Source organism: Aegilops tauschii, chromosome 3 (assembly GCF_002575655.3).
Source record: "Aegilops tauschii subsp. strangulata cultivar AL8/78 chromosome 3, Aet v6.0, whole genome shotgun sequence".
Classification (NCBI taxonomy): Eukaryota; Viridiplantae; Streptophyta; class Magnoliopsida; order Poales; family Poaceae; genus Aegilops; species Aegilops tauschii.
Window position 1 is genome coordinate 165,148,948 of NC_053037.3, and position 71,162 is coordinate 165,220,109.

General features: G+C 47.7%; 4 protein-coding genes and 2 long non-coding RNA genes across 7 annotated transcripts; 3 read left to right on the forward strand and 3 right to left on the reverse strand.

The window, feature by feature from the left end:
* Nucleotides 1-4,217: 4,217 nt before the first annotated feature.
* Nucleotides 4,218-6,248, forward strand: LOC109757097 (uncharacterized). The gene has a single exon (XM_020315933.4). It carries the CDS (start codon nt 4,709-4,711, stop codon nt 5,603-5,605), a length of 897 nt encoding a protein of 298 aa, XP_020171522.1. The 5' UTR covers nt 4,218-4,708; the 3' UTR covers nt 5,606-6,248.
* A 1,140-nt stretch (nt 6,249-7,388) lies between these two features.
* Nucleotides 7,389-9,994, reverse strand: LOC109757096 (replication protein A 14 kDa subunit). 2 transcript variants are annotated; one of them, XM_020315931.3, is made up of 3 exons: nt 9,714-9,994; nt 8,660-8,920; nt 7,389-7,761 (listed from the first exon to the last, which is right to left on the reverse strand). In XM_020315931.3, the coding sequence occupies exons 2-3, from the start codon at nt 8,916-8,918 to the stop codon at nt 7,697-7,699; spliced, it is 324 nt and encodes a 107-aa protein (XP_020171520.1). In that variant the 5' UTR covers nt 8,919-8,920; nt 9,714-9,994; the 3' UTR covers nt 7,389-7,696. The 2 variants fall into 2 exon arrangements, with proteins under 2 accessions (XP_020171520.1, XP_020171521.1); XM_020315932.4 differs by having other exon boundaries at nt 9,718-9,857.
* A 1,864-nt stretch (nt 9,995-11,858) lies between these two features.
* LOC109757094 (uncharacterized) lies at nt 11,859-14,845 on the forward strand. Its single transcript, XM_020315929.4, has 6 exons — nt 11,859-12,267; nt 12,348-12,552; nt 12,997-13,480; nt 13,560-13,664; nt 13,751-14,138; nt 14,221-14,845. The coding sequence occupies exons 1-6, from the start codon at nt 12,036-12,038 to the stop codon at nt 14,724-14,726; spliced, it is 1,920 nt and encodes a 639-aa protein (XP_020171518.1). The 5' UTR covers nt 11,859-12,035; the 3' UTR covers nt 14,727-14,845.
* A 94-nt stretch (nt 14,846-14,939) lies between these two features.
* On the reverse strand, nt 14,940-17,043 carry LOC109757095 (uncharacterized). The gene is made up of 3 exons (XR_012204608.1): nt 16,675-17,043; nt 16,517-16,576; nt 14,940-15,196 (listed from the first exon to the last, which is right to left on the reverse strand). It is a non-coding gene; the product is annotated as an uncharacterized lncRNA (long non-coding RNA).
* Nucleotides 17,044-27,602: 10,559 nt separating this feature from the next.
* On the reverse strand, nt 27,603-30,643 carry LOC141042322 (uncharacterized). The gene is made up of 2 exons (XR_012204609.1): nt 28,759-30,643; nt 27,603-27,945 (listed from the first exon to the last, which is right to left on the reverse strand). It is a non-coding gene; the product is annotated as an uncharacterized lncRNA (long non-coding RNA).
* A 9,193-nt stretch (nt 30,644-39,836) lies between these two features.
* On the forward strand, nt 39,837-43,696 carry LOC123497598 (uncharacterized). Its single transcript, XM_045234221.1, has 3 exons — nt 39,837-41,910; nt 42,016-42,271; nt 43,021-43,696. Exons 1-3 carry the CDS (start codon nt 40,285-40,287, stop codon nt 43,239-43,241), a joined length of 2,103 nt encoding a protein of 700 aa, XP_045090156.1. The 5' UTR covers nt 39,837-40,284; the 3' UTR covers nt 43,242-43,696.
* Nucleotides 43,697-71,162: the final 27,466 nt, after the last annotated feature.

Sequence of the window (71,162 nt, forward strand, 5' to 3'; positions counted from 1 at the left end):
CGAACGAACGTTCGTTGTCTGTAACTAACGAGCGAAAACCGTTCCTTAAAACGAACGTACGGACGAACGTCCGCTAAATAAACTAAACCGAAAAAATAAAACCGGTCTATTTAAAAAATGAACTAGGTTTTCTAAAAAAACTGGATCGGTTTTCTAAATAAAACCGGCGGCGGCGGCTACCTCGTCGGATCCGGCGGGGCTCAGGTGGCGTCGACGGCGACGGCGGAGGGCGGCGCCGCTAGGCGGCGACGCGGCAAGCGGCGGCGGCAGCTGCTGCTGCGGCTGCGGCAAGTGGTGGGCGGGACGGGGTGGTGGCGGCGGGGTGGGGCGGTATATAAAGGGGGAGGGGGCGGGTCGGCTTGGGGAAGCGGCACCAGGGCGGCGGCGGACTCCCGGACTCCAGCGGAGTCCGGTGCGGGCACAGGGCGCGCGGGGGAAGGCGGTGGCGGCAGGGTGGGCCGGCCTGGCTCGGCTGGGCTTCGGCCCAGTCGGGCGCTGAAGTTTAAAAAAAACCAGTTCCGCCGAAAATAAATCCTAGAAAAATAAATAAAAATCTAAAAATGCCAAAACAAATTTTCACCGTCTAAATAAAATATTTAGAACAAGATGAACATTTTCTTGGCCCTAAAATGCAATTTTAAAAACATGCAATTTTTTCTACTGCAAATAAAATAGCAGTAAAATCCGAATAAAATCAAATATTTGGTTTTAATATTTTTCCTCCAATATTTCATTTATTTTGGAGAAGTCATATTATCTCCTCTCATTTATTTTAATTATGAAATATTTTCGGAGAGAAAAATAATTAAAACAATTAATCCTCGTTTTAATATTTGATAAAATTCAAATATGAAAACAGTGAAATCCCCAACTCTCTCCAAGGCTCCTTATGTTTCTTAGAATTTCGAGGATTGCGAAACGAAAATGCAATAAAATATGATATGCATGAATGATCTATGTATAACATTCCAAATTGAAAATTTGGGATGTTACAACGACGAACTTTCGCAATGGTGCATACTCAGGGAGAACACGTGTACCTTGAAATTTAGTGAGAGATCATCTTATAATGCTACCGCCGAACTAAGTAAAATAAGATGCATAAAGGATAAACATCACATGCAATCAATATAAGTGATATGATATGGCCATCATCATCTTGTGCCTTTGATTTCCATCTCCAAAGCACCGTCATGATCACCATCTTCACCGGCTTGACACCTTGATCTCTATCGAAGCATCGTTGTCGTCTCGCCAACTATTGCTATCACGACTATTGCTACCGCTTAGTGATAAAGTAAAGCAATTACATGGTGATTGCATTTCATACAATAAAGCGACAACCATATGGCTCCTGCCAGTTGCCGATAACTCTGTTACAAAACATGATCATCTCATACAATAAAATATAGCATCATGTCTTGACCATATCACATCATAACATGCCCTGCAAAAACAAGTTAGACGTTCTCTACTTTGTTGTTGCAAGTTTTACGTGGCTGCTACGGGCTGAGCAAGAACCGTTCTTACCTACGCATCAAAACCACAACGGTTTTTTGTCAAGTGTGCTGTTTTAACCTTCAAGGACCGGGCGTAGTCACACTCGATTCAACTAAAGTTGGAGAAACTGACACCCGCCAGCCACCTGTGTGGAAAGCACGTCGGTAGAACCAGTCTCGCGTAAGCGTACGCGTAATGTCGGTCCGGGCCGCTTCATCCAACAATACCGCCGAATCAAAGTATGACATGCTGGTAAGCAGTGTGACTATTATCGCCCACAACTCTTTATGTTCTACTCGCGCATATAATATCTACGCATAGACCTGGCTCGGATGCCACTGTTGGGGAACGCAGTAATTTCAAAAAAAATCCTACGCACACGCAAGATCCATCTAGGTGATGCATAGCAACGAGAGGGGAGAGTGTTGTCCACGTAACCTCGTAGACCGAAAGCGGAAGCGTTATGACAACGCGGTTGATGTAGTCGTACGTCTTCACGATCCGACCGATCCTAGCACCGAAGTTACGGCATCTCCGTGATCTGCACGCGTTCAGCTCGGTGACGTCCCACGAACTATAGATCCAGCTGGGGTCGAGGGAGAGTTTCGTCAGCACGACGGTGTGATAACGGTGATGATGAAGTTACCAACGCAGGGCTTCGCCTAAGCACTATAACGATATGACCGAGGTGGAAATCTGTGGAGGGGGGCACCGCACACGGCTAAGACAACTGTCAACTTCTGTGTCCTAGGGTGCCCCCCCCCCCCGTATATAAAGTAGCAAGGGGGAGGCCGGTCGGCCATCATGGGCGCGCCAAGGGGGGAGGAATCCTCCTCCTAGTAGGAGTAGGATTCCTCCTTTCCTAGTCCAACTAGGAGGAGAAGGAAGAAGAGGGGGAGGGAGAGGGAAAGAGGGGCCACGTCCCCTTCCCCTAGTCCAATTCGGACTCCCTTGGGGGGGGGGTGCTACCTCTTGGCTGCTGCCCTCTCTCTCCCCTAAAGCCCACTAAGGGCCCAATAACTTCCGGGGGGGTCCGTAACCCTCCGGCACTCCGGTTTTATCCGAAACCTCTCCGGAACATTTCCGGTGTCCGAATATATTCGTCCAATATATCAATCTTCATGTCTCGACCATTTCGAGACTCCTCGTTATGTCCGTGATCACATCCGGGACTCCAAACTACCTTCGGTACATCAAAACACATAAACTCATAATACCGATCGTCACCGAACGTTAAGCGTGCGGACCCTACGGGTTCGAGAACTATGTAGACATGACCGAGACTCACTTCCGGTCAATAACCAATAGCGGAACCTGGATGCTCATATTGGTTCCTACATATTCTACGAAGATCTTTATCGGTGAAACCGCATAACAACATACGTTGTTCCCTTTGTCATCGGTATGTTACTTGCCCGAGATTCGATCGTCGGTATCTCAATACCTAGTTCAATCTCGTTACCGGCAAGTCTCTTTACTCGTTCCGTAATGCATCATCCCTCAACTAACTCATTAGTCACATTGCGTGCAAGGCTTATAGTGATGTGCATTACCGAGAGGGCCCAGAGATACCTCTCCGAAACACGGAGTGACAAATCCTAATCTCGATCTATGCCAACCCAACAAACATCATTGGAGACACCTGTAGAGCATCTTTATAATCACCCAGTTACGTTGTGACGTTTGATAGCACACTAAGTGTTCCTCCGGTATTCGGGAGTTGCATAATCTCATAGTCATAGGAACATGTATAAGTCATGAAGAAAGCAATAGCAATAAACTAAACGATCATAGTGCTAAGCTAACGGATGGGTCAAGTCAATCACATCATTCTCTAATGATGTGATCCCGTTCATCAAATGACAACACATGTCAATGGCTAGGAAACTTAACCATCTTTGATTAACGAGCTAGTCAAAGTAGAGGCATACTAGTGACACTCTGTTTGTCTATGTATTCACACATGTATTAAGTTTCCGGTTAATACAATTCTAGCATGAATTATAAACATTTATCATGATATAAGGAAATATATATATAACAACTTTATTATTGCCTCTAGGGCATATTTCCTTCACTAATGTCCTCGGGTCGGGTGTGGAGGGAGAAGGGACGATTCGTGACTTCTCTTGTTTCATGTGAGAGTTCCACTATTCTATATTAAGATTAACAAGGTGGAATGAACTAAATACACAGATAATTGACGACACCGGTGATGGGGCTAGAAACCCTAATCTCCTCAAGGTCAGGTGTGAAGGGAGAGGGGGACAATTCATGACTTCTCTAGTTTTACAAGAGAGTTCCCCTATTCTAGATTAAGATTGACAGGGTTGAATGAACTAATCAACTAACACAATACCTAGAAATTCATAATCCAATAAATTATGCATCGTGCATTTACTCTAGGGTTGCTAAGAGGTCCATCACCATATGCATGGTCAGCGAGGCCATGCAAGGGTGGTGGGTGGGTGCAGGACATCGGCCTGGATCTCTCGCTGGTCGAATTCGACGAATTCCTCGCCCTCCGCGGTCATCTCTAGGGGATTCACCTAGTTCGGGTGGTAGCGACTCGATCGTGTGGTCATGAGAGAGCACTGGTGCGTGTTTTTCATGCTCTGCCTATATGGCATCTTTTTTTTTTGCGAGGCAGGAGTCAGTGCTCAGTGGCCTGCGGATTTGGAATCATGTGCGCCACCCACATATTGATTCTTTGCATACCTCCGAAGCGCAACATGGCTCTTGTTGCAAAGCACCCGTCGGGCAAACCTTTGAACGCAACATGACTCATGATGCAAACATCCAATCAGAACATGACCAATGTCGTAAACCTCTGAGCACAGCATGACCCATGTTGCATAACTCGTTAGCTGGATGATACCAAGCGCAACATAATATGTATTGCAAACCTTCAAGCATAACATGGTTACAAGCCTCATCAGGATCTCACGACGGATCCAACGGCTAGCGACCCAGTCGATCATTTCAAAACATCAGTCGGCCGACGCGTAGGATTTAAAAACAGGTGGTTATACTTGACCAAAGCCCCACGAAGCCACTTACCAAGACACGCAACCCCGCCGTTACATATACCGGCATACCGCCCGATGCCGCTCCACGATCGCTCCTCACCGTTCAGTCTCGTCTCGCCGGCTCGGCCCCTCGCCTTCGCCAGAAAACCTCAGACGGCGCACTGCCGGCGTCGATCGAAATGCAGGGCCACGCTGACAGCGAGAGCGGCCTCGCCACCGCGCCTTCCAGCCCCACACGCTACCTCTGCTCCGGGCGAGACGGTGAGTGTGACGAAGACGGCGGAGGCATCCATTACTTCTTCAGCGCCCCGGCTAGCCCCGTGCACTACATCCTCCGTTCGCCGCCAGCGTCCTCCGCGTCGGCCCACTACGCTCCCTCCGCGGATGGAGACTTCTGCACGGCCCCCGGCGACTTCGAGTTCGCCGCGCGCCACCGCGGCGTCGACGGCGCCGCCGCCGCCACCACCATGAGCTCCGCCGAGGAGCTCTTCCTCTCCGGCCGTATCCGCGTAGGTTGCCTCTCCCCCATCCGCCAAGAAACGGATTGCAGGGAGCAGCAGGGGGAGGACGGCGAGGACGGGGGCGGCGTCGAAGGCCGCTCACCGCGGCCTCGCCGGACCAGGTCAGCTTCGCCGCCCCGGAGCCCGCGGCTCGCCAAGACTGCAGAGCCTGCCGACTCCTTGGCATCAGCGTCAACGTCATCCTCCTCCTCCTCTTCCTCTGCCAAGACCATGCGGCGGAGGATATCGCTGCGGGACCTCCTCGGCCGCACCTGCAGCGATCCCTCGATGAGGCCGCCGGCTCCTATTACCACCGCCGCCGAGAGGTCAGGATCCTGGCTGCCATCTATCTGGCCGGCGCGGGCCAAGAAAGCTCTGCCCTGCCCGGCGCCGCAGCCTGCTCGCCGGTCAGTTTCGTCGGTCAGGGCAGCACCGGGCGGCGCGGGGCGCGATGAGGGGCCGCGGCGGCGCACAACGTCTCTGCCGTACCGGCAAGGCCTGGTCCTTGGATGCCTCGGCCTGGGAGCCCGGAGCTACGGGCTCGCAAAGTCCATGCACCCCCTCTCCACGCGGTGATCTCGGCACGTCTGGCAAGTGGCAAGGCATAGTTTCAGGGCTTACCTGAAAATATTTGATGCGCTTTTATCCCCAGTGCAAAATGGAAACAATGTTATGTATACATCGCAAATACAGTATGATTTTGTTCAGTCGGCTCAATCTTCTTTGTAAGGAATAAACTTCTTTGTCCTGAATTTCATTCTCCACTATTCGTTGTGTTTCGTGTTACTCTCTCCCACCCATATTTTACTTGTCTTAGATTTATCTATGATACAAATCGGATTGAGTACTTTTTTTTTCTTACTCCATCTGTCGAAATGCAACGTGCATTTTATTTGTTATAAAGGCTTTGACAAACAATTCGAAATGCAACGTGAGTAGTCCACTTAGGGTGTTGGAGTGGTTGGGTGGGATCGCCGTTTTGTGACGATCTACCATGCAAACTCTTGTACATATCTTTCTCTCTTCTATAAAGCTAAGGTACGCATTTGGCGTACTCTTGAAAAAAAGACAAACAATCCTGCAAACAAAAACAATCACTGGATCAATACTGCAATCTCATGTATGCGGCTTTTAATACTACTACAAGTTTAATGCCATTAATATTATTCACATAAATCATATATTAACAAAGTAAATCACAATTAAAACCTTGTTTTAACGAACTAAAATGCACCTTACATTTCAATTAGAAGGAAGTTACTGAGGTCAGCAACAAAAAAAATAGAAGAAGGGGGTTACATATCTAAAGCGCGCCTTACATTTGTGTACCTCTATTTTTTGCGAGTCCCGGTGTCACACACCATCAATAGAAGTGACAAGTGGCATAATTCAAAATCGTAGTGCATCTTCTTTCGAAAACCAAATGGCGATGCTATCTTTTCTCTGTGCGTCATGATGGGGACTGTACTTGTTCTCAAAGTTTTAGTGGCATTGAAGCCTTTGGCCTCTTTGGCTTGTGGACGATTTAAGAGGTTTTCTTCTAAATCCCTATTGTCCCTTTGCATTAGTTCCACAACGAGCGGGTTTTTTCTTCTGTTCTGTCTCTTCGATCTTGTTATTATGTTTCCTAGTGCAATCATGATCCATTGTATCCATGGTTCCAGTGCCGTTTTTATTTGGGTAGGAGGGTGGCATCATTTTTCAGTTTTACATCACGAGTGGTTACCTTGCTGTCAAGTTGGTGTCGGCAGGGGCTTCTTGATCAATTTTTCTCTAAGTTCAAAGGAATGATTCACATCTAGTCTAGTTAGTCAGTCGCAAGTTCATTTTCTTGGCTTCAGGAGTGAGCCTGTCTGCTGAAGGCGACAGGCTGTTTGGTGGAACGGTGAAAAGTACTCAAGAACGATACGAATTGCAGGGAAAGGATTGATAATCTGTAAACAAATATAAGACGTTTTAGATCACCACTTGATTAGATCATAAAATTGGTCTTGTGCTACACTGAACTTTTGAGGAAATTTCAACTGATAATCCAACGCCAACCAAAAAGCTCGCTTGAATTCACCACCATTAGTTTTGTGTGTGTCACCCCACAAAAAATAAAAAAGTTCAATCACTTGGGTGGAAGTTCTAAACAGAGATCTAAACCATAAAACTTTCAAACAGAAGGCTCTCTGCTACACAGAGCACAAATCAGGTGGCTTCAGACATTCAGTATAGAGTTCACAAATCATGTTCAACAGGACCTGTTTGATCAACGGATATATTTTCCACCAAAGCATTCAGCTTGCAAGTAGTCTGGACTATGAAGGAATCATCAGAAATCATCAAGGTGCATACGGGATCATCACACACCATCTGCAAGATAGTAACATAAACCTTCCAGGGCCCAAATCCATGTGATAGTAACATAAAGCTTTGGTTTACTTTGCTTAGAAGCAGCAAAAGCTATAGGCTCTCCAACTGCAAGGGGCGCACACACACTTGCCCTCATACAGCTACTACATAGATTAGGTTAACATGTCCTGATAAGTGCGCAAAGTTGACCCTAAGTAACAGATTACTGATGCGAGTGAAGTAACATTTGAACAGATCTTAAAGCGGCAAACACATCATCGATGACGAGCATGCTTGATTTTCCAAACGTCTTCTGTGTGATGCTGAATTCTACAGGAACAGGTAATTGTACTTGTCATTCGCAAGCTTGCATAGCCCGTTGAATGCCACACCATCTGCAAGATTAACATGGTTGGGAGATCAATGAGGTTCTGAAAAGAGATAGATAATGTTGGATCACAAACAAAGATGTTGACTCAAGAAAAAGAAGGGCTAAGTAGAATTATTTCTGTGTGTGTCGGAAGTGCAGAATAAAATAACTACAAAAGGCAGAAATGCCCTTGTTAATGAAGATGTCTCGGAAAGCTGTCATAAGAAATGCTGCACTGGTGAGCTAAATAAGTAAATAATCCTACTTATTCAAAATGATTGCTCATAAGCTACAATAAATTCTCTTCCCATGATAAATAATGTTTGCTGTCACCTTGACATCAATCCAAATATGATGGTCAAGTAATAAATGAGGCACCATTTCAAGGATGAAGCTAAGTTAATTAGAGCATCTCAAGAAAAATAACTAGGCGGATACTCGTCCTGCCCAATAGATTAAGTCAGCTTTGGCTTTACGGTTTTGGTTGTTCCAGAGAATAAAGGGAAACGGCTTCTAAATTTAGAATTCAGGTAAACACAAGTAGTCACCTGGGTTCCTCCGATGCTCTCAAACAAAATTAGATTTGAACAAGACATGTATTAATATGTGTTGACGTAAACAAAGAATAACAAAGCCATGCGGTAAGTAGCAACCGGTTCAGGAACAAAGCTCGTTCATAGAGTACTGAAAATGTATGCTTCATATTCATTCACCTTCTCCTCACTGATCTAAGGTGGTAATGGAACATCAATATAGGTACAGCTCCTCTTATGTCTATAGAATTATGTAAAAGGAAACAAAGTTGAATTTTGAAAAATTGAAAGTCAAACCTCATTTCAGCAAGATGAATTAACCAACAATCACATTAATTGTAGTGAAGTGCAAAGAAAGACACTATAATCCAAAGACACATCAAATCTCACCAAAGTTTTCACCAAAATCAGTGCAAGATTCAGCACGGATGGACAGGCTGCTGTCAGCAATCCCAATAACCTCGATGTAGTGTGGTGGTTCAGGGGCACCAGAAGCACCTCTGATAGTCAACTGATGCCCATCAGTGGACAGCCCAAGAAGAACTCCACCTTCATTGTGTTGGACTTGAACCACAGTGCGCACTCGTCGCCCAAGAAACATCTTCAGAGTCTCTCCATTGACAAATGGCGAAGGAGCTGAAGTATCCATCTCTGCATGGTGTGGCATCAAACTTATCAACTCAATTCAGCATTGTCATCAGATAGCATGGAGAATAAGTAAATTGACACGTCTCATAGTCATTCCATCATGCCAAGCAACCACATGGAAGAAGATTACACATAGTGCCCTGGCAGTGTAGCTAAAGCTGTGGTACTGATAAGGTGTAACCATGCTACAGAGTGTCAGCCACATAAAACTTTTAGGGATGAGCTACATGCTGATTAACCAAACAGTTTGGCGGCTATCATAAATCATAGCAGAACCACTACGGTGACTACTATAGTTCACGCCAGTGACAGCATCCACAACTTGTGTTATCAAAATCTGCTCATATATAGCTGACAGAATGACCTCTCTAAATCACATGCTTGTTCATAGCCCTGCATTTCAGTGGTTTCCGACAAGGGCCATATGCACATCAGATCCCTACGCTACCGTGGATCGATCTCGCGCTCTCTGTAGAAGTAACTCAATCATATCGATCAACTGATAGATGTATTAACAAGGTCATGCCAGAAACAAATCCAGTAAGGAGCGAGAGTTCCGATGGAAGAAAGGAATCACCGCCACCGAATGAGACCACCCACAAAATTGTGTTTCCGGATTCGATTGGTCACGGCAAGCGAGGACCGATTTAAACTGGATGCGACTCGGATCTATCCAAGCAAGCTGCGCTAGGGGCTTCCATGCCACGGCAGAAGAAATCGATGGGGACACACCGATCCCGTAGACCCGTAGGGAACGTGAGGCAGGAGAAGGAGAGGGGGGTTCGAGATGTCGTACCCGCCTTGGTGAGAGCAGTCGGCGGGTTCGGTGGCGCTGAAGGGTTCGGCGGCGCTGAAGGGTCCGGCGCTTCGGCTTGGCGGCGGCTATGGAAACTGGGAGGTTTGGGAGAGGGAGCGAGGGGGCTGGCGGGCTCGAGATGAGTACTTGCCAGCGGGAGCCGCGGGCGTGAAATGGGCTGGTTGGATGGCGCCAACGCCGGCCCTGCCAAAGCTGATAGCGCGCCAATTTTTGGCGCGCGATTTCGCCGCCGCGGGCTCGCCAGGGACGTGTGAACACTTTTATTTTGGTGTATGTATTGTTTTATCTTGCTCATCCACAAAGCCCAACAGCCAACATACAAACCATTCAACCCAAAACTGATTCTTTACATGCTTCTACAATAGTCATGTATTCTGCTTCGGTGCTGCATATGGAAGAAACTACTGGCTATAACGTTGACTTCCAGCTCACAGCACAATCATCAATAATGAAAACATAACCTGTAAGGACCTCCTCTCATCTAGATCACTAGAAGCAAAATCTGAATCCACGTAGCCAACGAGTCCCTCGCTAGCATCGTTGAACTTCTAATAAGCATTGGAAGTGTCATGAACGTACCTAAAAATTCACTAAACAATCTTCCAGTGTTCTTTACCAGGATTAGCCATGTATCTATTGACCAAACTCATCGCGTATGATAAATCAGGATGAGATCATGCTCGAGCTCAAGGTCATGCATAGCCACAATACAGAAAACTATACGAATGGTCTCCCTTGCTCCCCCCCTCGGATGATCATGACCACCACCATCTTTAAATCATTGTCATCATTTTCTTTGTGTACCTCCTCGGGAAAAGAGTCTTTGAGAAATGTTTCCCACAACATCTTCATCTACACTATGCAACGCGTTAGTGATCAAATTGAGCCCATATATGAAGAAAACCCGAGAAAAGGAAAAAAATGCGTTGGGGCAAATCGTCAAACACCTCACGAGTGGAGAGAGGTGACTATCGCGCTACCGGAGTTGGTGCATCGGCGAGGTTGCTGGAGATAAGATGAGATGGCGAGAGGCATGGACACAAGGGGGGACCAATTCCGGCCTTGCAATCAACCTACGCGTTGCTGACGAAGTCTGCGACGGCTCAGTTTTGACGGCGGGGTCGGTCGACAAGGGGATGCGTGTTGGACACCAAGAACTCGCGCGTAGGTCGCCCGTGGGCTCCCTCTGCTCCGATGGATGTGTGGACGTGAAATCGAGGCATCGTAGTGGCCGACGAAGGGGTGGAGCTCGAGATGGCAGTGGAAGGCAGTGGTGCCGAAGCCCACGGTGCTTTCGCTCTTGCGTCAAGGTCGATCTACGAGGGGCAAACAAATTGGACATCGAGAGCTCGCGGGCGGGCTCTCGGTTGCCTTCTTTTCCTCTAGTGGATGTGTGTGCGAGAAATCGGGGCATTGAAAAAGACGTTAGAGGGGTGGTACTCGCGACGTTAGGGGCGGTTGACAAGGGGAAGACGAGTTGGATGATGGGAGCTTGAGCCCAGAGCGCCGGTGGCCTCCTGCTCCTGCGACGAATGCTTGGGCACAAAACCCGAGGCGTCGCGGTGGCGGGTGGGACTTGGGGCGGCGGTGGAGGGTAGCAGAGTTGGTTTCAGTCGCGGTGTTGGCCGGCGGATAAGGAGAAGGCGTGGCGAGTCTGGCGGTGGGGTTTTGTCAAAGGTAAGCGGTGTCGCGGAAGGAGATAAAAGGGTTGAGAACCCTCCTCAAACTGCTTAATTTTGAGAAGGAAGGAGGTGTTTTGAGGAGCAACCCCTATTTTTTGTGAGAAGTTAACGGTTTTGAGGGAAGATCTACAAATTGTTTAACTCTCAAACAGAAAATTTTCAGGGGGTGGAAAGAAGATTTGAGGAAAGGGCTGGAGATGCTCTTACTGAAAATCGGACAACCCACTTATCATGGTACAAGCTTTTTATATATATATAGTGATTTTCTTTGAATTTTTATATATAGTGATATTCAGATGGTTCAAATGCGTCTTAGAGACCGTGAGGTTAGCTTTGACTTTTCCCTCTTCTTTCACACTGAAGATGCCCTTAGGTACACTCCAATTTGTACTCTGCTTAATCCACAAAAGCTCTTGAACAAAGCAAACGAACGTGGTCGTTGGGGGCGTGCGTGAAATTTTATAACTGCCATTGCCGGTGCTTGGTCGCTATACTGGCGGATAAGTACGCACTGGGATGGGCGAGTAAAGGCAGAGTGCTCCTTCCCACTGCTACAACCGTACAACTTTGCGCTTGCATTGGCAGGTCCAGAAGCTGGTCACAGCAGCCGAGCTGGGCCATGGCGTTCCTCGGTAGCTACAGGGCGAGCGTTTTGCTGCTCCTGACATGCGCTAGTTGCATTTTGATGCCGGCGGCAGCCGACTATGCCAAGTACAAGGACCCGAAGCAGCCGCTCAACAGGCGGATCAGCGACCTGCTGGCGCGGATGACCGTCGCCGAGAAGATCGGCCAGATGTCTCAGATCGAGCGGGAGAACGCCACCGCCGACGTCGTCAAGGAGTTCTTCATAGGTACTCCGTATCGTATATGCATTTCACGTGCATTTTTCATAGGGTGCGTTCAATTTATCAACGGCCCGCCCTGGCTGCAGGCAGCGTGCTGAGCGGCGGGGGCAGCGTCCCGGCGACGAACGCGACGCCGGAGGCGTGGGTGAGGATGGTGAACGAGATGCAGAGGGGCGCGCTCTCCACGCGCCTCGGCATCCCCATGCTCTACGGCATCGACGCCGTCCATGGCCACGGCAACGTCTACAGGGCCACCATCTTCCCGCACAACGTCGGCCTCGGCTGCACCAGGTACCTAGGTCAATAACGTTAATCGATAAGATCGATGGGTTCTCTAATAGTACATGATCAGATCGATGCACTAGTTAATCATCTTAAATTGAACGGCTAGCTTATATAATGTTCAAGTCTGTCGCTCATATACTAGCTGCAAGACCTAGCTACCCCAAGTTGTTTTTTGTGTTCGATGTTGCATTAAAAGTAAAAGAAAATTCAAACGAGGAGTCTACATACATCCGAAACTAATATGGAACGGAGGGAATACTACGTTGCACTTGCACGGAACCCACTTGCACCTACGTGCACATAGATTCAAAATCATAAGTGCAGTGTTGTACCGATGGTGAGTCCAAACAACAGTTGTTTGACACGAGTACTTCTGTTCACCACGGCGGTCTAATCTGAGGTGAACTCGGTCTTATATGCAACGTACGTACGGTCGGTCTGTTGGTCCAGGGACCCGGAGCTAGCGAAGAAGATCGGGGCGGCGGTGGCGCTGGAGGTGAGAGCCACGGGGATACCCTACGTGTTCGCGCCGTGCGTGGCGGTGTGCAGGGACCCCAGGTGGGGCCGCTGCTACGAGAGCTTCAGCGAGGACCCTAAGCTGGTGCAGCAGATGGCCTCCGTCATCTCTGGCCTCCAGGGCGAGATCCCGGCCGGCGGCCGCCGCGGCGCGCCCTACGTCGCCGCCGGGCAGCGCAACGTCGCGGCGTGCTCCAAGCACTACGTCGGCGACGGCGGCACGGCCGGCGGCGCCAACGAGGGCGACACGCCGGCCACTTTCCACGACCTGCTCAGCGTCCACATGCCGCCCTACTACAGCGCCGTCGCCCAGGGCGTCTCCACCGTCATGGTCTCCTTCTCCAGCTGGAACGGCGCCAAGATGCATGCCAACCGTTTCCTCATCACCGACTTCCTCAAAACCACGCTCAGATTCAGGGTCTCCGATCGACTTCTTCGCCGTGCATTTCTCTCTTGTAAACATGGTTCCTCTCACTCATCTATGTGTGTTTCTTCAGGGTTTTGTGATTTCGGATTGGGGAGGGATTGAAAGGATAACGACACCTAAAGGTGCCGACTACATGCTGTCCGTCAAGCTGGCAATCATGGCCGGCATCGACATGGTGAGTGAAGGAGTGCACTGCTACTGTTACTGTCAGTGTACACAACAAATCAACATCATTCATCCGGTCGCGCCTTTTCTTTTCAGATCATGATCCCGTACACATACACGGAGTTCATCGACGACCTCAGCACCTTGGTGCACAACGGAACCATTCCGATGAGCAGGATCGACGACGCCGTCCGGCGGATCCTCCGTGTCAAGTTCACCATGGGTCTCTTCGAGAACCCCTACGCCGACTTCAGCCTCGCCGGCGAGCTCGGCAAACAGGAGCACCGCGACCTGGCGCGGGAGGCCGTGAGGAAGTCCCTCGTCCTGCTCAAGAACGGCAAGGCCGGCGAGAAGCCACTGCTGCCGCTGCCCAAGAACGCGGAGAGCATCCTGGTCGCCGGCAGCCACGCCCACGACCTCGGCAACCAGTGCGGTGGATGGACCATCACCTGGCAAGGCGTCGCCGGCAACAACCTCACCACCGGTAACGCACAAAGATAGCGCGCCGTGCTATGCCAAGCGGCAACCGATCGATTGAATGAAACTAACAACGTGAACGCGCGCAGGGACTACGATCCTCGATGGCATCAAGCACGCCGTGGGGCACGGCACGGACGTGGTCTACTCCGAGAACCCCGACGCCGGCTTCATGCGGCAGAACAAGGCCCGCTTCGACTACGCCGTCGTCGTCGTCGGCGAGCCGCCCTACGCCGAGTCCTTCGGCGACAACCTCAACCTGACCGTGCCGGCGCCGGGCCCCCGCGTGATCCAGGACGTGTGCGGCAGCGTCAGGTGCGCCGTGGTGCTGGTCTCCGGTAGGCCGCTTGTCGTCGAGCCGTACATGGACGCGGTCGACGCGCTGGTTGCGGCGTGGCTGCCGGGGACGGAGGGGCAGGGCGTGAGCGACGTGCTGTTCGGCGACTACGGGTTCACTGGGAAGCTGGCGCGGACGTGGTTCCGCTCGGTGGAGCAGCTGCCGATGAACGTCGGCGATGCGCGGTACGATCCCCTGTTCCCCTTCGGGTTCGGGCTCCAGACACGCGCGGCTGCTGACATGGAAGCTCTGAACTGATAGATGCGCCTGCCGCTCACTGAGGGAAACTCCGCTCGCAGTGGTTTAAGAGAATTAGCTACTCCTGCGCAACTAATTTATTATTCATCAGATGATCAGAACTAAAATTTTCGTGTAAACTGTTTGCTGTGTGTCAGTGTCGGGCGCGACCATCAGAGCTAGACGTTCCCTAAAAAAAAAGGACTGTCCTGTTTTTCAATTCGAAAACAATCAAATACCCTCACCAATCAACAGCTGACACATGTAAATAGCAGAAATATTAGTAGATAACAAAAAAGAACGTCTAAACGGGTTGGGGCTAAACATTTGACCCGGTTCGTCCTGGACAATAAACCCCTTCAAAAGATCAGGGGCCAACACCCGCCTGATCTCCAGAACCACACATCACATGCCCACATACTTGGAACCCACGCAAAGGGCAAACACCTCTTCACCTCTTGCATGAACAAAACACAAAGAAATTGCTTCATCTACAAACAGAAAGATCAACATCAGCTATAATTCTGAAAAAAACATACAAGGACATCAACAAGGAATTAACATGGGAAAGATAGTAATTTTTTTAGAAAACATATAGTGTAGGAACCTAGTAATTTCCAGTGTAAATCCCCATGTAACTATACTTGTAAAACACAAATACCTACAATTTCCAGTGTAAATTCACCATAAATTCTAGTGTAAAATAAACTGTAACTACTGGTAATTACACCACCAGTAAATCCTAGAAAATTACAGTGCGAATCCTATAAATTTACAGTGCAAAAACCAGTGAAAATATAGACAAAAGATGCAATTACACTGTAAATGCCCAGTAAATTCCAGAGCAAATTAAACTGTAGGTGCCTAGTATGTAAATCCTAGAAAATGACAGTGTAAATATAGAAAATTACAGTGCAGAAACTGGTGTAAACAAGACAAAAGATTACACTGTAAACCTAGTAAATCCAGTGTAAATTAAATCATGTCACCTAGTAAAAATTCCTCTGTAAATCCTAGAAAATTACAGTGAAATTACACTACAATTACAGTGTAAATTAAACCTAGTAAATCCTAGAAAATTAAATCAAAGAAAGTTACGGTGCAAAACCGGTGTAAGCATGGAGACAAAAGACAATTACACTGTAAATACCCAGTAAATTCCAGTGTAAACTAAAGGTACCTAGTAAAAATTCCATTGTAAATTCTAGAAAATTACATTGAAAACTGGTGTAGTTTACTTTAATTTATAGGGGATTTCCACTGTAAATCCTAGAAAATTACAGTGTAATTACACTGTAATTACAGTGCAAATTAAACCCAGTAAATCCTAGAATATTACAGTGTAAATCATAGAATGTTGCAGTGCAAAAAACGGTGTAAACATGGAGACAAAAGACAACTACACTGTAAACACCCAAATAATTACACTATAACTCAAGAAAATTAAAGTAATTACGCTGTAAGTACCTAGCAATTTCCAAATGTAAAAAACTCAAGAAAACTAAAGTAATTACACTATAAGTACCTAGGAATTACACTGTAAGCGCAAAATACAACCTACAGAATACATTCAAGCATGATTGTGATTATGCTAACACTGACATTCTGCTTTCATCTATTTCTATAAGCTTTGCTGTTGATGATTATGCTAGCACTGACATCCTTCTACTAACAGATGATAATTTCCTCTTGAGGTGCTTGACTTTATGTACAAAACAAATACATAAGCATCAAACCAACATCTAAAAGAATAAATATAATCAGAAAAAGATAATCATGAAAAAATAAAATTAGATTAGAAAAATACTTACATTATTCACATAGAAATTGTAAAGTGCTTTATGAAAGTCTTCATCATCAGCAGAGAAATTCTGAAAAGGGAAAAATTCAGACAATAAGCACAACACTTAAGAAAATGAAAAACAAAAAAAAAACACAATGAAAATGAAAAGAAGACAAAGATAACTACCAAAGACATAACATTCTCATCAGCGAAATCATTAGGCACGAAAGGATCTTTTGATGAATCAGGACTCTCAACTGAAGAAGCTTGCGGAACATCCTTGGCTGAGACTTTCTGTAGTCTGCCCATTGAGATACTAGCTGAAAAACAAGAGAGAAGGGACTCAGTTATAGAGAGACTCCAAGTGCAAAACTATGTAAATATACAGTAATAATCTAAGAGAAATTTACACGGTGAGAGAACAAATTACACAGTAATTATGAATAAAATTACACTGTAAAAAGGCAACAGGTTGCAGTGTAGAACGCCATCGGATTACAGAGTAAAGTACATAAATTACGGGTACAATTACACTGTAAAAAGAGCATCAAGTTACCCTTTTTACACTGTAATTACACTGTACAATTACCCATAATTACACTGTAACTATAAATCCAAGTACAAAGTAATTACACTGTACAATTACCCATAATTACACTGTAATTATGGGTACATAAATTATACTGTAATTATAAAAATACAAAGTACAAAGTAAATACGTGTAAAATTATGCTGTAAAAGGGCAACGGGTTACAGTGTAAAACGCCATCGGATTAATTATGGGTACAATTACACTGTAAAAGGGCATAGGATTACAGTGTAAAAACAGTACAACCTACACAATAATTATGCATACAAATTACACCAGAAAATGGACATTCCAAAATGCAGTGAAACTACAGTACAAACTACACAGTAATTATGGGTAAAATAACGCTGTAAAAAAATCATCGGGTTACAGTGCAACTACAGAGTGACTATGCGATAGTTAACGGCAAAGTTACACTGTGATAACGCATCAGACTACACTATAAAAACAGGGACAATCTATGCAGTAATTAAATACGCATCGAATTACAGTGAAAATCAAGACAAACTACACAGGAAAATAAACTGTAATTAAGAGAAAATTACACTCCAACATGCATACATGGGATTACAGTGTAATTAAGAGAAAATTACATAACAAAATACAATGTAAATATACACGGGATTACAATGAAAAAATACATGACAATATACACAAGAGATAAGATGAACAAAACACCTTGGCACCTGATACGTCCATTTTGCATCATGCTTTTATATCGATATTTATTGCATTATGGGCTGTTATTACACATTATGTCACAATACTTATGCCTATTCTCTCTTATTTTACAAGGTTTACATAAGGAGGGAGAATGCCGGCAGCTGGAATTCTGGGCTGGAAAAGGAGCAAATATTAGAGACCTATTCAGCACAACTCCAAAAGTCCTGAAACTCCACGAAAGTTATTTTTGGAAATAATAAAAAATAATGAGCGGAAGAAATACGTCAGGGGGGCCTCTACCTGTCCACGAGGGTGGGGGGCGCGCCCTACCCCCTAGGCGCGCCCCCCTGCCTCGTGGGCCCCCTGTTGGCCCTCCGGTGCCCATCTTCTTCTATATGAAGTCTTTCGTCCGAAGAAAAATAATAAGCAAGCTTTCGGGACGAGACTCCGCCGCCATGAGGCGGAACCTTGGCGGAACCAATCTAGGGCTCCGGCAGAGCTGTTCTGCCGGGAACACTTCCCTCCGGGAGGGGGAAAACATCGCCATCATCATCACCAACGCTCCTCTCATCGGGAGAGGGCAACTTCCATCAACATCTTCACCAGCACCATCTCCTCTCAAACCCTAGTTCATCTCTTGTATCCAATTCTTGTCTCATAGTCTGGGATTGGTACCTGTAGGTTGCTAGTAGTGTTGATTACTACTTGTAGTTGATGCTAGTTGGTTTATTTGGTGGAAGATCATATGTTCAGACCCTTTATGCATATTAATACTCCTCTGATTATGATCATGAATATGCTTTGTGAGTAGTTACGTTTGTTCCTGAGGACATGGGAGAAGTCTTGCTATTAGTAGTCATGTGAATTTGGTATTCGTTAGATATTTTGATGAGATGTATGTTGTCTATCCTCTAGTGGTGTTATGTGAACATCGACTACATGACACTTCACCATTAATTGGGCCTAGAGGAAGGCATTGGGAAGTAATAAGTAGATGATGGGTTGCTAGAGTGACAGAAGCTTAAACCCTAGTTTATGCTTTGCTTTGTAAGGGGCTGATTTGGATCCATATGTTTCATGCTATGGTTAGGTTTACCTTAATACTTTTGTTGTAGTTGCGGATGCTTGCAATAGAGGTTAATCATAAGTGGGATGCTTGTCCAAGTAAGGGAAGCACCCAAGCACCGGTCCACCCACATATCAAATTATCAAAGTACCGAACGCGAATCATATGAACGTGATGAAAACTAGCTTGACGATAATTCCCATGTGTCCTCGGGAGCGCTTTTCTCTTTATAAGAGTTTGTCCAGGCTTGTCCTTTGCTACAAAAAGGATTGGGCCACCTTGCTGCACTTTATTTACTTTTGTTACTTGTTACCCGTTATAAATTATCTTATCACAAAACTACCTATTACCTATAATTTCAGTGCTTGCAGAGAATACCTTGCTGAAAACCGCTTATCATTTCCTTCTGCTCCTCGTTGGGTTCGACACTCTTACTTATCGAAAGGACTACGATAGATCCCCTATACTTGTGGGTCATCAAGACTCTTTTCTGGCGCCGTTGCCGGGGAGTGAAGCGCCTTTGGTAGGTGAAATTTGGTAAGGAAAAATTTATATAGTGTGCTGAAATTTACTGTCACTTGTTACTATAGAAAGTAATCCTCTGAGGGGCTTGTTCGGGGTATCTTCACCCCGACCAGTAGAGCAAAGAGTTGCTCCTCAACCTACTGAACCTGCTGAAGATGAAAATGTCTACTTTGGAATTCCTTCGGGTATGTTAGAGAAACTGCTAGCTAATCCTTTTGCAGGAGATGGAACAATGCATCCTGATGAGCACCTAATCTATGTGGATGAAGTTTGTGGATTATTTAAGCTTGCAGGTATACCCGATGATGTTATTAAGAAGAAGGTCTTCCCTTTATCTTTGAAGGGAGATGCATTGACATGGTATAGGCTATGTGATGATACAGGGTAATGGAACTACAAACGATTGAAATTGGAATTTCATCAGAAGTTTTATCCTATGCATCTTGTTCATCGTGATCGCAATTATATATATAATTTTTGGCCTCGCGAAGGAGAAAGCATCGCTCAAGGTTGGGGGAGGCTTAAATCAATGTTATATTCATGACCCAATCATGAGCTCCCAAGAGAAATAATTATTCAAAGTTTTTATGCTCGGCTTTCTGATAACAATCGCACCATGCTCAATACTTCTTGTGCTGGCTCTTTTATGATGAAGACTATTGAATTCAAATGGAATTTATTGGAAAGAATTAAACGCAACTCTGACGATTGGGATCTCGACGAAGGTAAGGAGTCAGGTATGACACCTAAGTTTGATTGTGTTAAATCTTTTATGGATACCGATGTTTTTCGTAAATTTAGCACTAAATATGGACTTGACTCTGAGATAGTAGCTTCCTTTTGTGAATCTTTTGCTGCTCACGTTGATCTCCCTAGGGAGAAGTGGTTTAAATATCATCCTCCCATAGAAGTAAAAGTAGCTGCACCTATTAAAGCTGAAGAAAAAACTATCACTTATAATGATCCTATTGTTCCTACTACTTATGTTGAGAAACCACCTTTCCCTGTTAGAATAAAGGATCATGCTAAAGCTTCAACTGTGGTTCGTAAAAGCAATATTAGAACCTATACACCTCCTGAGCAAGTTAAAGTTGAACCTAATGTTGCTATTGTTAAAGATCTCTTATCTGATAATATTGATGGGCATGTTATTCATTTCCGTGATGAAACTGCTAGAATTGCCAAACCTTGTGCTAAAGATAAGCATAGACCTGCGGTAGGCATGCCTGTTATTTCCGTTAAAATAGGAGATCATTGTTATCATGGCTTATGTGATATGGGTGCCAGTGCTAGTGCAATACCTATTGACTTATACAAAGAAATTATGCACGATATTGCACCTACTGAGTTAGAAGATATTGATGTCACAATTAAACTTGCCAATAGACATACTATTTCACCCATGGGAATTGTTAGAGATGTTGAAGTCTTGTGTGGGAAAACTAAATATCCTGCTGATTTTCTTGTTCTTGGTTCCCCACAAGATAGCTTTTATCCCATTATTTTTGGTAGACCCTTCTTGAACACTGTTAATGCTAAGATAGACTGCGAAAAGGATGTTGTTACTATTGGTTTGGGTGATATGTCTCATGAGTTTAATTTCTCTAAATTTAGTAGACAACACCGTGAAGAGGAATTGCCTAGTAAGGATGAAATTATTGGTCTTGCTTCTATTGCCGTACCCCCTAGTGATCCTTTAGAACAATATTTGCTAGATCATGAAAATGATATGTTTATGAATGAAAGAAGGGAAATAGATGAAGTATTCTTTAAACAGGAACCTATCCTGAAACACAATTTGCCTGTTGAAATCCTAGGGGATCCTCCTCCACCCAAGGGTGATCCCGTGTTTGAGCTTAAACTGTTGCCTGATACTCTTAAATATGCTTATCTTGATGAGAAAAAGATATATCCTGTTATTATTAGTGCTAACCTTTTAGAGCATGAAGAAGAGAGATTATTAAAAACTCTGAAGAAGCACCGTGCTGCTATTGGATATACTCTTGATGATCTTAAGGGCATTAGTCCCACTCTATGTCAACACAAAATAAATTTGGAGAAAGATGCCAAACCAGTTCGTGATCACCAACGACGGCTGAATCCTAAGATGAAAGAAGTGGTAAGAAAGGAAATACTAAAGCTCCTTGAGGCAGGTATAATTTATCCCGTTGCTGATAGTCAGGGGGTAAGTCCTGTCCATTATGTCCCTAAGAAGGGAGGTATTACCGTCGTTCCTAATGATAAAGATGAATTGATCCCGCAAAGAATTATTACAGGTTATACGATGGTAATTGATTTCCAAAAATTAAATAAAGCTACTAAAAAGGATCATTACCCCTTACCTTTTATCGATCAAATGCTAGAAAGATTATCCAAGCATACACATTTTTGCTTTCTAGATGGTTATTCTGGTTTCTCTCAAATACCTGTGTCAGCCGATGATCAATTAAAGACCACTTTTACTTGCCCTTTCGGTACTTTTGCTTATAGACGTATGCCTTTTGGTTTATGTAATGCACCTGCTACCTTTCAAAGATGCATGCTGGCTATATTCTCTGACTTTTGTGAAAAGATTTGTGAGGTTTTCATGGATGATTTCTCCGTCTATGGATCCTCTTTTGATGATTGCTTGAGCAATCTTGATCGAGTTTTGCAGAGATGTGAAGAAACTAACCTTGTCTTGAATTGGGAGAAGTGCCACTTTATGGTTAATGAAGGTATTGTCTTGGGGCATAAAGTTTCTGAAAGAGGCATTGAAGTTGATAAAGCCAAGGTTGATGCTATTGAAAAGATGCCATGTCCCAAGGACATCAAAGGTATAAGAAGTTTCCTTGGTGACGCCGGTTTTTATAGGAGGTTCATTAAGGACTTCTCAAAAATTTCTCGGCCTCTGAGTAATTTATTACAAAAAGATATACCATTTGTCTTTGATGATGATTGTGTAGAAGCATTTGAAATACTTAAGAAAGCATTGATATCTGCACCTATTGTTCAGCCACCTGATTGGAATTTACCCTTTGAAATTATGTGCGATGCTAGTGATTACGCTGTAGGTGTTGTTCTAGGGCAAAGAGTTGATAAGAAATTAAATGTTATTCAATATGCTAGCAAAACTCTAGACAATGCCCAGAGAAATTATGCTACTACTGAAAAAGAATTCTTAGCAGTCGTATTTGCTTGTGATAAGTTGAGACCTTATATTGTTGATTCTAAAGTAACTATTCACACGGATCATGCTGCTATTAAATATCTTATGGAAAAGAAAGATGCTAAACCTAGACTTATTAGATGGGTTCTCTTGCTACAAGAATTTGATTTGCATATTATTGATAGAAAGGGAGCTGAGAACCCCGTTGCAGACAACTTGTCTAGGTTAGAAAATGTTCTTGATGACCCACTACCTATTGATGATAGCTTTCCTGATGAACAATTAAATTTCATAAATGCCTCTCGTATTGCTCCATGGTATGCTGATTATGCTAATTATATTGTTGCTAAATTTATACCACCTAGTTTCACATACCAGCAAAAGAAAAAGTTTTTCTATGATTTGAGATATTACTTTTGGGATGGCCCACATCTTTATAAAGGAGTAGATGGTGTTATTAGACGTTGCGTACCTGAGCATGAACAGGAACAGATCCTACGCAAGTGTCACTCCGAGGCTTATGGAGGACACCACGCTGGAGACAGAACTGCACATAAGGTATTGCAATCCGGTTTTTATTAGCCTACTCTCTTCAAGGATGCCCGTAAGTTTGTCTTGTCTTGTGATGAATGTCAAAGAATTGGTAATATTAGTAGACGTCAAGAAATGCCTATGAATTATTCACTTGTTATTGAACCATTTGATGTTTGGGGCTTTGATTATATGGGACCTTTTCCTGCCTCTAATGGATATACACATATTTTAGTTGATGTTGATTACGTTACTAAGTGGGTAGAAGCTATTCCAACTAGTAGTGCTGATCATAACACTTCTATTAAGATGCTTAAAGAAGTTATTTTTCCGAGGTTTGGAGTCCCTAGATATTTAATGACTGATGGTGGTTCACATTTTATTCATGGTGCTTTCCGTAAAATGCTTGCTAAATATGATGTTAATCATAGAATTGCATCTCCTTATCACCCACAGTCTAGTGGTCAAGTAGAATTGAGTAATAGAGAGCTCAAATTAATTTTGCAAAAGACTGTTAATAGATCTAGAAAGAATTGGTCCAAGAAACTTGATGATGCATTATGGGCCTATAGAACTGCATATAAAAATCCTATGGGTATGTCTCCGTATAAAATGGTTTATGGAAAAGCATGTCACTTACCTCTCGAACTAGAACATAAGGCTTATTGGCTATTAAGGAGCTCAACTACGATTTCAAACTTGCCGGAGAAGAGGTTATTTGACATTAGCTCACTTGATGAATGGAGAACCCAAGCTTATGAGAATGCCAAATTGTTTAAAGAAAAAGTTAAAAGATGGCATGACAAAAGAATACAAAAGCGTGAGTTTAATGTAGGTGATTATGTGTTGCTATACAACTCTCGTTTAAGATTTTTTGCAGGAAAACTTCTCTCTAAATGGGAAGACCCTTACGTTATCGAGGAGATCTATCGTTCCGGTGCCATAAAAATCAACAACTTCGAAGGCACAAATCCGAAGGTGGTGAACGGTCAAAGAATCAAACATTATATCTCAGGTAATCCTATAAATGTTGAAACTAATGTTATTGAAACAGTAACCACGGAGGAATACATAAGGGACACTTTCCAGAACGTTTCAGACTCCGAAAAGGAATAGGTACGTGGTACGGTAAGTAAACCGACTCCAAAACAGTTCTAATGGCAATTTTTCTCCGTTTTGGAATATTTAGAAAAATAAGAAGCAGTCCGGGAAGGACACGAGGGCTCCACGAGGGTGGAGGGCGCGCCCTACCCTACTGGGCGCGCCCCCTACCTCGTGGGCACCTCGTGTGCTCTCCGGACTCCGTTTTCTTGCACGTTACGTATTTTGGTCGGTAAAAATTCATTATATATTCTCCCGAAGGTTTTGACCTCCGTATCATGCAAATATCTCATGTCTTTGTTTCGAGCTGTCTTGCTGCAGATTAGAGCAACATGTCGTCCCAGGATTCGGAAGGAGAAAGCTATGTGCCTGATTACCTTGCAGATCCTAAGGTCTATGGGGATGTGGAGCATTGTGGTTGGACTGCGGAAGAAGAAGAGGACTATGAGCCCAAGAGAAAGGAGACGAGCTCTGATGAAGATGAAGTCCCATTACCTCAACCTGGGGACATGCATGTGGAGTTCAAAAAGTCAAGCCTCCCTGATAGAGCTAAGAAATTTAAGGTCGAGTTTATCCCTTTTTGTCTCTTGCAGAAAAACAAGCAGGAATTATGCAAAAAGATATTAAGCCTGGAGCAGGATATTGATGACTTGAGGGATCAAAATTCTGTCCTCAAGCGCAAATTAAGGAAGAAGACTACGCCATCAACTAAACCATCATCTTCTTCTTCAACAAAGGAGACATAATCACATGGGTATGGGCACTCCCCTTGGCAACTGCCAAGCTTGGGGGAGGTGCCCCGGTATCGTATCACCACCACATCTCCTATCTTTACCGTTTTTCTTAGTTCGATCCTATTAGTAGTATCTTGATCTAGTAGAATAAAGTTTTGGTATGATCTATTTTTGAGTTTTTCTTTATGATCCCTCTATGTAATCGAGTTCGTGAGCTATATATAATAAAGATTAGTGTTGAGTCAAGGGCTTGATTATCTTGCCATGATCTTGAGTGAATAAAAGAAAAGAGAAAAGAATAAAAAGAAACAAAGAGATCATATTGATCTTATGAAGAGTAATGACTTCACATAGAAAGAGTATGATGATTAAAAATTGTTGAGAGTTGACAAACATAGCCTTGGTCATCGTTGCAATTAATAGGAAGTAATAAAGAAAGAGAGGTTTCACATATAAATATACTATCTTGGACATCTTTTATGATTGGGAGCACTCATTAAAATATGACATGCTAAAGAGTTGATGTTGGACAAGGAAGACAACGTAATGGGTTATGTTTTCTTATATCTGAGATAAAGTATATTGTCATGGATCATCCAACATGTTGAGCTTGCCTTTCCCCCTCATGCTAGCCAAATTCTTTGCACCAAGTAGAGATACTACTTGTGCTTCCAAAAACCCTTAAACCAGTTTTGCCATGAGAGTCCACCATATCTACCTATGGATTGAGTAAGATCCTTCAAGTAAGTTGTCATCGGTGCAAGCAATAAAAATTGCTCTCTAAATATGTATGATTGATTGGTGTGGAGGAAATAAGCTTTATACGATCTTGTGATGTGGAAGAAATAAAAGCGACGGACTGCATAATAAAGGTTCATATCACAAGTGGCAATATAAAGTGACGTTCTTTCGCATTAAGATTTTGTGCATCCAACCCTAAAAGTGCATGGCAACCTCTGCTTCCCTCTGCGTAGGGCCTATCTTTTATTATTTTCTACCTTATGCAAGAGTCATGGTGATCTTCACCTTTCCTTTTTACATTTTATCCTTTGGCAAGCACAGTATGTTGGAAAGATCCTGATATATATATCTAATTGGATGTAAGTTAGCATGAATTATTATTGTTGACATTACCCTTGAGGTAAAAGGTTGGGAGGCGAAACTATAAGCCCCTATCTTTCTCTGTGTCCGATTGAAACTCCGTAACCACAAGTATTGCGTGAGTGTTAGCAATTATGAAAGACTAAATGATAGTTGAGTATGTGGGCTTGCTAAAAGGCTCTGACATAGACTCTTTCTGATGTTATGATAAATTGCAATTGCTTCAATGATTGAGATTATAGTTTGTTAGTTTTCAATAAAGTTTCTGATTCATACTTGACATTATGGATAGATTATTACTTGAGCATAAGAAATCATATGACAATATCCATATATGTTGCTGTTATGAAAATAATCATGATGCCCTCATGTCCGTATTTTATTTTATCGACACCTCTACCTCTAAACATGTGGACATATTTATCGTTATCGGCTTCCGCTTGAGGACAAGCGAGGTCTAAGCTTGGGGGAGTTGATACGTACATTTTGCATCATGCTTTTATATCGATATTTATTGCATTATGGGCTGTTATTACACATTATGTCATAATACTTATGCCTATTCTCTCTTATTTTACAAGGTTTACATAAGGAGGGAGAATGCCGGCAGCTGGAATTCTGGGCTGGAAAAGGAGCAAATATTAGAGACCTATTCTGCACAACTCCAAAAGTCCTGAAACTCCACGAAAGTTATTTTTAGAAATAATAAAAAATAATGAGCGGAAGAAATACGTCAGGGGGGCCTCCACCTGTCCACGAGGGTGGGGGGCGCGCCCTACCCCCCTGGGCGTGCCCCCTGCCTCATGGGCCCCCTGTTGGCCCTCCGGTGCACATCTTCTTCTATATGAAGTCTTTCGTCCGAAGAAAAATAATAAGCAAGCTTTCGGGACGAGACTCCACCGCCACGAGGCGGAACCTTGGCGGAACCAATCTAGGGCTCCGGCAGAGCTGTTCTGCCGGGGACACTTCCCTCCGGGAGGGGGAAAACATCGCCATCGTCATCACCAACGCTCCTCTCATCGGGAGAGGGCAATCTCCATCAACATCTTCACCGGCACCATCTCCTCTTAAACCCTAGTTCATCTCTTGTATCCAATTCTTGTCTCATAGTCTGAGATTGGCACCTGTAGGTTGCTAGTAGTGTTGATTACTACTTGTAGTTGATGCTAGTTGGTTTATTTGGTGGAAGATCATATGTTCAGATCCTTTATGCATATTAATACTCCTCTGATTATGAACATGAATATGCTTTGTGAGTAGTTACGTTTGTTCCTGAGGACATGGGAGAAGTCTTGCTATTAGTAGTCATGTGAATTTGGTATTCGTTCGATATTTTGATGAGATGTATGTTGTCTATCCTCTAGTGGTGTTATGTGAACGTCGACTACATGACACTTCACCATTAATTGGGCTTAGAGGAAGGCATTGGGAAGTAATAAGTAGATGATGGGTTGCTAGAGTGACAGAAACTTAAACCATAGTTTATGCGTTGCTTCGTAAGGGGCTGATTTGGATCCATATGTTTCATGCTATGGTTAGGTTTACCTTAATACTTTTGTTGTAGTTGCGGATGCTTGCAATAGAGGTTAATCATAAATGGGATGCTTGTCCAAGTAAGGGAAGCACTCAAGCACCGGTCCACCCACATATCAAATTATCAAAGTACCGAACGCGAATCATATGAACGTGATGAAAACTAGCTTGACGATAATTCCCATGTGTCCTCGGGAGCACTTTTCTCTATATAAGAGTTTTTCCAGGCTTGTCCTTTGCTACAAAAAGGATTGGGCCACCTTGCTGCACTTTATTTACTTTTGTTACTTGTTACCCGTTACAAATTATCTTATCACCGAACTACTTGTTACCTATAATTTCAGTGCTTGCAGAGAATACCTTGCTCAAAACCGCTTATCATTTCCTTCTGCTCCTCGTTGGGTTCGACACTCTTACTTATCGAAAGGACTACGATAGATCCCCTATACTTGTGGGTCATCAGCACCTTCAGAAAAAAGGATGGGAATGTGACCAAAAGGATAGAAAGTGACAAAATTAAGGGAAAACAGGCGTAACTAAAGAACAAGTTAGCCAGATAGAAAATTAGGGGAGCAAGTTTCACAGTACTTTACTGCAAGATACAAAATGGGAAACAGGGCAAAAACAGGGGTACAAATTTACAACACAGCTACATACGGCGCATAAGATAGCAGTGAAGCTCTACATTACAAGTTGCAGTGAACATATAGCGCAACTAACAGAGTTAAAAATTGAACAGCAGAACTCATGCACATATCTCTGCAAGACCTTGGTCTAACACGCATGAAATTCAAGAGGGTACACAAAACCTTGGTCTAACAAGTTGCAGAGAAGTTCATTAACGACCAGAATGAACAACATCATGGGACAAAACGTAAACAAACATGAAGAAATTCAGGGACTATAACCACACCTCCTCCTTCAGAGACAAGTTACGGGATCCACCACTGTTAACTAAAGCCTACTAAGCTACCTTCACATCGACAGCAGCAGAACTTATTCTCTACACCTACCTACAAATCAACAGCGAGAACACAATCGGCCTGGAATTTGGTCTGCGCCCACAACAAAAACATGAGACTACACAAGGCGCACTGCAGGCTCCTCCCAAAACTCACACGAACAATCATGGCACCGTGGCGGACTAGAACACCACGGCATCGACATGCACATCCCGCGGACCACAAAACAATCACCACGATGCCAAAAAATCACCAGATCTAGAACTACACGGCCACAAAAAAGCATGGGCAAAGCGCGAGAGACAAGGAAAACGAACCAGAGTAGCCCACGAACGAGGAGAAGAGGGAGAAATCAGTATCCTGTGGTGGATGAGCTCGAAATCGCCATGAACGCAAGCAATCACCTCCGCCTCTTCCGCCGCTCGAGCTCTCTCTCTCTGCCTTGTCCAAATGCGAAGGGATGAGAAAGAGGAACGACCAGATACCCCGCTCCCAAATTCAAAAAAGACAAAAACGTGCCCAGCCAGGACGGGGCGGGCCGATGAAAACGGGCGGAAGAAGAAAACCGCGCCCGATAACAAAAACCAACACAAAAAACAGCCGACCGAGCGTGAATCTCAGAGCAAAGATCGGACAGACAGAGATTTGAATTACAACGAATTGAAAAACAGTCGACTATAAAATAGCAAATCCGAAAAAGGGCGCTACTCTGCGTCGGCGCACCGGCGGAACGATTCGGCCGGTCCACCTAGGACCGTAGGATTCTTAGCGATGCAATGATTGCTAGCCATCGGATATGCCTTCCGCGCTTTGTCCTTCTTCTTGAGCGAGCGCCGCACATCAGCGACAGGAGGCTGCGGCGCTATCGACCCCCGCCATAATCCCCCGCGAGGCGACCGAGTCCGAAGCACCGCCGCACGCCGGGCTCGCTGACGTTTGCCGCCGCTCGCCGCCCTCACACAATCTCCTCCTCCCGCTCGAAAAAAATTGATCCATGGAGGCACGAATCCTCGCCGGTTCCAGCATGAAAAATCCTCATGCGCGCCACCAGATGCTCCTCCCACCGCGTCGATGTTTGCAGCTCCGTCGTCATCCCCTGCTTGCAGCTTAGCTCCGCTGTTGTCCCCTGCCTGCAGCTCCGACGCCGTCCCCTGCTTACAGCTTATATCCGCAGTCGATGGACCCATGGAGACGACGAAGTAACTCGCAAAAAATCACTATATATGGTTCCAGCAACCAAATTTGCCGCTTGTAGCATTTCAAGTCGCTGGTTGAAGCTCATTTTGCAATGGTCGAAGTATTCAGGCCACCTGGTTCCAGCATATTTCCCGCAGGTTCCACATCGCCGTCAAGGTCGCAGTACCATTGTGTCCGCTGTCTACCACCATGTTAGCAAACTCTGTTAGTAGCAAATGACATCTCTGATAGTGGCAAAACTCCGATACGGTTGCAGCAACAAAAATCCATTGCCGCCGTGGACGGAAGTAGCAAAATTTGACTTCGGTTCCAACAAAATCAAACATGGTTGTAGCAAAAAATAATCGATCGGAAAAGATAGGGATGTAGCATCTCATGAGAATGAATGTAGCAATCGTCAACACCCGTGGTAACAAAAAACTGACAAAAGGTTGCATCAAGAAACACAGTCCTGGGTCTTGCATGTCATGGAGATGGGATGTAGCAAAAATTCGACAAACATAGGCAGTAACAAAAAATCAAAACGGTTGTAGCAAAATCGTTCACCAGTTCCAGCAAAAAACACCGTGGGAGGAGATTTTGGGCGGGGGTGGTTGGAAGCAAAAACATGAGCCGGTTCCAACAAAATCAAAACAAGGTTGTAGCAAAAACTCGTCATTGACGTGGTCAATTGCAGCTCGGCCATGGCGGCTAACGCATCCGGCTTCGCCGGCCATGGAGAGGGGCGCACCCGGCTGCGAGCAACCCATGGCGATGAGCGCGCCCAGCTGCGCACTCCTCCCTGCTCGGGTGGCTGTGTTCGCGACCGAGAGGCGAGGAGGCGTGGGGTAGCTTGACGGCTAGAGATGGAGGAGAAAATGGCCAGCAGGAGCAAAGGGCTTCACGAGATGGAGGAGAAAATGGCCAGCAGGAGCAAAGGGCTTCACGCCATGGCTGGGGGTAGGTGAGGAGGAGAGAGGAGACGATAAGGAATGAGATAAGATGAAAGAGGAGTGCGAGCGATCGCTTTAGATGGGGAGTGGGTCCACCAGACGTAACGTGAGCGGAACGAGCGTGACCGGCCAAAGATTGGACCGGTGCGCCGGCTCTAAACATTTACCAAAAAAAAAAAAAAACAGATATAGACGTCTCCTGTACGGATTCCGAATTAGCAATCGCCTACGGGCAACGACTAGCGTGCTGGCCTATTAGTGCAGTTTGCTGGTTGCGCGCTGTAGGTTCGTTCTGCTCCGATGTTACTCATCCCTAAAAAAATGCTCCTTTTTTCTATTTCATTTCATTTTGCTTCTTTATTTATTTTTATTTTGTATCTTTTTAAATTTGGCACTGTTTTTTTATCGTTCTACATTAGTTTTCTACTTTTGTTGGTTTTCTTTATTCTTCTGTTTTTTGCTTTTCCATTGTTTCTTTCTCAGTTTTTATCGTTTTTAACACATATTTACTTTTATCATGGTATCCAATGTACATTTTTAGAGCACACAGGAATTATTTTTCTGATACACCGCTAGAAATTTATGACGCACATTTTTCAAATACATGTTTTGAACACTTTTTTGATTACATGGTAACATTTTCTAAATACATATTATATACTTTATAATGGAAATAAAAAATATTAAACAACAGATTTTTTTTACATTGTGTACACATTTTTAAATTGATTATTTTAGAAACACCTGAATATTTATTTAAAATGTTGCATACAATTTTTAGTGGAAATGAACATTTATTAACCTATGCGAACATATTTTTACATTGTCTGTAATATTTTCTTAAATGAGACAAACATGTTTTGAAACGCGGGAATATTTTCATAAAAAGCAATGTACAATTTTTAATGTTGCAGATTATTTTTTACACTACGCAAACAATTATTTATATTTTATACACATTTTAGAAAACTCCTGTACATTTGTTGAAACACAATTTTTTTTAATTTTCAGGAACATTTTTTAAAACTGGGCTAACAAAGTTTTATACTATATGTTAAACTTTTAAATTCGTGTTTTAAAATTTATAAAATACATTTAAAATTTTAGAATATATTTGCATTTAACTTAAAATAAATAAAAAAATAGGGACAATAGTTCGAGTGTCGTTAGCATGACTAGCCACGTCGTACTGGGCGGCCCACCACCAACGCCCTGTAACAGCGCAGGGAACGGTCAATTGGATCAAATACCCCCGAAATTCTAAAACCTTGACCATATTTGTGGGACTTTTCTGAGTATATAGTTTGGTGTGGTCCACCTTGTTCTTATTATTAGGGTTTCTTCCAGGCCTCGTCCTCCCCTATTCTAATCTCCGTCCTTCCCTCACCCTCCGCAGCACCGAAATCCGAACGAATCAGGAAGCACCACCCTCGCCGGAGAAGAGAGCAAGTCGCTGGTCCGTCCACATGTATGGCAAGCCTGTCCGCCGCATCGGCGACGGCTACGTCGAAACGTTACACCAGAAACCGTGAAGGAGGACATACTCCTCCTGCTCGACGACATCCACGGCTTCTACAAGGCGGCGCTCGATAGGTTGCCTGTACGGAGGACCCCCGCACTGGCTCCCTGCCTTCTCAAGGCCGGCGTGTGCTTCGGATTCCTCGACCCAGTCTCCAATATCATCCTCAACACCATCGCCTACTCGCAGCGGATGCCCAGCACCGAGAGTCAAGAAGGGGCTACTAGAAAATTGATCTTCTCCAAGATCTCCACTGACACTCAGGATCGCAGAATTTTCCGGATACTGCTGCCCAGACACATGGCGAACGCCATGACCATCGCGCGGCTGTCGCTGGAAGGTCTGGTCAGCTTCCTCCTGTTCCACTTCCGCTACCTCGCGGAGACGGAAGCCCTGCGCTACCTGCGCCTGGCCAGGGCCGACCTTCTCGCCGCCGTGCATCTCATCAATCGAGATCGTGACAAGTCGTGCTTGGCGTCTAGCATTGCCAAGATTCACAACAGGCCCGCGTTCGACATCTCATCTCCTACCTCCAAGATCGCCCTGGAGTGTGCCGCTGCCTCTGCGAGGCACCCTGAACCAGCCATCCTGGTGAACGCGTCGCTGTCGGTGGTGTCTCGGCTGAGCAAGGTCTCTAACCTTTTGCAGGTGCATCGCCTGCCCCCTCGAACTATAAGGCGCCTGGAGCTGTTGCTCAGGCGAGAGCCTAAAGTCATGGATCAAATGGCCGCCTGATGGGGACGCAGGATCTATGGTGAGCGTTGCACATGGGAAGGTAGAGATCGGTGTGACTGTGACATTTCGATATACAGAGTCTCTTAAGCTGTTGCTTCTCGACAAGATCCACCTGCTCTACCTAGAGGCACTTTCTAAGCTGCCTAGGGATAGCTTGCGCAAACATCACCATTGCAACCTTCTCAGGGCTGGTTATTGCTATGGTCTGATGGAACCTGTCTCCAACATCATTTTCAACACCATCTGGTATGACTCTGTAATCTCCACGCAGCATGAGTATGCGCTTGATTTTGAGGTGGACATGATATGCACCAATGCCCTTATGCGAATTGAGTGCTGCTCCCTCTATGGCCTTATTGCCTTCCTCCGCCGCCTCTTCCGCCATCTGACTGAGCATGATGCCATCTGGTTCCTGCTCAAGAGCAATGCTGATGTTTGGTCAGCCATCGACATAGCAGAGCAACATGGTCATCATATGTCTGATGTGTACCTCAATGCCTTTAGGGAAGCAGCTGTTAATTCATGGCACCCTCACCCTAAAGCGCTGGAGAAATTCATCCTGGAAGCCCTGAACATGAATTCGACTGAGCTGTCATTGATGCTGACCCATGCAGTCAAGAACTGCAGATTTGAGGGACTAACCATGTCTTTGTCACCCAAATCTTCACCTACCAAGTCAGATGAGCAGGTTCAACAACTGGACAAGTTGGCCTCGAGTTCGGAGTTCTTATCTGAAAACCAAAAAATGTTCATTTCAGAGATTCAGAAAAAATTTAAGGCTGACCAAAATTTCTATGTCAGGAAGGTCAAAGCTGCGTTGAAGAGCTACTCCCAGAAACAAGGGGTTCGTGCATTCACCTATGTTGTTGTATTCTTTGTTTTTATACCTGTGTTTTCTTAAACGTCTGTTTAGTGATTAGCTCCCTTCTCCTGTCTTGCTCTATATAGGTGCACTACGAACTTCATGTTATTTGTGGTGTGAATCCTCGTGCGGTCAAGGGTGGAACTGCTGATCTTTTTAAGAAAAAGGGCAAATTTGAATACTCCCACATCAACTTTTGGGCAACACGTGAGGGATCAAATTCTGCTGCCACAGATCCAGTACTGTTCTTCGCTGAATGCAGCAATGATGATGAAGATGACAAGGAAACACCTCCCCTGTGCGTCCCAGTATTTAGTTCTTGGATATCTGATGGTATGCTCTCAGCTCTCTTTCACACAGTAGGTATCTTGTATTTGTGATTTACATAGTTAGTTGAAATAGAAGTGGTAAAACAAGAGTGCTTGGCTTGTGAGAATTAGAACCTCCTTACTTTGTAGTGCAATTATGTTTATGCTCTGCATGCATATTCCAGAATTGTGTATAGCCCAAGTACTCAAAGCTTCCCTCGTTCCGTACTAACAAAGACCAGTTACAGTTAGCATGATTAAGTCTCGTACGTTTTCTTTAGTCTCTTAAGGTTTAAACAAAGATTAAAAATTAGAAACCTGAAAGGTTTAGACCACTTAAGCATCTCCCTTAATTATTTAGCAATCTGAAGTTCTGAAAATACACTAGAAGAATGCCCCCTCTGTTGCTGGGGAATTTGTGCGTAGTCAAAACGCTGGTAAACTACAATTTATGAGAAATGGCATTTTCCAAATATGTTTGTATAAGATATATAGATTACCAAAAATCTGTGGTATCTCCTCCGAGAAAATTACATCCAGCCATTGAATTGATGGATCCAATGAAATCAATGAATCAGACTTAATGAAGCTTTGCTCAGTTCTTTTTGGAACACTGGCCCAAACATAGTGATATTTCCACATCCTTGACAGTGATGGCATGTATGCCTGGCGCAACTTTTAGTCCCACTATAAATATTTTGGCAGATAGTAATGTGTCCTAGGCAGCCTACATACTCTAAATTTCGGAATCAAGGGGTTCTCTTCATTGGCTTTTAGATCCATCTTTTGCACTTAGCTTTGTGTTTTTCTTTTTTTATGAGAAGTCTGATAATATAATTACTTTTGTTTGGAGGAAAGTTCGCTGCTTCCACTGTGAGTTTCTAGTGAAAAAAATTGTTCACCCATATCATGAATCATATTATGGGTGTTACGACGACTTTGTTGGAATGGCTCGTGGAGAACATAGCATTTGTAATGAAGAGATTATCAGTGCATGCGACTTCCATGCTGATATGATGTGCACATTAAAAGAGGATTGGATCTTTTTTGATCCCAACATGGATGCTATGATTGCTCGAGCGAATCCCATTAAGAATTGGGCTACGGAAATGCTGAAATGGAAGAACAGAATCTTTTGACAGGTGTGTCTCTTGCCTAACTTGGAAATTTTAGTTTTGTGGTTGCATCGATTTGGAAATATTTCTCTCTTTACCGTGTTTCAATAAAACTAGAGATAGCCCTATCAGGATATGGTTTTCTCCAGTAATTAAATATGTATTAGTTTATCCCATTTTTGTATGATATAACATACTTCGTTCTACTTTGCAGTCATGCTCGGTCTTTTTTTTTTCCGAGACAGATCAGATGGACTCTTGAAATTGAGATTCTTGAAGAGCTTTCCTGGGAGCACTTGTTCAAGCTTAGTTAACATTTGCTAGAACTGTTTATTATATTCTTTTGTTGAAGTATATCTCAACTTCTTAAGTGTGGTGTTAGTTTGTCAACCATGATGTAAATTATCCTTGATGCTACTCGAGTATGTGGATATCTAATGCCAGGTTTGCATGTGGGCACTTCATCACAAAGCTATACAGAACAGCAACAATTTATATGTTGGGCGTTCAGTTCTATTTCCTGGTGCTGCTGGTGGCGGCTGTAGCGGCCGTTCGTCCTGCAGCACCTGTTAGTCATTATAGGGATACTAGCAAAAAGGTCCGTGCGTTGCAACGGGAGAAAAAAAATCCTCTCATATCTTTCCCATCTGCAATTTTTTTTGCCAGCTCTTCGGACCTGGGCCTCAGTGCGCCAACAGGTGGGCTTTCTCCATTGGGCCAAAACGGATGACAAGTAACGAAACCAAATAGCGTACGTGAAGTTAATTGAAGCGGGACCAGACGAAGCGGGACGAAATAAAAAATATCACCTCTTTTTAATAGTAGGTATAGATAATGATATGAAGCAGACATACAACATTGGTCACCAGGTGATCGCCCTAGCAGTAGCAGTGTGTTTGACAACCCGAAAGCAAGGGAATGGGAATTTGTTAGGAATTAAGATAGTCCCAGTCACATGTTTGATGTGTGGTAGGAATTCTAGTCGTGGGAATCTGAAAAGATGTTTCATCCCACCAAAATTAACAATGGGACTAAGAAAAAGATACATGGGAATTAGCCTCCTTAATTTATTTAGTCCGATAGGAGACCATCGCCAGACCACTCGGTGACCGCCGATTCTTTATCGAAAAAGGCTTTCACCTTGCTTTATATATAAAGCAACATAGCCGAACCAATAAAATCAAAGATAAAGCAAGATTAAAACCCTAAGACGAAACACCCTAGGCTACTGTCTACTGACAAGAAGAGACCCCCCCTCCCAAGAGAGACCACCGGACTTTGATGGAACGCACCCATCAAGTTGTCGCCGGAGAGGACCCCATGCCATCTCGCTTCGGACAGTGGTGCGCTGATCCTACCTGCAGACACCTAGGACCAAGAGCGATGTCATCGACGTCACGTGTAAAAGATAAGAAGCTGCCAGGAACATCTCCTGCTAGAGCCAAGGGGGCATCGAGAAAGAGGATTCGAGCTCGCCCGTCGATGTCGAAGAGACGTGACCGAAGGGTGCATGAGCTCCATGGCGACGCCCCCAAGGGGGTGACGACGCCACACGCTGCCGTTGCCGCGGTCGAAAGACGATCGAGGGTTTTCACCTGAAGCCCTGACACGAAGAGGGGGACCACAACGATGCCCCCAAAAGGGACGCGGCACCCACATGCATCGCCTCCACCGGCACCAAAGCGCGAAGCTTTCCCCCAGAGTCTCACTCGAGGTACCACGGTCCAAGTCTACCGCTACCAAAAGTCCAAAACAGACCTCCACAACATACACCGCTGCTGAAGCACCACCACCACCACCAGGATTCCTACCGCCTCCCTCCTCGCCACCCACGTGACCAAGGAGAAACGCCGCCACCACCGCAACACCGCCTGTCACAGAGCCATATATGCGGCCTCGCCATACAGGGATGCCGCCCCGGCATCCGAGAGGGCCAACCCTCTGCACCACCGCCGGCCAAAACATATTTCGCCCAGCGAAGGAGATCCACCACAACCCTCACTGGTGCCCCACACGTACAACCAACGAGCAATGGAAAGGGAAAGCCGGGCGGCTATAGGAGCTCCAAACCACGCATGAAAGATGGCAGCCACGACCCTCTGGTCACGGCTGCCCATCCGGCTCACCGGACCCCAACCTGCCCCAGATCTTGGCAGGGTTCGTCACCTCGGTCATTAGGCCCTCGGCGTCAGGACGAGCGAGCCAGTCACCGACCCCCTACCATGACCACCACGCGATGGAGGCGGCGCCCACAACCCCGCATGCTACGACCACCAACTGGGCCGGAGAGCTCCGCCGGGCCCCAGATCGGGGTTGGGGCGGGCACAAGGTCGGAGCACCACCAAGTCGAGGAGAGAGACGGTACCACGCCACTATATTTGTGGCTGCGACCATCACCTACCGAGCAGAGCACCTCCAGTAGCGCGACGAGGGAATCCCCACCGACGGCGACAACTAGGGTTAGGGAGGGCTACAAGAGAGGAAGGGAAAGGAAACCGAGAAGGATTCCACCCCGTCGCCGCCTACCCACGTCGGGACTTTGCCATACGAGGAGCCGAAGTCGACGAGGGAGGAAGGGCGGAGGAGAGGGTGCATGGTGGCGGTGGGTTTGGGGAGCCGCCCGTGTCACCCTTGGGGACGATGGCTGTCGATTCTATTAAATTCTTATGGTTTTAGATAGTCTTATTATCCCGTCGGCTGAGGAGCTAATTACTTGCACCATCCCCATGTAATAACTCCCTTCCTAAACACCCGCTCGTACCTCTTCTCCTTTTTCTCACCTTGTCACTCAGGGAGCCTCCCCCATCTCACCGCCAACCACACCACCCCTTCGCCTCCCCAATCTCGACGATCATCTGCTGCTCACGCTGGCCGTTCTGGTTTACCCGGAAATTCAGGTGGGGTAATTCGGGTTCTAAAAAATGATACCCAAAATTTGCGCAGAAATTTTGTACCAGGAAATTCGGTTCGGTTCGGGTTTCCCCGAATTACCCGAATTAGAGCAGCCAAGACCTGATGTACTCGCACCCATAATCAAGAGCCGTCGGCGGCCGACAGGACAAAAGGAAGACGTCCGACGTGGTGCACACTATTGCTCCTTCCTTGCCCTCTCACTCCAAATCTCCAGTGGCCGCCGGCGGGATATGATGGACTGAGGGATGTGGCCGGCCAACGTGATAGAAGGCAGGTGGCGGTAGGAAAGAAGGGAGGTGGCCGACCATCACTGGCTGGTGTCGAGGGTTGGGTGCGACATATGCCAAGGGATGACTTATCATGGTGGGAGCGAGTAGAACGTCGCCAGTGCCCGAAAGCGGGATGAGGCGTAGACACGAACGCCGGCGTACTTTACCCAGGTTCGGGGCTCTCCTAGGAGATAACACCCCTAGTCCTGCTTTGTGGGGTCTCCGCATGATCACTAAAGCACTAGTGAGTACAATGGTGCTCCTTGAGCTGTTTGCTAGAGGTAGAAGAAAGCAGGGCTAGCTCTCTCCTCCCTCTATGTATGGGTCTAGGTCTAATAGGTTGGGAACCCTTTGCATGGGTGCCCTGGGGGGTTTATATAGGCCTACCCCCAGGGGTACAATGGTAATCCAGCCGGGTGTAGGGCCCGACTGTCAGTGTCTTCTGTCGCCGGCTTCTCCGCCGGCCGCTGGGGCCCGCCGCCTGGTGGGCCCAGCCGACTGGTCTGGCGCGGAGCCGACAAGCCGCCTCCGCTGCTTGCGGGTCTGGTCGGCGGCTTATTACTGTGGCCGTGATGCTAATGACACATGCTTGGTCGGGGAGGGGGGGGGGCGTGGTTACAGTCCCGCCGTCCGGTGGGAGATCACTGTAGCCACACCCTGTCTCATCTGATTAATGGTGCACGGACTTCGAGGGAGGAGTGGGCTGCCTGCTAGAGGTCGGCCTCCCTTGGGTCCGACTGGTCAGGTTCTGCCGCCCTCCGGGCTCTCGCTGCCTGGTAGGGCCCGCCGCCTGCGGGCCGTATCGACAGGCCGTCGTGGGAGCAAGGCTCCGCCTGACAAGGGTGACGTCAAGGGTGGAGTGGCAACAGTGCCGCGCCGTGCGGAGATCTCCGCCTGTACGGGGCACCGTGGCCACGCCGTGCCTTGGATATGGGGGCGATGGGCTACACTGTAGCCACATCCTGTCTTATCTTCTTAATGGGGGCGCAGACTTTGAGGGCGTCGTGGGCCGCCTGCTAGGAGCCGGCCTCTCTAGAGGCCGCCTGCTAGGAGTCAGCCCGTCTTGGGGCCGTCTTCTGGTGCTTGGCCGTCTTCTGGCAGCCGGCCGTATGAGCCAGCCGGCCACCAGAAGGCGGCGCTTCATCCTTGATGCTTGGGGGGCGCAGCTGGCCCAATGTCTTGAAATGCTCAGGGACTCGGGTTAGGCTACCCGTGGCCCATTACTCCGACAGCTGGGGTGATGGTTGTCGCCGGCCGGGAGTTTCTGGGCGAGGAGATGGCGTAACGCCGACTTGCGAGGAGCAGAGCAAAGGGCATCATGGCGTCGTGACGTTCGTGCTGGTGCGTGAGTGTGTGGTGTGTGGCGGCAGGGTCGGGAGTGGATGGCGATCGGAAGGTCTGTAGTCCGTACGGGTCAAACAAACTAGGTCATGAGTAAATAAAGGCTATGTTGAGCTTGACCTTAGCTAGTGGTGACTATTTTTTTCGGTGCCTTTTCCTAATTTCGGGTTATTCAGATAGTTCAGGTACCGAGAATAAAAACCTGAATTTCGTGAATAAATTTCGGGTTTCTAGAGTTGCTATATGAAAATGTGTTTTAGTTTTCGGGTTCGAGCTATACAGGTTAGGGTTTTTCGGATTCAGGCTACGAGTATCGGGTTTTATGCCCATCGTGATCTGCTGCCTCCTCTCACCTCACTGTCAAGCTCTCATCGGGCTCTCTTAGGGATAGGCGAGGAATTATGTAAGGTTTGGTTGGGGGTTCTCCCGACTGTGTTTTAGATGTAATTTCGATGACAATTCAACCTTTGATAGCAGTAAAAAATAAAGCGGCAAGATTATATATTACCCTAAAGAAAGAAGGAGGCCGAAGCAGTGCCAAAGAAACAAAAAACAAAGGAAGGGAGCCGAACCAAAACCATCGCTCTCCTCGACGCCGCCCTGGTAGGGTTCCCTAAATCGAGAAGGGGAAGCTGAAGCTAGTGAAGGAGTGATGTCGTCCAAGACCCCATCGACGGCGGCCAAGAGCGGCGGCGCGGGCACCAGCAACAGAAACAGTCTCAGCCGCGTGATTCGGCCGGAGAGTCGTTTCATCCCCTACAGAGCGGAGCAAATCGAGGAGAGGACGCGGCTCCTCTCCATGATTGACACCTTCTACAGAGAGGCGTGCGACATGCTCGTTGTGGAAGCGACGCCCGCCACCCGCGGCCGCTTCCTCGACGCCGGCGTCTGCATCGGCCTCCTCGACCCCAACACCCTCGTCACCTCCGACCTCCACCCCGGCCTCATGGACAACGTCTCGGAGGATACCAAGCCGGGAGAGATGGCCAAGCGCTCACTCGATGGCCTCGTGGCCTTCCTGATCTACTTCTTCTCGTACCTCGCCGGGTGGGAGGCCGTGCGATACCTGCTGGTCGCCGACGCCGACCTCCTCGTCGCTGCGCGCCTGATAGTGGCGGACCGCGGCATGATGGGGTTCTCGGTCATGTCACTGGCATCAGTGGCAGCCTTCGAGGCGGCCCTCAGGTTGGCTGCGCAGGTCGCCAAGCACTCTCAGCCGGAACGCCTCGTCAGTGTTTGGATGTCGCTGTCCTCCCAACTGCAACAGGTCCTCAGTTTCCTCTCGGTGATGCAGACACAGACACAGGGTATGAACATCCAAATGTTGCTCGGTGGACGGTCGCTTCCCGACCCGGGGAAAGCTTGGAACCTTGCAGCTTCTCGGCCACCTCACAGCAACATTGCCGATATGCCATACGAAGCCACCCGGTCTCTGAGGATGGCGCTTCTCGACACAATTCGCATCTTCTACCTGCGAGCCCTGGCAAGGCTGCCGCGTGCAGAGCTGCGCACTCGCTACCACCGCAGCATGCTCATGGCCGGTTACTGCTACGGCCCCTTCGACCCCGTCTCCAACATCATTGTCAACATGATATGGTACGATGTCATGTTCGCAGCACCCCATCCACCGGTGTTGGACATGATCGGCCCCAAAAGCCTTACCCGATTGGAGAGCCGCTCCTTTTATGGTCTTGCCTCATTCCTCCAAACCCGCTACCACGATTTGTCGGAGCACCAACTGGTGCAATGCCTAGTTGCCTCCTGTGCTCACCTGTCCGTGGCTGATCCAAACTTTGATGTGGCGTTTGCTTACCATCCTTTTGTTGATCCCAACATTAGTGCTGCTGCATCTGCTGGTGCTAAGATGGAGGCGATACGCCGGCAACAAGAATGCAGGACCAGCGCACCAGGCATCTATGATGCTGTCAGCAAGATGGAGAAACAAAGGCCGTGCTCAAGTGCCAAGGAAGCCTACGAGGCTGCAGCCACCGCAGCATGGCACCCCAACCCTGAGGCTCATGCAGCATTTCTCAGTTCAGTCGACGTGATGCTGAACGGACCTGCCTTCCTCCTGCTGCAGAACGGTGACCAACTCACTTCCGAAAACGTGCAGTTCATCGCCAGCTTATTGTCTTCCAATCAAAAACCTACTCCTGAACAAATTAAAAAGAGGTACCGTGTTCCCGCATTGGAGGCAAAGATGCGTTCCGAGGCTAAACAAAGAAGAATCGCCAAAAAGGTGAAAGGTGCATTGGATAAATACTTGCTACGAGATGGGGTTGGTAACTAGTTTTCTCTATTTCCTTATTGTGACCAATAATGGCAGCCATGCTATCTTACAGCTACTCATTAACCCCATATGCTCTTTAATTTTTTCCTATAGGAACCCATGTATGATCTTCATATTATCTGTGGTGCAAATGAATCCATAGGCAGCCCTGAGTACTGCGCCGATGTCCTGGATGATCTCCTGTCTTCTTCCCCATGCAAATTCCGTTACTCGCATGTAAATTTTTTGGTGACCCAGAAGGATTCTTCATCTGCAGAAAGATATCCCTTACTCTTTTTTGCTGAATTCGATAATGAGGAGGAGGGTGAGCCCCTATGCTGTCTTGTCGATGTGCCAACGCCATTTGCAGGTTCTCTCTTCTTTCTGCACAAGTTTGAGGTTTTCCATGTCATTGTGTCTGTTTGTTTTAACCATGTAGATAACTATGAATGTTGAGTTATGAGTAGTAAACAACAACATGAGTAAATTTGTAGACACCTTGCAATAGGAAGAGGATTTCAATTTGAATGTGCAGCCACACACAAAAATCTTCTACATGATCTAAAGTATTTTGTCTGTGTCTATGGGTCAGAGGTGCTGAAAGGGGCCAGGTGCAAATGGAAGCAAAATAATATACAATAGAGATGTTCATGATATGGGTATGCTCTAAGCTACCATAGGTTGAAAAGGCAGGAATTGGAAAACTCATGACAATTAACCTTAAAATCCATGGAGATGGTAGAGAATTGCTCTTTGGTAGAAAGTAAGAGTCTATGTGGTTAAACAGAAAGGAAAGGAAAACAAAGGGAGAGCTGCTGCTTTTGTACCACCGGTGAAGGTACAAGAGTTAACATTCGCTTCCATGCTCCCTACATGAATAATATGAGCCACAGCCCAGCCTAGTGTCCAAAGGCCCGTAGCACTGTGCAACATAGTACCAGCATTTTCTGTGGGGATCTAGCAGTTGAGAGCTCAGAAAGTGGGGAAAGAAACTCCACTTTAATGATCAACATATTTTTTTTACATCTGAGATAAGAAGAATGTTACTCCATGGATGCAGTTCTCTTGAATATGATATTCAGTGCAATTTTTGATATTTACTATGTTTTTGGTCTATAGAACATGTTCGGTGCCTGTATTGTGAGGCTCAAGGGACCAAAATTGTGCATCCGGCATTGGAAAAATTTCATGGGAAAGAAAGGGAGTTGGAGAGGGAGTTTGAGGAGGCTATCTCTAAAGACCGTCATGACCGGCTTATCTGCACGAATGAATATGCTGTTCAGCACTTGTGTGGAGTGGAGGAGGATTTCATGTACATTGATATCAGGTGCATCAGTTAGATGCTCTGCAATCTTTCCAGTTAGATGCTCTGTGATGTGTTTCCAGTTAGGCCACCGTATCATGCTCTTTTTCATCTTGTAGACAAAATCATCACAATGAAGGATTTTGTACTTGATCTAATTATTGGTTGCACATGAAGCAACATGTGGTTGGCTGTGTAGTAGTACTTCATACAGTAATGTTTTTTGGTCTTCCTTGTGTTCTTGTTGATATTCTTGATTTTTTAAGATTATTTAGCATTTGGTAATTTTGTTTAAAGTTCTCCTCATGTGTTCAGATCTGTCTATTAGGGTTTGGTTTAGTTACCCCCGCAAGTAAAATGGGTTGGTTTAATTTACCCCGCAAATAAAGCTGTTTGGTTCAACTTAAATGCATGATGTATAATGAATAATGAAAATTAGAGGTGAATAATTGCTGAGTAAGCAGTGGAACTGCAATTACAGTTGTTGTCATGTTGAAGGCCCTGATTGTTGAACTGCAATTACAGTTTGTGTTTCTCCACTGGTACAATGGTAACAAACATTTTTTGGGACGGAGGTAATACAATTTAACTCGGTTCCACAGCATCAGTTCTACCCTTGCTAGAGAAATCATAGTCTCTAGGATGATGCTATAAACCAACTTCCATGACCCTTAAGAGCCTAATACATACACGTCCTTCAAAGAAAGCCTTGGATTTTTGTTGATGACCGGAATTATCTCACTAGAGTAGCTAGTAAGCATCCTCAGAACAACTCAATAACTGTTATTATGGAGAACAGAGCAGATAAGTCGCACTCGTAGTGTTATGACTGGGGTAACTTATACCCGGAGGAGGTCCACTGAACGCGTTTAGTTAGGGGCTTAGCTCAAAAGTTATCTTATTTTTATTAGCATCGGGATTATATAATATAAACAGCCGCAAAGACACATGCACGCGCATGCTCAGAGAAGGGGGGAGGGGGGAGAGAGATCTCCATGTAATGTGCCATCTCTACATATTACTCCCTTACATTATGGGACGGAGGGAGTACTCTTTTGGAAATTAAGCAATAAGACAATTCTATTGCCCCGCTCCCTGAGGAGCCGGAAACCCTAAACCCTAGCTGCCTCCTCTCATCGCCACCGCCTCCTCTTCTGCGCAGGACGGCGCCCAGCCGCCGCCTGCCGCGTGTTCGCCCTCGCCCACCTCCCTCCTTCCCGTACAACCTCCGGCCTAGAGCCGGTAGAACCGTAGTTCCTACCACTTTGGTATCAGCTAGCTCGGTTGCGATCATGTCTTCGCCCCGCCCACCCCAACCCTCCCGCTGCCCGCCGCCACCACCGCCCCGCTGTCCACTACGGCCAGCGCGCCTCCACCGCCGGTGCCTGTCACCGCCGCAGCACCGGTCCCCGCCGTCTTCACTCCGGAGGAGGTCACGGGAGCTCTCCGCGATATCGCCACCCGCGGTCCAGGGGATCCGCCTCTACCTGGCCGGCCCCTACAGGCCACCGCCGGCCGCACCACCAGCCGCCGCCACTGGACCGCTGCTCCTGCCGAGGCAACCGCCACACCCGGCAGCCTCCGCGGTGCTCGACGGGCCGCTGCTGCAGCCCCAGCTGCAGCTGCAGCCGCCTCCCGCCACCACCCCGCTCTAGCCGCAGTGGTCGTCGCCGACCATCGCGGCTTCCGCCATGCCCGTCGCCCCCATGCAGTAGCCGCTGTAGCTGCCGGCGCCCCCGCCGCCCAGCACCGGGTCGGCGACGACCACGCCGGCGGGCGTTCCAATCCAGCAGGTCTGGTTTCCCCCCCTCGTCGTCGCCGCTTCCGGCCTGGTTGGTCGGGTCGTCACCGCAGCCGGTCTACACTATGGCCACAGAATAGCCGACGCCCACCCTGCAGTATGGCGGGCCCTCCGGCTCCGCGGGCCCCTATGCTGGCCTCGACGGGCCGCCGTTTCACGGGGGACCCCCTGTGTCCACCGGCCCGGCGCCATCCTCTTCGCTGCTACGTACCGCAGAGCTGTACGCCCACGGCGTCATGCTCAGACACCGCCGCGTTTCTCCAAGCTCGACTTTGCTACCTACAACGGCACCGAGGACCCCCTCAACTGGCTCAACCAGTGCGAGCAGTTCTTTCGGGGGCAACGCACGCTCACGTCGGACCGCACCTGGCTCGCCTCTTATCATCGCCGGGGCGCTGCACAGACCTGGTACTACGCCCTCGAGCAGGACGAGGGTGGCATGCCCCCATGGGAGCGCTTTCGCGAGCTATGCCTCCTTTGTTTCGGGCTGCTGATACGCGGGAGCCTGCTGTCGGAACTCGGCTGCCTCCCCTTCACCTCCACGGTGCAGGACTTCGCCGACCGTTTCCAGGCCCTGGCGTGCCATGCGCCGGGCGTGACGGCTCAGTAGCGGGCCGAGCTCTTCGTCGGCGGTGTGCTGTATCACATCCACGTGGACGTGGAGCTTCAGGGACCCCAGGACCTCCAGATGGCCATGTACTACGCTCGCGCCTTCGAGCGTCGCCGCAGTCCTTGCAGCAGGCGCCACTGGCGCAGGGTGGCCGACAGCCAGCGAGGCCGCCCCCGACACCACCTGTGCCGGGCCGGCTGCCCCCGGCCGCACCAGCGACTACCACTCCGGCCATGACGCGGCCCTTTCGCCGGCTCTCTCCGGCCGAGCAGCTCGAGCGCCGTCGCTAGGGGCTTTGCTATAATTGCGATGAGCCCTACGTGCCGGGCCACGTCTGCCCGCGCCTCTTCTACTTGGAGGCGGCCGACTACGTCGAGGAGGACACACCCGCCGACGGGCTTGGCGAGTTGCCGCCACCGGTTGCCGCGGAGGCCGCCCCCGCACCCGCTCTGGCGACGGCTCTCGTGGTCTCGCTCCATGCACTCGCAAGCATCCGCGACGAGCGGACTATGCTCTTGCCGGTGATGATTCACGGTGAGCGCCTGGTGGCCCTTGTCGGTGTCAAAACCGGCGGATCTCGGGTAGGGGTCCCGAACTGTGCGTCTAAGGTCGATGGTAACAGGAGATAGAGGACATAATGTTTACCCAGGTTCGGGCCCTCTCTATGTAGGTAATACCCTACTTCCTGCTTGATTGATCTTGATGAATATGAGTATTACAAGAGTTGATCTACCACGAGATCGTAATGGCTAAAACCCTAGAAGTCTAGCCTGTATGACTATGGTAATGAATATCTCCCCTCCGGACTAAACCCTCCGGTTTATATAGACACCGAGGGGATCTAGGGTTACATACAGTCGGTTACATAGAAAGGAATCTTCATAGTTGATCGCCAAGCTTGCCTTCCACGCCAAGGAGAGTCCTATCCGGACACGGGTACAGTCTTCGGCCTTCGTGTCTTCACAGCCCATCAGTCCGGCCCATGGATAACAGGCCGGACGCCCGAGGACCCTTTAGTCCAGGACTCCCTCAGTAGCCCCTGAACTTGACTTCAATGACAAGGGGTTCAGCGCGCAGATTGTCTTCGGCATGGCAAGGCGGGTTCCCCTTTCCGAACTCCAGGATAGTCTTCGGACGCAACGATTGTGTCCGGACCTGTACACACAACCGCAGAGAGTATAATATTCCATGAGTACAATCCGGTGACATCTTTCTGGGTATCATGGCATCACGTCTGCCCGGTCATTATTTCGAACCGTTTTTCGTCTGCCGTCCCACGTTTCGAGACGCGGTTGCTACTGGCACGTCTTGTCGAAGCAGAGATCGAGTCCCCTTATCGCGGGATTCTCATTAATACGGGCATGGGTAACCCAACCGTGCCGTTTACACAGCCCTTGGGAACAGGCGAGCTTTTAGGGTGAGTGGGGAGGTGCTTGATATTCGCGGCCTTTATAAGGGGATAAGGATTCCCTTTCTTCACCCACGCCCTTTCTCTCCCTCAGCCCTTCCGTCCTTGAGCTCCAGTGCCCAAGCTCTAGCTTTTCCCCGTCCGAGAAAGCACTCCAATCATGTCCAGATCCGGAGCTGGAGGCAAGTGGATGGCCTCCTCCGTTAAGAAGAAGGACATCAAGGAGCTCCGGGAGGCCGGATACCTGGCCAAGGAGATTGTTCATCGACTCCCGGCCAAAGGACAGGTCGTCCCTACCCCAGAGCCCCATGAGAGGGTCGTGTTTCTCACACATTTCATCCGCGGGCTGGGATTCCCTCTCCACCCGTTCGTCCGCGGACTGATGTACTACGGGCTCGACTTCCATGATCTAGCCCCCAAATTTATTCTCAACATCTCGGCATTCATTGTCGTGTGTGAGGCCTTTCTCCGCATCCCACCTCACTTCGGCTTATGGCTGAAGACCTTCAATGTGAAGCCGAAGGTGGTGAGCGGCCAACAAGCAGAGTGCGGAGGCGCCATGGTGGGCAAGATGCCCAATGTCACCTGGCCCGAAGGCTCCTTTGCGGAGACGGTGAAGGGGTGGCAATCGGGGTGGTTCTACATCACCGAGCCACGCGACACCGACTGGGCGGCGGCCCCCGAATTCTGATCCGGAGTTCTGATGCGGCTCACCTCCTGGCAAGAGAGGGGCCTGACCTGGGGTTCCTTGAACGAGCTGACTGGGCTCCAGACGTGTGTCCAGAACATGATAACCAGGAAAATCAAGCTTGTCAACGTGATCCAGGTTATGCTCATTCGTCGGATCCTTCCGTGCCAACGCCGGACTTGCTATTTGTGGGAGTACGATCCGGCCAAGCACCAGACGCTACTAGAGCTCTTCGGCATGACGCACGAAGACATCTGGAAAGTGCTCTTCAAGGCCGGCGAGATGCCACCACCCACGACCGAAGATCGCGGGCTTAGCTTAAAACGCCAGGGTAATTCGGTAAGTTCTTTCATGTTTTCAAGGTATACCCTTTACTGGCATATTTTGAGGAAAGAGCTTAAGCCTTCCTATCAATGTTTTCAGGCTTGGATCGAGATAGCGGGGCGGATTAACTATCCGACTCCGCTACCCGAAGATCAAGAATTCCCATTACTGACGAAGATGCTGTTTCCGGCACCTTATGAGGTGCCGGAGAAGAAGGCCAAGAAAACAGCCAAGGGGGCCAGGAGGGGCCCTCGCCGAAAAGGTGCTTCGGACGTGACGTCCGAAGACGAGACTCACTCTTCGTCTGCCGAAGACGACGATGAGGAGGAGGAAGAAAACGACTCCCCACCTGAGGGGGGAGGAAGAAGAGAGCGGCCCCTCCAAGTCTGGAGGCGAAGGCGCCCAAGAGGGGGAAAGGCTCCCTCGCGGATAACTCCGCGTGGGATATCGATAGTAGTCCGGAGCGACCTCCCCGGACTAAGCCTTGGGCCGCATCGTTAGCACCAAAATCCTTATGCACGTCCAAACGTCTGGCCTTTCCGCTTTGTAATATTAATATGTTTAAATTATGTCATTGCAGTCCGGCCCGTGACAGTTCTCCGCGATCCTCAACAGAAGGTTCGCTAGATCCAAAGGAGAGGGCCAGCATGTCACCGCCGCCTGCTCACTCTCCCCCGGCTAAGGGTGATGACGAGGTGGTGTCCCCAAGGACCTTCCCAGTCCAGGGAGAGGTTCTGGAGGTCGTCGGACGCGTGGGGGAAAAAGCCCCCATGGGGACCGGTGACGGGGGTCAAGTTCAATTCGGCCCCCAGCCGGATACTATTCCGGAGACCTACATGGCTCCAGAGTCAAGCAAGCAGCCTTCCCCGAAAGGAGGAGATGCGCCTGTTGCGCCAGTGTCCTCTGTCCAACCAGAGGCACCAGATAATCTGCTGGAAGCGCTGTGAGGCGCTTCCATTGTGGATGAACACCGTACCCTTATGGGCACGGTGATCGAGAAGGTTCAGTTCGTCAAAAGCGGACTGACCGAAGCCTGCGCTAGCCTTCTAACAGGCTTTGAGGTAAGTAATGTAATTGTAGGAAGAATGTCACAGTGTAGACAGTAGCCCCTGATGCTCTGCTCGGTGTTCGGGAAGAAAAAGCCGAACAGAGGATCAAAATAATTTTCGCAGGAGTCTAACAGAAGATGTCTATGTGAATAAGCAGGCGTCGCTGCTCGCTGCTACCGCTCATACTGTGGAGGTTTCCGGACTGAAGCAGAACCTAGAGCGGGCCAAGGAAGAGCTCGGCCTCGTGAAGAAGCAGCTGGCGGATAGCTAAGGTATGCAGTAACCTGCGTATATATTTAAAAAGGATGAATGGTTCGTGCTGGCTAAAGTGTCACAAACTTTATTAGGGGCCACGACCAAGGTGGCAGCCCTCAAGAAGGAGTTAGCCGAGGCCGAGGACAAAGCGGCCAAGGAACGCGCCGCATGCGAGAAGCACGAGGCCCGGGTCAGCAAGGTCCAGCAAGAGCTCCAGGACGTCGTCAAAAAGTACGAGTCCTTGGAGCTTTATTCTAAGACGCAAGAGTCCAAACTTGTGAAGGCCCGCTAGAGCGCCCAAGATGCCTGAGCCGAAGCCCAGAGCGTCCTCTAGGAAATTCAGGCGGCCAAGAAGATTGCGGCGGGTAAGGCTTTCACTATGCAAAGCAAGTATGCGAAGGAAACGGTCCTTGTACTTACCCGAATTTGGGTTTTCGAGGGGCGTTTACGGATCTGCCGCGCAGCATATCAGATGCTGCCGAGTTCTATCGAGCCGAAGAAGGGAGGTCTACGAAGAAGCTATTCTGGTCTCAATATCTTGGACCAGAACATCCGGTGCCCTTTAGCGACCAGCTGAAACAGCTGGTCGAGCTGCACAAGTCGGCCGAGCTAGCCATGAAGGACCTAATAGTCCGGCTGTGGCCTACCGAGCCCATGCCCAGTAGCTACTTCGGACTTGTGAGGCGGCTTGTGAGTGCCTGCCCACGGCTTGAAGCCGTGAAGTGGTCGGTCTGCATTGAAGGTGCACGGATGGCATTTGCCCGCGTCAAGATGCACTGGGCGAAGATGGATGCCAAGAAGCTGATGATCGAGGGGCCGCCTGAGGGAAAGGAGCATCGTCGACCCGAGCTATATTTCGATAGTGTCCTGGAGGGGTCCCGCCTTGTGGCGGAGCAATGTGCGAAGGACGTTATATTCCCATGAAAACAATTGGGTTACCCTGTCCTGTAGTATGAAACAAGATCGTTATGTAATATAATGCTTGTGATTTTTGAAATTTTACCTCCTGTGTGGCCGTTTATGAAATCTGAGGGTTGGCCAGTCGTCGGCTTCTGCCCCCACGTAGATAGTACGGCGGTGTTCGGGATAAATCTAAACACTCTTTACTCCACATTCTGGTCCTTAAAGGAGGTGTTTACCGCAACGAACAAGGCAATCAGACTATACGGCCTTTATCACCCTCATTTAGCCATAGGAGTTTGACAATGAGAATTTCGGCGAAGCCCCTGGTATTCGGAAGGCCAAACTAGGGGCACTATACATGCCTAATCGGAGAAAAACCGATTCCTCGCATAAAGCGGAAAAATCTCTAAGTATTGGAGACCTCTCGAAGAGCTGACCAGCTCTCGCCGCATCATGACAGTCAGTTTTTGGCTTTCTCTACTGAGGTGCTCGTCTGGAAGAACCGGGACACAATCGCAGTAGTTCTCCCTTTACTGCCCTAGCCGATATAGCGGAACGTAAGGTAGTAAGCACAGGAGCCGGGCAACCCAACTATTGACCAAAGACATGATTCAGAGTCGATGCATATAATGCTATTAGTTCAGGGTGCCGAACTGTACTGTAAAAGTGTTCGGGCTTTATTGCCGTAATGCGGGGCGTGATGAAGCCCCTGGCACAGTAATACGTATCAGAGTGTACGGGTGCGGTGAGTAATAAATACAAAGGCAAGGAAAAAAACAAGTAATAAGCTAATGCTGCCAATTATTTTTCCATTGTAATTTAATTAATACGTCGAGGCGTACTTGTGCAAGTAATGCGATAAGCAAGTAAGGCTATTTAACATGCCATGACCAGGAGCGAGCTGCGTGCAGGTATGTAAAACAGGTATAGCAATCGTTAGCAGAGACCACCTGGGGATTCCTTTGTACGTAAAAGCTCCTTGCCTCCTTGGTGTATCCGTCCCGTGACCGGTCCGATGATCAGGTTACCAGAAAATGCCTCGAGAAGAGAAAAACCTGAAATAAAAAAGAAAAGTGAAAGTGTGCGGATCCAGGGTCGGTCGAGCCGCATTGTGGATCGCAATCTAGCTATGCCTCCATCGGTGCCCATGGAATTTTGAGTGCCTAGTTATGTACGCGCGGGAGAAATGCCGCCATTTGATCGGGACTGGGACGGAGGCTAAATTGCTAGTTAAGCTCTTGACGAGCCGGGCTGACTTGCTGCAGAATAGTCCGGACTCTCTTGATGGTGTCCCGGGGCTTAGCCGCCGAATTAAGGTTCTGTTGGAGAAGGCCGTGCTGTACTTCTGCTGCTAAGGCCGCGGTATGCTCCTCGGTATGGAGGGAGCGTTCCGTATTTCCATTGATTGTAATGACGCCACGTGGTCCGGGCATCTTGAGCTTGAGATAAGCGTAGTGAGGTACCGCATTGAATCGAGCAAATGCGGTTCGTCCAAGCAGTGTGTGATAGCCGCTGCGAAAAGGGACGATGTCGAAGATTAACTCCTCGCTTCAGAAGTTGTCCGGAGATCCGAAGACGACCTCTAGTGTGATTGAGCCTGTATAGCGGGCCTCTATGCCTGGTATGAATCCTTTAAAGGTAGTCTTTGTGGGTTTGATCCGTGATGGGTTAATGCCCATTTTGCGCACTGTATCCTGATAGAGCAGATTGAGGCTGCTGCCACCGTCCATGAGGACTCATGTCAGGTGGAATCCATCAATGATTGGGTCTAGGACTAGTGCGGCTGATCCGCCATGCCGGGTACTGGTCGGATGATCCCGACAATCAAAAGTAATCAGGCACGATGACCATGGATTGAATTTTGGGGCAACCGGCTCGATCGGATAGACGTCCCTGAGTGCGCGCTTGCGCTCCCTCTTGGGGATGTGTGTAGCATATATCATGTTCACCGTTTTGACCTGAGGGGGAAACTTCTTCTGTCCCCCTGTGTTTGGCTGCGGGGGCTCCTCGTCATCGTCATCGTCCTCGCTCTGCGATCCCTTTTCCTTGTTCTCGGCATTTAACTTGCTGGCTTGCTTAAAAACCCGGCAATCTCTGTTGGTATGGTTGGCTGGTTTGTCTGGGGTGCCATGTATCTGGCACGGACGGTCGAATATGCGGTCCAAGCTGGATGGTCCCTCACTGTTCCTTTTATACGGCTTCTTCCACTGGCCAGACTTGGAGCCACTGAATCCGGCGTTAACTGTAGTGTCATCGGTGTTATCGCCATTGCTTTGGCGTTTGTGTCTGTTGCGCCGGAGCTTGCCAGTGCTGTTTTTGGCCTCGGAGGGGCCTGCCTCGTTGGCTGTGTTTTTACTGCGAGCCAGCCAACTATCCTCACCCGCGCAAAAGCGGGTCATGAGTGCCGTGAGGGCTGCCATAGACTTCGGCTTTTCTTGGCCGAGGTGGCGGGCGAGCCATTCGTCACAGATGCTATGTTTAAAGGCCGCTAGGGCTTCGGCATCCGGACAGTCAATTATCTGGTTCTTTTTGGTTAGGAACCTAGTCCAGAATTTTCTGGCTGACTCTCCAGGTTGTTGAACTATGTGACTTAAGTCATCGGCGTCTGGTGGCCGGACATATGTACCTTGGAAGTTGTCAAGGAAGGCTTCTTCAAAGTCCTCCCAGCCGCCGATAGAATTTTCAGGCAGGCTGTTTAACCAGTGCCGAGTTGGCCCTTTTAGCTTTAGTGGGAGATATTTGATGGCGTGGAGGTCGTCTCCATGGGCCATATGGATGTGGAGAATAAAATCCTCGATCCATACCGCGGGATCGGTTGTTCCGTTGTATGATTCAATATTGACGGGTTTGAACCCTTCGGGGACTTCATGATCCATTACTTCATCAGTGAAGCAAAGAGGGTGTGCGGCGCCTCTATATCGGGCCACGTCGCGACGTAACTCCGATGGAGTCCGTCTGCGGTTATCGGCCTGGGCGTGACTAGGTTTGCCACGTCCGAATAGGTAGCCATCATCGCGTGTCGAAGAACGTCCTCGCGATCCGTAGATCGATCTGGTGTGTCCTGCTCTACTGTCCAGGTCCTGCCGAAGGTCGTATGTATAATCCCGAGCTGTTTTGTCTATGTTTTTCAATGGCGGTGGGGCGGGCTACTGTTCGGCCTGAGTTGCCGCTTTATCCCGACCGCGGGGTGGTCGGTCCGCCGCACTGTCCCGACCGCGTGGTGGTCGGTCCGCATTGCGCGAGGGAGGTATGGGCTCCGGCGCCTCCTCATCGAACTGAGGTAGCAGTCTGCGTTTCGGGTAGCTCTTGGCTGGGCGCTTGAGGCCGTATTCTTCGGCTGCCAGGACATCAGTATCTGTCAATGAGTAGGTCTTGATCAGCTTAAAGCTGCTGCTTCTTCTTCAGGCTTCTTGCAGTGGCTATTAGCTGGCGCTTGAAGCGCTCCTGCTCGAGGGGTGCCTCAGGCACGATGAAATCCCGTTGCCGAGGCTCTTCTCATCCTCGGAGAGTGGACGATAACTACCGTCCTCCAAGTCGTCGGGCATGGACTGTTCATCAGGGCTGGCTTGAGGCCGTATTCTTCGGCTGCCAGGACATCAGTCCATCTGTCAATGAGTAGGTCTTGATCAGCTTGAAGCTGCTGCTTCTTCTTCTTCAGGCTTCTTGCAGTGGCTATTAGCTGGCGCTTGAAGCGCTCCTGCTCGAGGGGTGCCTTAGGCACGATGAAATCCTCGTTGCCGAGGCTCTTCTCGTCCTCGGAGAGTGGACGATAACTACCGTCCTCCGAGTCGTTGGGCATGGCCTGTTCATCAGGGCTGGCTTGCCCGTTTTTTTGTTCCTCCTGTTCGGATGTTGCTCCAACAGGGTCTTCATTATTTTCGGCGTCATCCGGAGTATTATTTTCTCCGGTGCCAGTGTTGCTGTCTTTTGAGCGATGTGACTTGGAACGGCGCCGAGGATGCCGGCGCTTGGACTGTGTCTCGGGAGGTTTGTTCTCAACTGGATCTTCTTTGTCATCGTCGTTAGCTTCTTTAGGTGTATCAACCATGTACACATCGTACGAAGAGGTGGCCGTCCAACGTCCAGTGAATGGCGGGTCTTGGCCTTGCTCCTTGTCGGCATCGTCGTCCATACCGTCGATGTCTTCGGAGCCATAATCAAGCATGTCGGTTAAGTCCTCGACAGTGGCTATGAAGTGGGTGGCGGGTGGGAAGCAAAATTCTCCGTCATCAGCCCCTAGTTCGAACCGGACATAGTTCGACTGTGAGTCCTCCGCCAAGGACATGTTCTTTAATGAGTTTAGCACATCGCCCAAGGGCGAGTGTTGGAAGATGTCTGCGCGCCGAACTCGAAAATCGATAACCGATCAAGCTCGGTGTCCGCGGGCGTGCATGGTTCGGAACTTATAGCCGGAAACGAGTCCGGAGTTCCATTGACACAGATATTGCAAGGTGTTGAGTCTGTGTGCGGCTCCAACGCTGCGGAATCTGTGGCCTCGGATGGCGTGATCTGCTCCGGATATAAGGCCATAGTAGTTACAGGAACCATCTCCTGGATGTGGTCCGATGATAGATTTAAGTCATGTTCATCGGAGCGAGGGGGAGCGATCGCCGCGGTTTCAAATCCGTCGAAGATCAAGTCTCCACGGATGTCCGCGACGTAGTTCAAGCTTCCGAATCTGACCTGATGGCCAGGGGCGTAGCTATCGATCTGCTCCAGATGGCCAAGCGAGTTGGCCCGCAGTACGAAGCCACTGAACACGAAGATCTGTCCGGGAAGGAAGGTTTCCCCTTGGACAGTGCCGCTATGGACGATAGAAGGAGCCATCAGACCTATTGAGGACGACACAGTGGAACTCTCAATGAAAGCACCAATGTCGGTGTCAAAATCGGCGGATCTCGGGTAGGGGGTCCCGAACTGTGCGTCTAAGGTCGATGGTAATAGGAGATAGAGGACACAATGTTTACCCAGGTTCGGGCCCTCTCTATGTAGGTAATACCCTACTTCCTGCTTGATTGATCTTGATGAATATGAATATTACAAGAGTTGATCTACCATGAGATCGTAATGGCTAAAACCCTAGAAGTCTAGCCTGTATGACTATGGTAATGAATATCTCCCCTCCGGACTAAACCCTCCGGTTTATATAGACTCCGGGGGGATCTAGGGTTACATAGAGTCGGTTACATAGAAAGGAATCTTCATAGTTGATCGCCAAGCTTGCCTTCCACGCCAAGGAGAGTCCTATCTGTACACGGGTACAGTCTTCGGCCTTTGTGTCTTCACAACCCATCAATCCGGCCCATGGATAACAGGCCGGACGCCCGAGGACCCCTTAGTCCAGGACTCCCTCAGCCCTCCTGGATACGGGCTCCACGCATAACTTCCTGCCCGAGGTGACCATGCGCAGCTTAGTGCTTCAGCCAATGGGCGGGGAGCAACTCAGGGTCACTGTGGCTAATGGCGACCGCCACCGGTGCCATGGGCTGGCACGGAACGTGCCCATCACCATCGGCGACGAGCACTTCACCATCACGTGCGCCGGCATCGAGTTGGGTTGCTTCAACTTCATCCTCCGCGTTGACTTCTTGCGAACCCTCGGTCCCATCCTCTGGGACTTCGACGCCTTGACGATGACCTTCTGGCGCCTGGGTCGCCGCGTCCGGTGGGAGGGCGTGGGTGGTGCCCCACGAGCGACGCCACAACTGCAATTGGCCGCGACAGCTGCCGAGCCCGAGCACCCACTGTTGGATCACCTACTGCATCAGCACAACGACCTCTTCGACGAGCCTCAGGGCCTTCCGCCAGCCCGGGTGTATGATCACCGCATTCATCTCCTGCTGGGCACGGCGCCAGTTGCAGTGCGCCCCTACCGCTATCCCCTGCTGCAGAAGGATGAGCTGGAGCGGCAGTGTGCACTCATGCTCGCCTTGGGCATCATCCGGATCTCCACTTTGCCGTTTTCGGCGCCGGTCCTCCTCGTCCGCAAGTCGGACGACATATGGCGCTTCTGCATCGACTACCGCGCCCTTAATGCCCAGACGCTCAAGGACAAGTTTCCTATTACGGTCGTCGATGAGCTCCTGGACGAGCTGCATGGGGCGCGCTTCTTCACCTAGCTCGACCTTCGTTCAGGCTACCACCAGGTGCGGATGCACCCGGACGATGTCGCCAAGACGGCGTATTGGACTCATCACGGCCACTTCGAGTTCTTGGTGATGCCTTTTGGCCTCTCCAATGCCCCGGCAACCTTCCAGGCTTTGATGAACGACGTCCTCCGCCCCTACTTGCGTCGGTTTGTGCTTGTTTTCTTCGATGACATTCTTATCTATAGCGCCTCATGGACGGAGCACATTCAGCACGTCGCCATCGTCTTCAACGAGCTTCGAGCGCACCATCTTCATCTTAAGCGCTCGAAGTGCTCGTTCGACACGCCTTCAGTCGCCTACCTCAGCCACGTCATCTCGGCCGAGGGTGTTGTTGGGGAACGTAGTAATTTCAAAAACAATCCTACGCACACGCAAGATCATGGTGATGCATAGCAACGAGAGGGGAGAGTGTTGTCTACGTACCCTCGTAGACCGTAAGCGGAAGCGTTATGACAACGCGGTTGATGTAGTCGTACGTCTTCACGATCGACAGATCCTAGCACCGAAGGTAGGGCACCTCCGCGATCTGCACATGTTCGCCTCGGTGACGTCCCACGAGCTCACGATCCAGCAGAGTGTTAGGGAAGAGATTCACCAGCACGAAGGCGTGATGACGGTGATGATGAAGCTACCGGCGCAGGGCTTTGCCTAAGCGCTGCAACGATATGACCGAGGTGGAATATGGTGGAGGGGGGCACTGCACACGGCTTGGAACAATCAACTTGTGTGTCCTAGGGTGCCCCCTGCCCCCGTATATAAAGGAGCAAGGGGGGAGGCCGGCCGGCCTTGGGGCACGCCAAGGAGAGGGGGAAGTCCTCCTCCTAGTGGGAGTAGGACTCCCCTTTCCTAGTCCAACTTGGAAGGAGGAAGCGGGAAGGAAGGAGAGGGAGAGAGGGAGGAAAGAGGGGGCGCCCCCCCTCCTTGTCCAATTCGGACTCCCAAGGGGGGGCATCCCTAGGCCCTCTCCTCTCTCTCTCTCACAAGGCCCATGTTGGCCCATTAGATCCCCCGAGGGTTCCGATAACCCCCCGGCACTGCGAAAAATATCCGGTGACCCCCGAAACTCATCCGGTGTCCGAATATAGTCATCCAATCTTTATGTCTCGACCATTTCGAGACTCCTCGTCATGTCCGTGATCGCATCTGGGACTCCAAACTACCTTCGGTACATCAAAACACATAAACTCATAATACCGATCGTCACCGAACTTTAAGCGTGCAGACCCTACGGGTTCGAGAACTATGTAGACATGACCGAGACTCATCTCGGTCAATAACCAATAGCGGAACCTGGATGCTCATATTGGTTCCTACATATTCTACTAAGATCTTTATCGGTCAAACCGCATAACAACATACGTTGTTCCCTTTGTCATTGGTATGTTACTTGCCCGAGATTTGATCGTCGGTATCTCAACACCCAGTTCAATCTCGTTACCGGCAAGTCTCTTTACTCGTTCCGTAATGCATCATCCTGCAACTAACTCATTAGTCACATTGCTTGCAAGGCTTATAGTGATGTGCATTACCAAGAGGGCAAATGACAACTCATGTCTATGGCTAGGAAACATAACCATCTTTGATTCAACGAGCTAGTCAAGTAGAGGCATACTAGTGACACTTTGTTTGTCTATGTATTCACACATGTACTAAGTTTCCGGTTAATACAATTTGAGCATGAATAATAAACATTTATCATGATATAAGGAAATATAAATAACAACTTTATTATTGCCTCTAGGGCATATTTCCTTCAGTCTCCCACTTGCACTAGAGTCAATAATCTAGTTCACATCTCCATGTGATTTAACACCAGTAGTTCACATCACCATGTGACTAACACCCATAGTTCACATCACTATGTGATCAAAACCCAAAGGGTTTACTAGAGTCAATAATCTAGTTCACATCACCATGCGATTAATACCCAAAGAGTACTAAGGTGTGATCATGTTTTGCTTGTGAGAGAATTTAGTCTACGGGTCTGCAACATTCAGATCCGTATGTATTTTGCAAATTTCTATGTCTACAATACTCTGCACGGTGCTACTCTAGCTAATTGCTCCCACTTTCAATATGTATCGAGACTTAGAGTCATCCAGATTGGTGTCAAAGCTTGCATCGATGCAACTCTTTACGACGAACTCTTTGTAACCTCCATAACCGAGAAACATATCCTTATTATACTAAGGATAATTTTGACCGCTGTCCAATGATCCACTCCTGGATCACTATTCCACATTGTTTTAATTGAAGACCAAACTCGTAACTCAAATATTCGTCTCCGCGATCAGATCGTAGAAACTTTATTTTCTTGTTACGATGACTTTCCACTTCACTCCGAAATTCCTTGAACTTTTCAAATGTTTCAGACTTATGTTTCATCAAGTAGATATACCCATATCTGCTCAAATCATCTGTGAAGGTGAGAAAATAATGATACCCGCCGCGAGCCTCAACACTTATCGGACTGCATACATCAATATGTATTATTTCCAATAAGTCAGTCGCTCGCTCCATTGTTCCGGAGAACGGAGTCTTAGTCATCTTTCCCATGAGGCATGGTTCGCAAGCATCAAGTGATTCATAATCAAGTGATTCCAAAAGCCCATCAGCATGGAGTTTCTTCATGCGCTTTACACCAATATGACCTAAACGGCAGTGCCACAAATAAGTTGCACTATCATTATTAACTTTGCATCTTTTGGCTTCAATATTTATGAATATGTGTATCACTACGATCGAGATTCAATAAACCATTTATATTGAGTGTATGACCATAGAAGGTTTTATTCATGTAAATAGAAGAACAATTATTCTTTGACTTAAATGAATAACCGTATTGCAATAAACATGATCCAATCATATTCATGCTCAACGCAAACACCAAATAACATTTATTTTAGGTTCAACACTAATCCCCAAGGTAAAGGGAGTGTGCGATGGTGATCTTATCAATCTTGGAATCACTTCCAACACACATCATCACCTCGCCCTTAACTAGTCTCTGTTTATTTTGTAACTCCCGTTTCGAGTTACTACTCTTAGCAACTGAACTAGTATCAAATACCGAGGGGTTGCTATAAACACTAGTATAGTACACATCAATAACATGTATATCAAATATACTTTTGTTTACTTTGCCATCCTTCTTATCCGCCAATTATTTGGGACATTTCCACTTCCAGTGACAATTTCCTTTGCAGTAGAAGCACTCAGTTTCAGGCTTGGGTCTAGCTTTGGGCTTCTTCATGGGAGTGACAACGTGCTTGTCATTCTTCTTGAAGTTCCCTTTCTATCCCTTTGCCCTTTTCTTGAAACTAGTGGTTTTTGTTAACCATCAACATTTGATGCCATTTCTTGATTTCTACCTTCACCGATTTCAGCATCGCAAAGAGCTCGGGAATTAATTTCGTCATCCCTTGCATATTATAGTTTATCACGAAGTTCTAGTAACTTGGTGATAGTGACTAAAGAACTTTGTCAATTACTATCTTATCTGGAAGATTAACTCCCACTTGATTCAAGTGATTGTAGTACTCAAACAATCTGAGCACATGCTCACTGGTTGAGCTATTCTCTTCCATCTTGTAGGCAAAGTACTTGTCAGAGGTCTCATACCTCTCGACTCGGGCATGAGTCTCAAATACCAATTTCAGCTCTTGGAACATCTTATATGCTCCGTGGTGTTCAAAATGTTTTTGAAGTCCCGGTTCTAAGCCGTAAAGCATGGTGCACTAAACTATCAAGTAGTCATCATACCGAACTTTGTCAAACGTTCATAACGTCTGCATCTGCTCCTGCAATAGGTCTGTCACCTAGCGGTGCATTAAGGACATAATTCTTCTGTGCAGCAATGAGGATAATCCTCAGATCGCGGACCTAGTCCGCATCATTGCTACTAACATTTTTCAACTTATTTCTCTCTAGGATCATATCAAAAATAAACGGGGAGCTACTTCACAAGCTATTGATCTACAACATAGATATGCAAATACTATTAAGACTAAATTCATGATAAATTAAAGTTCAATTAATCATATTACTTAAGAACTCCCACTTAGATAGACATCCCTCTAATCATCTAAGTGATCACGTGATCCATATCAACTAAACCATGTCCTATCATCACGTGAGATGGAGTAGTTTTCAATGGTGAACATCACTATGTTGATCATATCTACTATATGATTCACGCTCGACCTTTCGGTCTCAGTGTCCCGAGGCCATATCTGCATATGCTAGGCTCGTCAAGTTTAACCCGAGTATTCTGCATGTGCAAAACTGGCTTGCACCCGTTGTATGTGAACGTAGAGCTTATCACACTCGATCATCACGTGGTGTCTCGGCACGACGAACTTTCGCAACGGTGCATACTTAGGGAGGACACTTGTACCTTGAAATTTAGTGAGAGATCATTTTATAATGCTACCATCGATCTATGCAAAATAAGATGCATAAAGGATAAACATCACATCCAATCAATATAAGTGATATGATATGGCCATCATCATCTTGTGCCTTTGATCTCCATCTCCAAAGCACTGACATGATCACCATCGTCACCGGCGCGACACCTTGATGTCCATCGTAGCATCGTTGTTGTCTCGCCAACTATTGCTTCTACGACTATTGCTACCGCTTAGTGATAAAGTAAAGCAATTACATGGCGATTGCATTTCATACAATAAAGAGACAACCATATGGCTCCTGCCAGTTGCCGATAACTTTGTTACAAAACATGATCATCTCATACAATAAAATTTAGCATCATGTCTTGACCATATCACATCACAACATGCCCTGCAAAAACAAGTTATACATCCTCTACTTTGTTGTTGCAAGTTTTACGTGGCTGCTACGAGCTGAGCAAGAACCGTTCTTACCTACGCATCAAAACCACAATGATATTTCCTCAAGTATGGGCTGTTTTAACCTTCACAAGGACCGGGTGTAGCCACACTCGATTTAACTAAAGTTGGAGAAACTGACACCCGCCAGCCACCTGTGTGCGAAGCACGTCGGTAGAACCAGTCTCGCGTAAGCGTACGCGTAATGTCGGTCCGGGCCGCTTCATCCAACAATACCGCCGAATCAAAGTATGACATGCTGGTAAGCAGTATGACTAGTATCACCCACAACTCACTTGTGTTCTACTCATGCATATAACATCTACGCATAAACCTGGCTCGGATGCCACTGTTGGGGAACGTAGTAATTTCAAAAAAATTCCTACGCACACGCAAGATCATGGTGATGCATAGCAACGAGAGGGGAGGGTGTTGTCTACGTAGCCTCGTAGACCGTAAGCGGAAGCGTTATGACAACGCGGTTGATGTAGTCGTACGTCTTCACGACCGACCGATCCTAGCACCAAAGGTACGACACCTCCGCAATCTGCACACGTTCGGCTTGGTGACGTCCGATGAACTCACGATCCAGCAGGGTGTCGGGGAAGAGATCCGTCAGCACGATGGCGTGATGACGATGATGATGAAGCTACCGGCGCATGGCTTCGCCTAAGCACTGCAACGATATGACCGAGGTGGAATATGGTGGAGGGGGGCACCGCACACGGCTTGGAACAATCAACTTGTGTGTCCTAGGGTGCCCCCCTGCCCCCGTATATAAAGGAGCAAGGGGGGAGGCCGGCCGGCCTTGGTGCGCGCCAAGGAGAGGGGGATGTCCTCCTCCTAGTGGGAATAGGACTCCCCTTTCCTAGTCCAACTAGGAAGGAGGAACGGGGAAGGAAGGAGAGGGAGAGAGGGAGGAAAGAGGGGGCGCTGCCCCCCTCCTTGTCCAATTCGGACTCCCAAGGGGGGGGGCGGCCAGCCCTAGGCCCTCTCCTCTCTCTCTCACAAGGCCCATGTTGGCCCATTAGATCCCTCGGGGGTTCCAATAACCCCCGGGCACTCCGATAAATATCCGGTGACCCCCGGAACTCATCCGGTGTCCGAATATAGTCATCCAATATATCAATCTTTATGTCTCGACCATTTCGAGACTCCTCTTTATGTCCGTGATCACATCCGGGACTCCAAAATACCTTCGGTACATCAAAACACATAAACTCATAATACCGATCGTCACCGAACTTTAAGCGTGCGGACCCTACGGGTTCGAGAACTATGTAGACATGACCGAGACTCATCTCCGGTCAATAACCAATAGCGGAACCTGGATGCTCATATTGGTTCCTACATATTCTACGAAGATCTTTATCGGTCAAACCGCATAACAACATACGTTGTTTCCTTTGTCATCGATATATTACTTGCCCGTGATTCGATCGTTGGTATCTCAATACCTAGTTCAATCTCGTTACCGGCAAGTCTCTTTACTCGTTCCGTAATGCATCATCCCGCAACTAACTCATTAGTCACATTGCTTGCAAGGCTTATAGTGATGTGCATTACCGAGAGGGCCCAGAGATACCTCTCCGACAATCGGAGTGACAAATCCTAATCTCGATCTATGCCAACTCAAAAAGTACCATCAGAGACACCTGTAGAGCACCTTTATAATCACCCAGTTACGTTGTGATGTTTGGTAGCACACAAAGTGTTCCTCCGATATTAGGGAGTTGCATAATCTCATAGTCATAGGAACATGTATAAGTCATGAAGAAAGCAATAGCAATATACTAAATGATCAAGTGCTAAGCTAACGAAATGGGTCAAGTCAATCACATCATTCTATAATGATGTGATCCCATTAATCAAATGACAACTCATGTCTATGGCTAGGAAACATAACCATCTTTGATTCAACGAGCTAGTCAAGTAGAGGCATACTAGTGACACTTTGTTTGTCTATGTATTCACACATGTACTAAGTTTCTGGTTAATACAATTCTAGCATGAATAATAAACATTTATCATGGTATAAGGAAATATAAATAACAACTTTATTATTGCCTCTAGGGCATATTTCCTTCAGGTGTTGCTATGGACGCCGACAAGGTGGTGGCCATCGCGGCCTGGCCAACACCGCACTCATCGCGAGCTCTCCGCGGCTTCCTGGGCCTCGCGGGGTAGTACATGAAATTTATCCGGGAGTTCGGCCTCATCGCGTCCCTGCTCATGCGCTTGCTACGTCGCGACGCCTTCGTCTGGGATGCAGAGGCCATGGAGGCGTTCGAGGCCCTCAAGGGGGCCCTCATGATGGGTCCCGTCCTCCAGATGCCTGACTTCGACCGGCCATTCGTCATGGACTACGACGCCTCCGGTGTGGGGTTCGGCGCCGTACTTCATCAGGGCAACGGGCCGCTCGCGTTCTTCAGCAGGCCTTTTGCCGCGCGCCATCATAAGCTCATGGCCTATGAGAGGGAGCTCATTGGCTTGGTGTAGGCCATGCACCACTGGCGGCCATATCTTTGGGGACGGTCCTTTCGGATTCGCACGGATCACTATTGCCTCAAGTTCTCATTGGACCAGAGGCTGTCTACCATGCCGCATCACCAGTGGATCAGCAAGCTCTTTGGCTTCGACTTCACCGTCGAGTATCGTCCGGGCCACCTTAACACCGTGGCCGATGCCCTGTCCCGCCGTGACGCCGACCACGACACAGACGTTGGTGAGTCCGACAGGGCGGATCTCTGCATCCGCCCGGGGCCCTCCTTCGCCCTCTTTGACGACTTCCGCATGGCCACCGCGGACGCGCCAGACGCTCAGGTCCTGCGGCAGCGTCTTGATGCCTGCGACCTGGAGGAGCCGTGGCGTTTGGCGGATGGCTTGCTCCTGCATGGGCGCCATCTCTTCGTGCCGGATCACGGCGACCTCCGTCACCAGGTTCTGCTGCTGGCACACTCAGCCGGCCATGAGGGTGTGCAGAAGACCCTCCACCATCTCCGCGCCGATTTCTACATCCCCGGCGACTGGGCCCTAGTCCGGGAATGGGTGCGGTCTTGTGTTACGTGCCAGCATAACAAGACGGAGACGCTGCGGCTGGCTGGTCTGCTACAGCCCTTGGAGGTGCCCTCTTAGGTCTGGGCCGATATCTCCATGGACTTCATCAAGGGCCTTCCCAAGGTGGGCGGCAATCCGTCATCCTCACGGTGGTCGACCGCTTCTCCAAGTACGCGCACTTCATCACGCTTGGCCATCCCTACACTGCCGCCTCCGTGGCCTGTGCCTTCTTCAATGACATCGTCCGCCTCCACGGGTTTCCCTCTTCAATCATCGGCGACCGGGACCCATTGTTCATGGGGCATGTCTGGCGTGACCTCTTCCAGATGGCAGGCGTGAAGCTCCGCCTTAGCACAGCCTTCCATCCTCAAACAGATGGCCAATCTGAGGTGGTCAACAAGGTGATTGCCATGTATTTGTGTTGTGTCACAGGTGATCGTCCTCGTGCTTAGGTGGACTGGCTCGCGTGGGCAGAGTACTGCTACAACACTTCTTATCACTCCGCCCTGCGCGCCACACCATTCGAGGTGGTCTATGTCCGACCACCCCCGCCCATCCTGCCGGTTGACCCGGAGACAGCTCGGACGGAGGCGGCGGGCGACCTTCTGCGTAGCCGGGACGAGATACTTGCGGAGGTGCGGCAACGCCTCATTCATGCCCAGCAGCTGGCAAAGCACTACTACGATGGCCACCACCATGAGGCAGAGTTCGCGGTGGGCGACTGGGTCTGGCTGTGCCGTCTTCACCGCTCTACGTAGTCCCTTGACCCGCGCGCAAAGCGCAAGCTGGGCCCTCGCTACGCCGGGCCATTTTTTGTGCCAGAGCTCATCGGAAAGGTGGCCTACCGCCTTCAGCTTCCGGCCCGTGCTTGAATCCACAACGTCTTCCATGTGGGGCTCCTGAAGCCTTTCCGTGGGGAGCCACCGGCGGCCACGCCGGTGCTTCCTCCGACCTCCGACGGGCGCCTCCTTCCCGGGCCAACGAAGGTGTTGCAGGCTCAGCTGCGTCGCGGGGTGTGGTACTTGTTGGTCCAGTGGGAAGGCCTTCCGGAGGAGGACGCCACTTGGGAGCAGCATGATGAGTTCCGCCAACATTATCCAGACTTCCAGCTCGAGGATGAGCTGTCTGCGCAGGCCGGGAGAGATGTTATGATCGGGGTAACTTATACCCGGAGGAGGCCCACTGGGCGCATTTAGTTAGGGGCTTAGCCCAAAAGTTATCTTATTTTTATTAGCATCAGGATTATATAAACAGATGTAAATACTCTTTTGGAAATTAAGCAATAAGACAATTCTATTGCCCGGCTCCCCGAGGAGCCGGAAACCCTAAACCCTAGCCGCCTCCTACTCTTCCGCCCAGGACGGCACCCAGCCGCCGGCCGCCGCGTGTTCACCCTCGCCCACCTCCCTCCTTCCCGTACAACCTCCGGCCTAGACCCGGTAGAACCCTAGTTCCTACCACGTAGATTCGCCATATCGTACTGCATCTAAATATTCAATTTTGGGCGGGGGAATAGCCAGGGATGCCGTACACGGGAGGAGCATCTTAAGAGGGTGTGACCTGTTAAAAGAAGGAATTGTTTGGCGCATTGGAGATGGAAAGCAAGTGAATGTCTGGTCTGACCCGTGACTACCAAGGAATTGTTTGGCGCATTGGAGATGGAGTGGAGACGGCTAGTAGCGTTGCAAGGACAGGTGATCATTACGAAAGTAAATGAGCTCTTAAATCCGGTTGCTAAGACATGTGATGATGAACCGGTGTGAGAGCTCTTCACGGAGGAGGACACGAGAGTGATCCTTTACATCCCTGTGAGAGCGGAGATGGATGATTTTATCTCCTGGCACTATGAGAATAAAGGCTTGTTCTCTGTCAAATCGTCCTACCATTTGGGTGTGGGCCTGAAGGAAGCAATGAAACAACAAACTGTAGGGACCTCGAATGGCTAGAGACATACGGATCAATGGCAGCATATCTGGACGATGGAGGTGTCGGGGAAAGTTCGTATGTTCTTGTGGAGGCTGGCTCATAATAGTCTACCCACTCCTATGAATATAAAATGAAAACACATTGAGCTCGATACCCGCTGCCCTATGTGCAAACGCGTGGATGAAGATGTTGAACATCTTTTCCTCCGCTGCAAGTGTGTGAAGGCGGTCTGGCGAGAGCAGAATCTGGAAGAGACCCGTCTCATGTTGTGCGACTTCCAGGACTCTTTCCAAGTCATCAGTGTTGTTTGTGCACTGCCAGCAGAGAAGAAACACCAGGTGGTTGTACTCTTGTGGAACTGGTGGACGATGAGAAACAAAACAAATGCGGGTGAGAAACAGAAAACAACTCAGGAAGTGAGTGGAGTCATCAGCAGACACGTTCAGGACTTTGAGAACTTGCAGGCTAAGGGCAACAAACAAGGTATGCAAAAACAGTTTTGGACTGCTCCTGGGACATGTCGGGTAAAGATAAACATGGATGCCGCCTTCCTTGCGGAGCCAGCGGCAGGTGCTTAGGGTTTTATGGCACGGGATGAGATGGGAAATTTCCTAGCAGCGGACGGCTGAGAAGATGTAGTATGTTAGGAGCCCTGTACAAGCGGAGATCAATGCGTGCATGAAAGCTATAGAGGGTGCGACATACATTGGTGCTCAGCGAATCATCTTTGAATCGGATTGTTTAACAATGATCAATGCGCTCAAGGGCCAGGATTACGACACAGCGGAGTTGGGCGTTCTCTCGAGGGAAGCTAGGAGTTTCTGCCCTGTTTCATTTGAATCCTATGTGTTTATGTTCTGTCGTAGCGAATGTAATAGGGTTGCGCACTCTCTGGCACAATTTGGTTAGGGCTACTGTTCTTCTTTCTGTTTGGGTTGTAGAAGCCCTAGACTTTGTTTCGGGTCTGGCTGACACTGAGATGGCGCGCCAGCTCTAAGTGGAATGAATTCGATTCCTGCTAAAAAAATAGAATTTTGCTAAAACACATCTAGATGAGAATTAAGTATTGCACATATATGTTTGATACGTCTCCAACGTATCTATTTTTTCAAACATTTATTTTTTATTTTTTTGGCCTCTAATTTGCTTGATTTGAATGAAACTAACCTAGAATGACATTTTTTTTCAGCAGAACTACCTTTGTGTAGAAATAGTAAGTTCTCGGAATTGGACAAAACTTTACCAGAGGGGGCCACCATGGGCCCACAAGCCAGTGGCGTGCCTACCCTAGGGCGCATCTAGGTGGCTTGTGGGGCCCATAGACCACCAGCTGACCTAATTCCAAGCCTATAAGTTCCATCTTCCCAATAAAATAATCAAAGAGAAGGTTTCATCACGTTTTACAATGCGGAGCCATAACCACCTCATGTTCTTTATCGGGAGCCCTAATCTAGAGTCCATTCGAGGCTCCGCGGAGAGGGATTCATCGCCGTCGTCATCACCAATACTTCTCCATCAACAATTTCATGATGCTCAAAATCATGAGTGAGTAATTATTTTGTAGGCATACTGGAGGTAGATGGAGATGGATCAGATTTATTATGTAATCCTGTCAATTGTTAGGGTTTGATCCCTAGTCTTCACTATGTTTGAGATTGATTTTGCTATGAATTTGCTATGCTTAATGCTTATCACTAGGGCTCGAGTGCCATGATTTCAGATATGAACATATGCGCTTTCATGAATATATTTGAGATGTTGATCTTACGTGCGTTGTATGCACTTGTTATCGTTATGAACCTTACACCCCCAAGGTGACCATGAATTGGGGTATCGACAGGGATGACTTTAATTTGAGGATTTCATGTATTCACTATGTGTTAATGTTTTATTCTAGTTCTCTATTAAAAGGAGCACCTTAATTACTCTTAGTTTCCATTAGGACCTGCTGCCACGGAGTGTAGGGCAAACGATGTCATACAAGTTCTTACCGCAAGCACGTATGACTGTATACGAATACATGCCTACATATAATTGATGTATTAGAGCTATTGTGTGTCGCTCTAGGTTGTGATAGTGACATATTGAATCTCGTCTAAATATCCATCGCTACTACATGCCTACGCTTTAATACTACTAGACAATGTCCCGTGCGTTGCTGCGGGAAACATGATAAACATATGCATAATAGGTGCTAAAAACCTAAAAATATAGTAGAAACAAATTTAGGATTGCTCTCGGTTTATATTTTAAAAACAATAAATCATATGAAGAATTTGAAAAAAATGATGTATAGAAATATAAACTATTGAGTTGAAATAATCGGGGTGCCATTTAAAAAAAGTGCAACACAATCTACATATATTTGCTCTAAGCATCCAATGTATATACCATTCATGCCCACACAAAATTAGTGAAATAATAGATAGATTACTGCACACATTTAACTTATGACCACATTCATGACTTGATGATGTGGCATGGTAACATGAAGAGGAAAAATAAGTACTTATGACCACATGCATGACTTGATGATATGGCATGGTTGCATTAGAAGGAAAAATAAATGATGTGTTGCAACTATTTAAGAATAGAAGATTACCTTTGCCCAAGTTACTATTATTCTGCTTGCTACAAAACTGCTACTACTATTACTTTGCTATCACTGCTATCATATTACTGTGTTACTAATAAATTGCTGCAAGGAAGTGATTCCCGAGTGTGGTTCAATTTACAACTCAACTACCAAGGCTTATAAATATTCTTTGACCCCCCTTGTGTCGAATCAATAAATTTGGGTGAAATACTATGCTCAAAGACTGTTACGATCACCTATATCTGTGGGTCATCAAGACTATTTTCTGGCGCGTACCAATGTCAATAACGTTAATCGAACATATCAATGGGTTCTTTAATACATGATCACATCGATGCACTAATACATGATCACATCAATGCACTAGTTAAATCTTAAATTAAACGACTTATATAATGTTCAAGTTTGTGAGACATATACGTTGTAAGACCTAGCAACTCCAAGTTTTTTATACTAATGAAGAGCTCACTTGCATCTACGTTGTACCCACACACAATTAGATTCAAAATCTGAAGTGCAGTGTTGTACCATTGTCCATTGGTGAGTCCAAACAACAATTCGATTGGCACGAGTACATCACCATGGGGGTCTAAATTGTGAAGTGAACTTGGTCTATACATTTAATGGGTATCACTATGACACAAGAATCTCGAGCGATAAATTTTCACCTTCTTTTTTTACCTCTTCTGAGATTTTAAAGGACATCATAAATATTGGCACATTGTTAAGCATTAGACTACTAAACACAAGTTGCTCACCAGAGTAACAATTTTCCCTTCCAACTGCTTAGCTTCATTTCGAACCAGTGTTTAACCCATTGCAATCTTTATTGAGCAACTTGGGAAAATGAATTGGAATCAAGACGCAGAAACTAAAATGAGCATCCTTCGCAGCTAAAAAGTTCCTTATATTGATCCTCTCCTAGCCTGGGTTAACAACTTCATAGAAGCAACACGCAGCCGCCACCTCCTCCCAAAAAAGTGATTAGGGTTTATCTGCCTCTTGCCAGTGCCGGCGCCGGTTTGCCTCGTCTCCGGTGGCCTTAGGGCCATGGGGCGCGGTGGATCCCAGCCCTTTACCGGCGGGAGAGCTTCGTTTTTAGATGTTTCTTTGAGTTTTGTTAGTGTAACACTACATGAATCAGCTTATTTGTCGTCTGCCATGGCAGACGGCAAACGCACCAAAAGCGGACGGCAAAGCCCTTTGCTGTCTGGCATCAACGACAAACCTGCCCGGCAAAGAGAATGACGGTAAATAGGCTCTTTGCCGTCTGCTTCTTCAAAGCGGACGACAAAGGCCCTTTGCCGTCCATGGCGGACGGCAAAGAACATGGATGACAAAAACCATGTGTTGGCCGTGTTAGGTGGCTAACGGCAGCCTTTGTCGTCCGCTAGTAGACGGCAAAGCTGCCCAGCCTTTGCCGTCTGCCACGGACGGCAAAGTGACCAAACGGGTCAGCTCCTAGGTTGCACAGGTTGCTGCCACGTGGCCTCTTTGCCGTCTGTGGTAGACGACAAAGGCCCCTTTGCCATCGGTGGCAAACGGCAAAGTGCGTGTATTGTTTCTGTTTTTTCTGTTTTCTATTATATCCCTGCATTTTCATAAGTTATATATGATATATATAGTTTCAACCTCAAACATAGCCCATGTATCAAACATCTAGCAGTCCATCAATGCAACAGAACACATAGGGTATTAAAAGATCCAATACATACATAGTTTCACGGAGTTCATCCATATATACACATACACAGTTTCACATTGTTCATCAATACAAATGAAAACAAGAAGTAAACACTAGCAGTCCATCAATGGGAGTAAGAAAGTTAGAAGAAGAAGAAGACTAGAAGAAGAAAGAAGAAGAAGAAGAGAAGACTAATTCTTCTTCTTTTCTCATCTTTCTTCTTCTCTTCTATCTTTTTATCCCTTTCCTCCTCATTCTCATTCTTCTTGTTTTATTCTTTCTTTTTCTTCTCTTTCTTCTTCTATTCTTTCTTTTTCTCCTCTTTCTTGTTTTTCTTCTTCTTATTCCTTATTTGTGTCACTTTAGAGCTAATATAGGTAATTATGCCATTTTTTAGGTTGGAGAAGATATACAACGAAATGGTCCGCCATTCTTCGACATCCAACGATATTGGTTTCGAAGCACCGGCTGGTGCGAAATTCCCTTTGAATAGGCTGAGGTTGGATCCACCTTTTTTATGGTCGCCAACATTGTACCGAGGCTTCGGATTATGCAAATGACGATTTTTGGCTTCGTAGTGTGCTGTCACGAAGTTTGCCGCCTCCTCAGTAATGAATGCCTCGGCCATCGATGCTTCAATTCTACGTTTATTTTTACA

Coding starts and splice junctions, on each gene's coding strand:
- LOC109757097 (XM_020315933.4), top strand. CDS start 4,709: ATGCAGGGCCACGCTGACAGCGAGAGCGGCCTCGCCACCGCGCCTTCC.
- LOC109757096 (XM_020315931.3), bottom strand. CDS start 8,918: ATGGATACTTCAGCTCCTTCGCCATTTGTCAATGGAGAGACTCTGAAG. Junction 7,762..8,659: donor TGATTTTGGTGAAAACTTTG/GTGAGATTTGAT, acceptor TTAATCTTGCAG/ATGGTGTGGCATTCAACGGG.
- LOC109757094 (XM_020315929.4), top strand. CDS start 12,036: ATGGCGTTCCTCGGTAGCTACAGGGCGAGCGTTTTGCTGCTCCTGACA. Junction 13,665..13,750: donor TCATGGCCGGCATCGACATG/GTGAGTGAAGGA, acceptor TTTTCTTTTCAG/ATCATGATCCCGTACACATA. Junction 14,139..14,220: donor CGGCAACAACCTCACCACCG/GTAACGCACAAA, acceptor GAACGCGCGCAG/GGACTACGATCCTCGATGGC.
- LOC123497598 (XM_045234221.1), top strand. CDS start 40,285: ATGTCGTCCAAGACCCCATCGACGGCGGCCAAGAGCGGCGGCGCGGGC. Junction 41,911..42,015: donor AATACTTGCTACGAGATGGG/GTTGGTAACTAG, acceptor TTTTTCCTATAG/GAACCCATGTATGATCTTCA. Junction 42,272..43,020: donor TGTGCCAACGCCATTTGCAG/GTTCTCTCTTCT, acceptor TTTGGTCTATAG/AACATGTTCGGTGCCTGTAT.